This window comes from Pagrus major, chromosome 9 (assembly GCF_040436345.1).
Source record: "Pagrus major chromosome 9, Pma_NU_1.0".
NCBI classification, from domain to species: Eukaryota; Metazoa; Chordata; class Actinopteri; order Spariformes; family Sparidae; genus Pagrus; species Pagrus major.
In genome coordinates, this window is record NC_133223.1 from 20,980,981 (window position 1) to 21,053,069 (window position 72,089).

Consider the following 72,089-nt stretch of genomic DNA (forward strand, 5'->3'; position numbering starts at 1 on the left):
CTATTTCCTTCCTCAGTAGTAGCTGTTCCACTGTTAACTATTAGCCACATGGGAAAGAGAATCTCATGTAGATTTCTTAAAATACCTTTCTGGGTAACAAGCGGTGTGGAACGGTTTTTATTTTAGTTCTATCGATAAATCAGGAAAAGGATCACAGGCTGGGTTTGAATGCACTAGCTTCAGATTAGACTGGTTCTGTCCCACTATTTAGAAATGGCGTTTGATCCACCACACTCCCATTGATCAGGTATGCTCTTATAGGTATCTTGATGTCAAAATTGATGACATTTTTACCTGGCAAGCACACGTTTACAGCTTTTGCTCCAGACTAAAGCAGGCGCTGTACCTTCTTAGCATGCTCAGAGTGTATGAGGTTGACCTGTTTGTTCTCGCAGGCAGTCTTGGAGAAACTAATCAGATATGGGACACAGGCATGGTATGGTTACCTCTCAGTACAGTTCAAATCTAGGCTTGCTTGTTTTGTCCAGACCACCATTAAGGTAATATGGGATAAAGAACAGCAGTTCCTTCAATCTGTATTTGCTCAGAGGAGCACTCTGAGTACAAGCTTTCACCCTCTGGCAGACCCAAGTGGTGACTTAATGGTTTAAAAACTAATTTGTGCTTTGTTAAACACTAAGGTCCTATAAGCCATAGAGGACTCCCCAATGGGTGTGTGTTAGAATCGATGGTTTGTGCAATATGTAACATTTTTTACGAATGACCCTTGAATATACGGAACTGAACATGAATACTACTATATGGTTGACTGTGACGCATGTCTACATAATCTGCATGTAAAATGTAGAATGACGTGTGTTAAATGCAGTGACACATAGCCCAAGAAAAAAATCTCTTTTAAGACAATAAAGTATATGTTATCACATCACACCACATCACATTGCACTGCATCGTATCGTATCGTATCGTATCGTATCGTATCGTATCGTATCGTATCGTGTCGTGTTGTGTCGTATCGTAACACGTCACAATGCAAGTATCGTATTGTCAAAACAGCACAGTCAGTTTCTTTACTGTAGCCCTGATTTAGTTGTTTGTTTAGTAGGGATGCAATTGTTGTAAGCAGCTTTGGACAAAAGCGTCTGTCAACTAAATACAATATAATGTGATTAAAACATATGAATATGAATGGAGATTTTACTTGGGCTGCAATTCTCACTTTCTTCACACCTTCCTGCTGTGTTTACATCCTCTCCCGCCACTCGGCCAAATCTTCCTGTCATCCCTGTTACCCTCCCCTGACCTCCTCTCTCCTCATCTATGGACTTTCTCTCTTCCTCATCTCTCATCAACTCACCCCCTCTGTGTCCCTCCCTGCGTTCTTTAAAAGCCACGTCCCTCTGTCCTTTCTTTCAGCTCCACTCATCAGAGGTCACTGTTGTTTTTCTCTGATTCTAGTTGTCTGTATGCATGTGTGTGACTGTGAGTGTGTAAGAGTATCCTCTTGTTAGCCCATTTCTGTGTTTACCTTTGAGCACCCAGGGTAATCATATTGTCACAGCCTATTTCAGGATGCCCACTCAACCTCTCTCCATCCGCTTCTCTGCCTCACTTGCGCTTTTCCACCCGTCTCTTAAAGTCTTCGACTTTATTGTGCTTCATTTTGTTCTCCTTTTTTTAATTCACCTGTCTGTCTTTCTCTATCCTCTTTTCTGTTTTGCTTGTTGTTTGCCTCTCTTGGTTTTTCTCCCTCTTTCATTCCTTCCTCTCTCTCTCGCTCTCTCTCTTTCTCACTCGTCCTCCTCCCCTTTTGCTTTCTCTCCCTCTTTCTGCCCAAAGCTCTGCAGCCCAGCTGGCATGGTTTTCTAGTGGTGTAGTAAAATATAAATATAATAAGGACGTTTTTGAGCTGGTGAATCCATTCTGAGCAGAGAAACATCACCACAGAGCCCACAGATGTGGCACACGCTCAGGAGAGAGAGAGACAGAGAGGGATGGCGAGAGGGAGGAGGAGAAAAAAATCCCTCATTTGACATGGAGAGAGTGCAGCAGGAGCACTGAAAGCATTATTGTTGGCATTACCCAGCTACCGGACTTGTTATTAGGACACTTCATACAAATTTGACTCAAGTCTTCGTCAACAATCTTCAAGCAAGTCTCTGATCTTGAATCTCAGTCAGCCCTCAGGTCTTATTTTAAGACTAGTAGGAACGTTAGAAAATATATCAATATGTAATTAATAAATATGCCATCCAAGTGCAATTATGTAAAGCTGAAACTGCTCCCTGAGGTAGAAGTTTTCCCAGCTGCAGCTTCTTTTAAACTGTTACGTTAGTATCAGTAAAGGGTAACTCCACCAATTTTACACATTAAAGTGTGTTTACAGGTCTTGGGAAGTACTCCTGCATGTGTGAAAAAAGTAGCATAAAGCCTTTTGTGGCTCCAGAGGAAGCCGCATGGGTAATGTAGGTGTCAGATTTTGAAAAGGAAGAAGAATGTGTAGAATAAATTCATTTGTTTTGAACCTTTTCGTAATGAGTCCAACAGTGTTAAAGGAGTGCAATGCAGACCTGCATTAGTGACATCACTGGAGGCAATTATTCAGATCACATGCAGCTTCCTCCGGAGCCACAAAAGGTTTTATACTACTTTTTTCACGTATGCAGTAGTACCTCCCACGACCTGTCAACACACTTTAATGCGTGAAATTGGTGGAGTTACCCTTTAATTGTGGTTAGCTCATGGACTTCTCTTTTTTTCTCCTATTTTCAAAGCAAATAGTTTGTCTTTTTTTTTTCAATCGAGGATGGACAGAAATGTTCTGAGAAGCAGTGTGTGTCTTTGCACATTTAAGTGTGTTAATTGTGTGATTGCATAAGACTGTTTGCTTATAATGCAATTTTGTACTCATGCATTAATCCTCAACTAAATGTTGCATGTGTAAACTGTGCTTCTGTGTGTGTACATCTGACGACCTATGTCTGTGGCTACCTGCGTGCTTGCCTACCACCAAGCATATGTGTTTAGTGTCAGAGCGCAGCATTCTTGAGTCCCCTGGGCAGCTCTTTGTTTGCTTTAGCCATGCGGTGGCTAGCCTAGCCCGCTAACTCCAAGACACATTTAGCCTGTGCTCCACTTTTATATCATCCTGCTTTTATTTTCCTTCTGTCTGCTGCTCTCTGACCAAACACGCTGCACTCAACTGGCCTTTAGCAGCGAGGCTAGTATCGGTGCCACTCTCATCCGCTGATCGACAGATTTGGTCATTGTGGTTTTCACTGGCTGCCATGTTAGCTCCGGCTAAGCTCCTAAACTGCTCGCACCGGCCAAGTAGCACTCGCTGCCAAAAATGTATGGCGAAATTTGGAAGAAGGAAGTGTTATATACAGACAGAACCACTCTGATGTGAAGAAGCCTAGTATGGTGTTAGGTGTTTATTGTGGTCTTGGGTTGGATGCCGGAGTGTGTGGAGTGACAGAAGGAGGAGGAGGAGGAGGAGGAAGAGGGATGGTGGTTTTAGCCACCAGCTGTTGTTACCTTGAGCGTAACGTCCTTTAACCCCCATTACAGTGAAGTACCACAAGCCACAAACACGCTAGCTTCCACTGAGTGCAAAACAACCCAAACTCACTTGTTTACCAGCTAATGTGCCATGTATTCACTCTCTCTTACTCATTCAACCCCACTGCCATCTTTCTTTCTTTCATCAACTTCTCCATTCTCAAACCCTTTGTACATTTTTCTCACGCTCTCTCATTATCGCTCTCTCTTTCTGTATCATACTTTTTCACATCTATTTCGATTCATCTCCATCTTTTCTTTCATCTGTGTCTTCTTCCTTTTGCCCCACTCAGAGCCTTTGTTGGTTAGGGCGCTGGGTATGCGTGGGTAACCCCGATGCCCATGTAAAGGCCCTGTGCTGTGGACTCATAGAGCCCCAGTGCCAGTAGATGAAAGCAGGGAGAGATTGTGGGGCTGGCACCCATCTCCCTCTGTCCTGCCACCGTGGCCTCTTATTTCACAGAGAAAATTAATAACTTTAACAAACATCAATGAGCGAGGGCCTGATGCTCGGTTGGCTCGTCGGCTGGCCTGGTGTATGTGTGAGCGTGTACTGTGCACACATGGCTGGATGTGTGTATTTTTTGCTTGTGCGTTTTCGGGCCTGCACATGTGTGTTTGAGCTCGTACCTCGTACCTTACAGTATGTGAACCATTACAGTAGAGGCATATACAGTATAAGACAGGTTGATGAATATTAACAGAGATAGAAGATTTTTGGGGATGTGTGTGTCTGATTGTTGTGTGCTTGAAAGGCCATGGTGTCCTTTCTTGAGGCGAGGAGGAACTGAAAGACGGATGGATGAAGGGAGGAATGGATGGATGGATGGGAGAATGTGACCACTTCTGAGGCATTGTCGACAGCCACGCTGAATAGGCAGCCGGCCTGCCTGGAGCCACGCCCGTATTTATGATCTTCAAAGGAAGGATGACACACACACGCACACACACTCACGCACAAACCACAAAATGTTGATAGTTACAGGAAAACATATGCCTTCTGCAAACGTGGGTACACAGATATTTGCATATGGATTTCTGCTCAAGCACGCACACATCCTTTGTACACATGTAGAAACAGAATTGCTAATTGAGGCAGACACATATCAACACATATACTATATGTGATGGGTCACAGTAGCTCTGAAGTTGGGTCTTAACTACAGTGACGCACCTTAAACCTTTGCAATGCCTTACATATACCAGCATCCACATGGCAACTGTGGCAAAGCTGCCTGCAAGGCGCTGGCTTGCTCATTGGTCGCAGTTTGGGGTTCAGTGTCTGGCTCAAGAACATTTACTGTGAACAGGCCGGAGCAAGAGGTTGACCTACCAACCATTAAAGATATAATATGTAATGTTTCTGCATTGCAATGTCTGAAAACGACTAGACCGTTGTTGTATATTTTGTGAGTTGTTTACAAAATGTTTCCAACTCCATTCAGACTGAGAGAAATCTGTCATTTTACTCAAGGCAATGTTGTGTTTTCATTTGCTTAACCTGAATAGGTCTTTTAAAAATGAAGACAACAACTCCCATGATACAACGCTACTGACATGCTTTGTTTTGTTTTACTGCATGCGGTAGAAATTACATACGGTGCGTTTAAAGGAATAGTTTGATGTTTCGGCATAAATTAATCTCTTTATGGCAGCCTTAGATCAGAAGATGAAGATGTACGGTAAATATGGTAAATATGAAGCTACCAAGAGCAACTGAATAGCTTAGCTAAGACTAAAAACAGATAGAAACAGCTAGCCTAGCTCATTCTGAAGCATTGACTATAATGATAGTGGATAGAGCCACAGTGACATCACCCATAGGTGTCTGAAGACGCAGAATGAAGTGAGTGGTACCGGCTGTCACCATCTTGGCAGCGCCTGACTCCAACTAAATCGCAGCTAATAAGGCAAAGAGGTGGAGCATGGGTGGAGCGGAAGCAAGCTTAGTTAGTTAAACAAGCCCATCTAACTGGAAGCTACCAACCTAGCTAACACTAACAAGCTACCTGTGTTCACACATAAAGAGAAGAGAGTTTCACCTTACTTGCGTGAGTTTGATTGCCCCTAATAGCGGGCAACAACCGGCACCGAGGGTGTGTGTGTTTGTGTTCAGTTTTTTTTTCAGTCTCTGAATAAAGTTGGCTCCGTTTCTTTCTGTTATCCTGCAGTGTCTTTTCTTTTGCCCATCTCTTATCTGTATATTTATGAAGTTAAGTAAATTTCCCCTCCAATCAAGAATCAACTAACAAAGAAAACACTACATTACAAAGGATTTTGAAAACCTCCGCGGTTCATTAATGCAGACAGGTTGAGAACCAAGAGTGAAGATAAATCAATTTTTTGATCCCAAATGTTTAAAAAACAAACTTTGTGCTCATCTCGACTCTGGGTGCTTATTCCTCCACAGCAGTCTCCTCCAGAGCTCGCTAGCTCCAGCAGCTGTCTGCCAGTTAACGCTAACAGAGTCACTCATTAATCCAAAACACTGGCATTTTTCCCTCAGCTCCGGTCTGTTAGACCAATTAACCCCACAGTATCAAAAGGCACCAATACCACAGATGCAGCCGGGAGGTGAAGATCAGTGACTCGAATTAGTTGATGTGAAGCCGAGCAGACACTTAGAGAGGCTACGCCCTTAGTTATACATAAACGCCTTAATATAATTTGAACAAGGGAGTTAAAAGTTCTCTCCGTATTGTTGTCATGACCAGAAGATAAGCTATAGAGACCAAAAGTTTCTTTTGTACCAGTATTATGAGGATTGACTTGCTTTTGGAGCCAGCCTCAAGTGGTCATTCGGGGAACTACAGTTTTTAATACATCTGTGTTAGCTTTGCGTTGTCTGAAGGTAACAAAATCCACCTACCTGCACCTCTTAAGTTCAGTAATTATGTTATATCAAGTTGTTTTTTCACAGGGGTCATGTCCTGGACTAGTTCTTGGCCAGGAGCAGGGACTTCCTGAAGTCTTGTCGTCACTGTACGGTTGGCAGCCAACCAGTGGAAACTCCAAGAAGTTACTTCCCCTGCCAAGGAATAGCCATTTAAACAAATCAGTGTTTGTGCGGATTAAACAACCAAGATATAATGTGTTAATTAGTAACTTTTCGAGGTGCTAGTAGGCAATTTTGTTAGCTTTGGATGGAGCCAGGTTAGCCGTTTCCCTTCTGCTTTGAGTCTTTGTGCTAAGCTAAGCTAACAGGCTGCTGGCTGTAGTCTTGTACTTACCGGACAGGCATGTGAGTGGTATCTGCGTACGTCACAACACACCAGGGCAATGATGACTGAATGGTTAAAACTGACTCCATTGTCACCAAAAAACAAAGAGCATCTCCATATTTCAAAGCATTCCCATCTTACAAAGCTTACATTAAAACACTGACACCTCTATATGACCAATTTCGATGTCTCTTAACTGGCCCGTTCCTCCAGAGCAGGAACGTTCTAATGAATTTACACAAGTGTCAGTCGATGTTCTATTTCAGCTAAAGGGTAAACACGGCTATAGATGGCTGTTTACCGTGTGTGAATCTCTCTCTTTGCTTTTCTCTGTCCCGTCGAGAGACATGAAACGCGGTGGGGCAGCAGAAATACTTTATGGTGTTTGCCCTCGCAAATAATAAAACATAAATTGTGGAAACCCTCAGCCTTGTACAGTTCAGCTCATTCAAAGGAGGCTGCCCCGAGAAACAGGGGTGAGACCGCTGATTTTCTGCTGGCAAATATTTGAAGAGCTAATTTGGAGGGGCTGGGTTTGCTGCCGTTAAACAGTGTGTGTGTGTGTGTGTGTGTGTGTGTGTGTGTGTGTGTGTGTGTGTCAGCCACATGTACTCAGCTCTGCCGGGGATCCAGACAGCCAAAAGTTATTAAATTCAAGATGCAATTTATCCATTTTAGGAAAGTTATTAATCTTGTCAATTAATTGGGTCAATTGTCTAGACTGATTGGAGCGGCTGTAAATCAGCCAATCATAGATTGAGTCAGTCAGCAAGTCAAACAATCTTTGTGACTGTCAGTCAGTCCACCTGCCACACATCCAGGCGACCAGTTGTAAATTACCCCATCACACAATCAGTCAGTCAACCAGTGACCCTTGATCTTATTTGATATTGGAATGCAGCCAGAAAAAAAAACAACACTAGTGGCTGCATACTCCAGGAAATTGATTGGTTTAATTGATCCTGATGGCCTGTTGTTTACAGTCTAAAACAAAAAAGAAAAAAAAGGGGGGAAAAATGGGGTTGGGAGCATCCAGAGCTGTCAAGGGCACAGACAGACAGACAGACAGACAGACAGACAGAGACAACAACTGGAAATGCGAAGTGGCAGCAATAAAGGGCAACGCTTTGTGTTTGCTGCTTGCCTCCCTGCCTGCCAGCAGAGTGTGGACAGGACTCTCCAGTGCGCCCGGGCTGTCCCCAGGAGGGGCGGGGTGGGTGGCAGTGTAGGGACAGAGGCAGGAGAGGGAGAGGAGAGAGAGAGGAGGGCAGGACTGGCAGGGTGCGGTCTGAAGTGGCAACAGATCGTTTTGGATCACTCAAACCCTTTCAATTCAACTGGAAAGCTGCAGCTTGTTGCGCGCCGGCCGCATATGGAGAGGGAACAGCTTTGAATCCAGAGAGGGCACCAACCAAACAGCAGGCGACAGTGGCTGATGTTGTGACAGTTTCCCAGAGCAGGAAAGAAAAGAGAGGGAGAGAAACCACAACACTGCAACTTGGATATCAGTCACCACTCTCTCTCTTTAACTCTCTCACCCACCAAATCGACTTTGAACCTGTTTGTTTAAATACACGGACTTTACAGCCTGCACACTTACTGTTGATTCTGTGCGGCGGAGGGAGCGAACTTTTCTCAATTGGGCTCATTTTTTGTTTTGGAGCAGCTCAAAACTTTTTTGGTGTCCTCATGGTTCCCGGTGCAGCCGAGGTGCTGAGCTTCTTCAATCCGAGCTTTTCGGACGTGATGTCGCGGCTGTCACGGACGATGGAGTCGGGAACTGAACCGGGGAGGTACTGAAGACATCTCTCTCCCCCGGGAGAGTCCTCCCTCCCCCCGGGGCGATGCGGATCTCCTTCCTCCTTCTCACCGCCTCTCTGTGTGCCTTGGTCCTCCTCCTCGCACCTGCCTCGGAGGGCTGCGGGCCGGGGAGGGGGTACGGCAAGAGGCGGCTCCCGAAGAAGCTCATCCCGCTCGCTTACAAGCAGTTCAGCCCCAACGTCGCCGAGAAGACCCTGGGAGCCAGCGGGAGACCCGAGGGCAAAATTACGCGCAACTCCGAGCGCTTTAAAGAACTGACGCCGAATTACAACACAGATATTATCTTCAAGGATGAGGAGGACACGGGCGCAGACAGGCTCATGACACAGGTAAGGAGGGGGAGATGAGTGAGGACAGGGAGGGAAACATCTGGCACAGATGCGCAAAGGTGGACCATCGATCCTGAGAGCTGCTGCTCGACAAAACAGCTGAATTTAAATCTTAATTGGTTGATCCCGAGCTGACAGCTGCAGACCTTTAGCTGAATCACGTCCACAAATTGTGCGCTGAGTGTTTGCAGTCTGTTAAATGTTTAAACCAACATTGATTTCATTGACTCTCGGCCATTTGTTTCACCTCTGGATTTTGCTACTTGACACAGCTGCTTTTACTGCCTTGAAGTATTGCTTGTACTCCCAAACTCTAAGCCTTATTCTTTCTTTTCTTCATCAATCATCTTTATCTGTACGCTCTTCGTTGGGCCGGACATATAGGCGTGCGTAAAACCACTCATTTTAGGGTTAAACCAAGGCTACCAAGATTAAACAGCCAATAAAGTAATCTTTATCTAAGTTTCATAACATAGTTTTCACGCTGACCTGGCCCACAAGGAGACACCTTTCACCCACATAGTACTATTGAAGCAACCGGAGAAGTGGCTTCTTCAGCACGACGCGCCAAATCTCTGCGCACCCAAATACCTCAACCTGGCACCAACTCATTTATTCATTCAACGATCAGACGCATGCATTGCTCCACAGAGGCATCTTGACCTCAAGCCTTATGTAACTATCTGGAAAAACTGCCAAATCATCCCAAGCAAGCGCACATGGATCCGTGTGTGCACTTTGACCATTCACCTGACTAAATTCACCTGACACAGTTTTAGTAGAGTTATTATCCACATTCATTTCTATGTTGTTAAGAGGAACCTCATGCCCTCATCACTTCTGTCTTTGTACCTGATGGGCATGTTGTTTGTTTGCTTTCAGTCACTACTTTTTCCAACCTTCCCTGTCCACACTTTACTGCGATGACACCAAGGCCTCAAGTATCTAGCCCAGTTTCAACCATCCCACAGACTCATCAGCACATCCCTCTTTTCTCATCCTTCCTGCTACTCATTTTGTCTTTGTGTCGTTTGTTTCTAACAGCCTGCCTCCCCTTTCCCTCCCTGTGCCTCTCTCCCTAGCGTTGTAAAGACAAGTTGAACTCTCTGGCCATCTCTGTGATGAACATGTGGCCCGGTGTTAAGCTGAGAGTGACTGAGGGCTGGGACGAGGACGGTCACCATTCAGAGGACTCGCTGCACTATGAGGGACGTGCTGTCGACATCACCACCTCAGACAGGTAGGCCAGACACAGACCAGGCAACATTTGAACTGCTCACAGTCAGTCAATCAACTTATCAGCAATGTGATGAGTCAATGGATTAGTCAGCAAAACTAGCTTGTTTGTTTTTGCTGTCTCAAACGTGGACGTAGATGATCAGATCCAAGTTTGTGGCCAAATTTTTCCAGAAATTCCAACATTTTAATTGCGTTAAATCACAAAAAGTACATGGATTTCAGTGGCAAAATATAGATCTTCTGAGTATGTCTCAAAAAGTATGTAGTGTCAGTAAATCTCAGAATCACATGTGGAGATAAAGATATAATATGCAACATTTTTGCATTAAAATGTCCAAAAAACGACTGGAGTTGTACATTTTGCCAAATGAAAGAAAAATCTGTGATTTTACTCAAAGAAACGTTGTGTTTCATTTGGTCGCCTGTCACTATAACTTCAATGGAAACTCTGGATAATACATCAGAGAGTGAGGAAGGAAGTCATCATCTTGACTACACTGATAACATCAATTAAACTTTAAGACATTACCTCGTCCGTACATTTCTGCCAGAGTCCAGTCAGATTTTCATTGACAATGTTGGTCATTTGATAATGAAGACAACAACTCCCATGATCCCATGCTGCTTCACTATGTCACAAGACTATATCCTTCGATTTCCTTTTATTGACTGAGGGACCCCTCACAGTCAGTTACATTTGTGCGTTTAACAAAATCTTCTTATCCTTCCACAGGGACAGAAATAAGTATGCCATGTTGGCCCGGCTGGCTGTAGAAGCTGGATTCGACTGGGTCTACTATGAGTCCAAAGCCCACATTCACTGTAGCGTCAAGTCAGGTAAGAAGAGATGGATATGAGCAACAGTGTGTGTGTGTGTGTGTGTATTATCTGTTAGTGTGTTTGTATGTTTTTTTGTGTTTGCGGCCAGCTGTCATTACCACTAATGAGGTTGATGCCAGACCCTTTGTTGGCGTTTCACTAATGGTTTACCTTGCCTTCCAGCGCCGCTGTCATCAGTCTTTGTGTGTGTTTATGTGTATGGCCTATTGGGAGCCAATCAAAGCAGGGCGTGCACCTGTGCTCTTCGCTGTACTCAGTCACACGTCTTGGTCAGATCTCACCCTTAAGTGATCTTCCTTTGTGTGTGTAGGATATTGAGCTGTATAATCTGCAGATAGAGAGTATTATTTTTGACACGATCTGTTTAGTGAGTTTCGTTTATTATCCTTTCGTAAATTATTTTGTCTCATTACATTACATTACGATAATTACAATCAAAAACAGACATTGAACATCAAAGTGCTTTACAACATCATAAACAATAAAGAATATAAATATACCAAAATGTAAGTGACACACACCTGACAACAGAGCTGTACTGGAGAGTATGAAGCTGATCTATTCATACAGCAACCCGTGGGTTGATTACAGCCCTTTAAAGGAGCCATATTATGCTCATTTTCAGGTTCATAATTTTATTTTGGGTTGCTATTGGAATAGGTTTACATGCTTTAGTGCTCAAAAAACACGTTAGTTTTCTCCTACAGTCCAGTGCTGCAGCACTGTATTCCCCTTCTGTCTGAGACGCTCTGTTTTAACTCCTGTCTCTTTAAGGCCACCCCTCCTGAATACCCAGTCTGCTCTGATTGGTCAGCTCAGACACGCCTGAGCCAGTACCGCTAACAAACACAGAGCAGCTGTGCTAAATCAACACTTACGTGCCAAACTAGCATAAATAATGTAAATGTGTGACATGGTGACACAGTGTGATGTCACAAAGTCACGGAATTAAAGGCGGGACTACTGACGAGGCATTTCAGGACCAGCGTTTTCTGTGGGAGAGAGGAGCTTCGGAGCAGACTTTGACCTTTTTAACTTGCAAGATCTTTTACATGCAGAAGAACATATAAAACACACTGAAGGAGAGGAAAAAAATGAAAAAGCATCTCTTTTAACAACCTCATTTCGGCCCTTTGATATTTTTGTCAGTTGGCTAATTAGCCCAGTCATTAGGTTTGTCTGTTGCTAAGCACAAAAATACTTTTATTTCATTTAAAAAAGTTTAACCTGGGCTGTTTTTAAGCAGACAGAATTTACAAGAACCAAACTGACAACATACTTATAAGATTTAAAGGGTGCCATTGTTTTTCTCCTGTACTTTTGTATATATAAGGTTTCTTTTACAACTGTGAAAACTAATAAACAAAGCGGAGAATGTAACTCATTTTAATTCCAAGCTTTCAAGTCCATCTCCTTGGCACTTAAATTTCCATACAAACAAGCCGTCCTCAAGGGGAATAAGGTCCCCAGAACACTGTAGAAAGGTAGCTACTTAGAAGGGTCCGGCTAACATCCACTAAGCGAAACAAAATTAAATTGTGTTTTCCTTTGATGACAGTTTGTTTGTTCTGTTCATTCAGTGATGAAAATCAGTAAGAGAAGATGTTTCTCCACTGTAACTGATATATTGTCATTACAATAAGTAGTTAGCTAGCTACGTTAGCTTATGGCAGCTTTAAAAGTTCCTCCTCAGAAATACATAGTTAATGTTAAGTGACACTACTCCAGCACACACTGTACCAAACACAAATCAGATACAGTCCTTGAGCAAACAATACTTTGACTACCGCATTCCACCTCCAGCTATTATAACGTTCTGATACATATTATAAATCCATGTACCCACGTCTGGTACCACCACTTATTTGATGCCAAACTGCATTCTAGCAGAGGTTAGTCGGCTGTGCGATGATTAACTCTCTCTTTGTTTTGCTGTTGCTTTTCCTTCAGTAGGTTTCTCTCAGATCTCTTATCTGAGTCTTATCACCTCCCGGTCACAGCCCTCCTTTTCTGCAGCCCTAAGGCATACAGACACACACACCTTGGACAAATATTTGGCTGCCTTAAGACTGCTTTAAGACAGCCTCCCCCCCACACACACACATTTATACTGATTCATTTTCTTGTTTCGAAACTGATTTTGCTTTCAATAGATCGAGCAGATATTCTATTGAATTTGTTCCAGTTATCACCTTTCCACTTTCATTCCTCTCATTCTTTCCCAAAATAGCAGGAATCATTGTCAGGAATCGAGCTCATTACAATGTGCCACTGCTCTCTCCCTGTGTGGAGTGGTCATGTGACTCAGTTTAAAACACAAACTCTGCTGTAATCCAAACAGTATCCAGACCCACGTCTGAGTCTGTGTGCTTTCCTGTCTCTGTGACCCCGGGCCGTGCTCTGACTGTGGTGATACAATCAGCTGGTTATCCATTAGCTCTCGCTGACTACCTCTTCTTGCCACCTCGTCTCACTGCGTCTTAAAGGGCCAACTGTGGCATCTTGGGCAGTCTAAATGACAAACAACGGCCTGACACAACTGAAGCAAACATGCTTCTCTAATAATGTTGTTGTCATCATGTCAAAGAGCCATATTATGCTCATTTTCAGGTTCATAATTTCATTTTACTACTACTAGAATAGCTTTACATGCTTTAGTGCTCAAAAAACACATGAGTTTCTCGTACTGTCCAGTGCTGCAGCACTATGTTCCCCTCTGCCTGAGACGCTCTGTTTAAGCTCCTGTCTCTTTAAGGCCCCCCTCCCGGATACCCAGTCTGCGCTGATTGGTCAGCTCACACACGCCTGACCAGGCACTGCTAACAACAACAGAGCAGCTGTGATAAATCAATTCTTACGAGCCAAACTAGTAATTTGGCATAAATTATGCAAATGTGTGACATGGTGACGTAGTCCTATGTCACAAAGTCACGGAATCAAAGGCGGGACTACTGACGAAGTGTTTCAGGAGCAGTGTTTTCTGTGGGAGAGATGAGCTTCTGATGGGGCAGACTTTGACCTTTTTAACTTTCAAGATCTTTTACATGCACAAGAACCTGTAAAATACTGAAGGAAAGGGAAAAAAATGAAAAAGCATAATATGTCTCCTTTAAGTAAAGGAGCAAAAAAGACTTACATGCCATAGCAAAGTGAAGGGAATCGTCTCCTTTAAGCACAATATATATAAAAAAAATAGCAGGACGAGAGCCTCCATTGAATCACAGAAAAAAAACTCCTTTTGGAGACGATATCATTTTAAGGCCTTGGTATTGAAGAATGCTTAGTGGCCCCCACAAACCTGTTGCAAGAGTTTTGCCAACAGCTCCAGTCACACAAGAGAAGTGATCGTGAAAACAGTCAGAAATCACAACATTTAGTTTAGAAAATCAAACAGAAATGCTACCAGGCTGTGTGTCTTTCTGTGTGTGTGAATGAGGTCGAAGAATAAGGAAAAGACAAGGTTCGAACATGAGCCACATTATACACATATGTTAACAACCTGCCACTGATCCACTGAGATAAAGTCGTCCTTGGGTCAGTGTCAAAGTCTCACCTGTTTTATAGATCACTCAGTGATCATGCAGCCACTGTTGCTCCATTTCTCCGAGGGACGTTCAAACTGTATTCTTCTCTCTTTATGTTTTGACTCCTCGTACTTTCATCATCATCATCGTCAAAAAATAATGCAATTAAAACCAGAGCTGCAACAATTAGATGATTATTCAATCAAAAGACAATTAGTCGCCAACTATTTTGCTAATCAATTTGTCGATTCAGTCATTTTGAAAGCCATAATGTCAAACGTGCTGGTTCCAGTTTCTTAAATATAAGGATTTGCTGCTTTTCTTTGTCATTTATGATAGTAAATGACAGTGATGGAATGTAATTAAGTATATTTACTCAAGTACTGTACTTCAGTACAACTTTGAGGTACTTTTTCAATTTGCTGCTACTTTGTACTTCCACTCTACTACATTTGGAGGCAAATATTGTTACTCCACTACATTTATATGATTATTAATTTTAACAGTTAGTAATTTACTTTTACTTGTACTTTTGATGCTGAAGTACATTTATTGCCAGATAATTTAAGTACTCAAGTACTATTTGTATAGGAGTCTTTCACTTTTACCAAAGTAATATTTTAACACGATATCTTTACTTTTACTCAAGTATGTCTTTACTTTCTACTGGTAAATGCTGAGTCTTTGTGCTTTGGACTTAGTTGGAGAGAGCAAGCAATTTAAGTGTTACTTTGGGCTTTGGGAGCCTTTTTCACTATTTTTTTTACAATTTTGATCAACTGTTCGTGAAAATAATCTGCAGATTAATTGATCAAAAGTAATCAATTGTTGCAGCCCTGTTGGAAAAAAAAGACAAGACTAAATTAAATCAAATCAAATAATCATTTTTCTTTTTCTTTTATCTCTCCAGAACATTCTGTGGCGGCCAAAACCGGTGGTTGTTTCCCTGGCGATGCTCAGGTCGTCCTCGAAGGCGGGGTTACCAAACAGATGCGGGACCTTCACCCTGGCGACCGCGCATTGGCTTCATCAACAGCAGACGGTCACGGCCCCCTTCTATACAGCCCGGTCTTATCCTTTGTTGACCGCCAGCCCAACGTCACGAAGACCTTCTACATCATTGGCACCAGCACAGGACTTAATATCACTCTCACAGCCGCTCACCTGATCTTTGTCACGGACTGCACTGCAGGGCCGACTGAGAAGGAAGAGACAGCTGAAGAGCCACTTTTGGGCTCTGTACGGGGTCGCAGGCCGAGCCGGGAAGCAGGTCTGAGAACAGTTTTTGCCAGTGAGGTCCGACCAGGACAGTGCGTACTTACGTCACAAGGCAAAGTGGACTCGCAGGCAACACTTTCAGTCGTGACCTTTGTGGAAGAACAGAGGAGCGCCGGGTTGTACGCCCCACTCACCCAGCACGGCTCCATAGTGGTGAACGGTGTGCTGGCATCCTGCTACGCTGCTGTGGACAATCACCGCTTGGCCCACTGGGTCCTGGCCCCGCTGAGGTTCTTCTACAGCCTGATGGGACCTTCAGAACCGCAGACTGACGGCCTGCACTGGTACCCTCGGCTTCTACAGAGGCTGGGGCAAACGCTGCTGGACGCTGGACACTTCCACCCCTGGGGGATTGAGCAGGTGCCACAGAGACATGTTTCACACTGAGGACTTCATTCACTCACCTGTATTCAGGAGCACCAAAGCACAGACTGAGGGACCACAAAAGACAATTGATTTTATAGTGGAAATGTGTTTTTATAGACTCTACTTGCCTGTATTTGCTGTATTCCAACAAACTCCTTTATGTAGCACATGTACAACTGTGTGAAAAAACAAATATAGGAGACTGAGGAGATTCATTTTATACTTTTTAAACTAATTCCAGAAGATTACGAGGACTGGAGAGACTGAAATATGACAGAAAATCCCATTTTAGATTTAAATACCAACAGAAATGCTGGCATAAGTATTTCTCTCTTTCAAATTAAAGGTGCAATATGTAAGAATCGGCCACCTATCAAAATCAAACTTAAAACAAGCCAGGCAGAATAACTGCTATCTGTAGCTGCTGTTAGCTAGTTAGCTTGGTTAGCTGTGCATCTAGCGGTCTGGACTGGAAGCTCGGATCACCAGGGGAGTGTTGGTGTTTACACTGCTGACACAGGAGCTTTGAGCCAGGAAGGGTCGGGGCTAACTGATTAGCATGCTTACTTCAGTAGATATCGCTGCAACACAATACATAACTTAAAAACTGATATTTGTTCAGATTATGTTGATAATTTAATTTAATTTTGGGATGTTTTCAACTGAAATTCTTACATATAGCACCTTTAAGAGTTGAACCTCTTTGTCAATATGTTTCCCTTCAGAGCACTTCAGAGATCAAAAACAGGGACTGTGATTCAGAATTCTCTCATTAAAACAAAAGTGTAGTGGTAAAGTAAGTCAATCAGGTTTCATCATTCATTTTGTACTGTATTCACTGTCATCTTTCAACATTTACACATCTTAAGATCACACCAGAGCTTGAGTTAGATGAAAACAGAGAAGAAGTAAACAAGGTGTGATATGAAGCTCTGTACGTACATATTCATACAGTTAAGTCATGTTAAAGGTGCAATATGTAAGAATATTAGTTTAAAAAAAACGTATAACAGACGTCTATGTACTGCTTTGCAGAAGTATTCACGAAAGTTAGCATGCTAACTAGCTAGCCCCGTGCCTGAAAACCTGTTTCTCCCAGTGGTCCAAAGCTCCTGTACTGAGCTAAGAAGCTAACAGTAGCTACAGCAATGGAGCAGAATACAGTTAGCGGCAGTTAGCAGTCAGCCTTGCTAGCATGGTGAAATGGCGCCCCCATTTGTTGGCAGAAGGAATTCAACAGGTGGCAAATTCATACATGTTGCACCTTCAAGAAGGAAAGAACGACAACCGCTTACTAAGAGAATCATCACTGCAGTAAATCCACTTATTCTTTGTCCTTCTTTTATTCAGCCTTTACTGTACATTTGCGAAATAATATTTAAACTGGACAATGGGGGAGGAAGTTCTGTGTATGTACTGACTAGCAGGGAATTACCAAACACTTCAACTTACTGTTGTGTGTACTTCAACTTTACAACATCTGTGAAGTACTGGCCGCAATCTGTTTTTTCCGCGTGTGTCATCTGCTTCCAGTCAACTTGATTGTCTCAAACTAAATCACAGGGTTCATTTACACATCTTCATGTTTTTTTATTAGTTATTTTATTTAAACGGTTTTAATTTGTGACATGTTTTTCAGGTCAGTTGTAGCTAGTTAAGGCATACACGACACTCAGGCTGTATTCAACTACTGTATTAAGCAAAAGCTATGCATCATATTAAATAACAGATAATAAATCTCTTTTGATCTTGAATAGTAAGTGACCTGATAGCTCTCCTTTTGCATGGTCTTTTTTTGTATTCCATCTATCAGCCAAGACTTGAGACCTAGATTAGCAGAGGTACAGACATTTTGTTTTTCAGCACTATGGGAAGCAGAAGTGATGGATGGCTGAATGAATATGTTCATGATGTTGTTCAAGTTGACACACAGACTCAAACATCCCAAGTAGGACATCCAAGGCATTATTCTACATACTTTCTAAAGGATTTGTCACATATGTATATTAAGCTATTGTTGGAGAGACTATTTAAAGATCTATTTTTTAGAAAATAATGTAAACTAATATTATTTTCGGCAACTCTGTGCATACTATTTGTATTTGAAACATAAAGTTGTTGTTTTTAAACCAAAACTACTCTGTGCTTTATTTGGTAGCAACATATGTTTCTTAATCACTAAAACACAGGAAATGTTTATGTAGTGAGGCCTCTTTTTAGCTACATCACTGACAGAAAAGGGTCAGGCTGTTTTTTTTATCCAGAAACACCGATGTGAGCTAACAGCTGGGTTTGATTATCCCCTGCTACATGTTGAAACATAAACAGTCTCCGTTGTAAACAGTGATGCATCACAACGGCTGAGACAATGTGAACGCAGCATGAATAGCTGTGGTTACAGGGTGGGCTGCTGGTTGGTTTCAGTACCACGGACAGCAGCACACAGCAACACTCCTCTTTCCTCCTCATCATGCCTCGAAGTGTTTTTTTCTTTTATCCAGGATGGAGAGTAAGTCCTTGAACACAGCACTCCCTGCTGGATGCTTCAGGACTTGCAGAGAAGAGAGAGAAATCCACAGATTACAGTTCTTCCAAATGGTTTAAACACATTTCCTGGAACTATAACTCAATTTATCAAAACACTAAACACAAAACTGAAAACAGTTGTAAATTTTGTCAAAACTCCACAAATCAAAGCATCAATTTAAACACTGGTGTGGCACATTTAAACATGTTTTGGCTTTATGAGGCCATGTTATGAAAATTGTGCAGAAATTGTTTCCTTTTCCCCCTTTTTTTGACATTTAGGGGGGTTCTGTGTCCCAAAATAGGGTTGAATTTCATGATACATACAGTATAAAGACTGTTGTCATACAATATTACATATTACTTGAATTTTGATACTTAAGTACATTTAATATCAGATACATTTTAAGACTTTTACTCAAGTACTATTGATATGGGAGACTTTCACTTTTACCAAAGTAATATTTTAACTTGATATCTTTTGGGTAGCCAAACAAAACTGTAAATAACATTAACTAAAGCTTAATTTGCTTTAAATTGATCATCTATTAATGATGGTTATTATAAAACATTACTGAAATGTGGGAATTTAGTCTCATGGGGCTTTAAGGGCTCCATAGTTTCCCCCTGTCTGTCCACGCCTTGTAAACAAAGGGAATAGTAGCCCACTTTATTCCTTCCACAAAAGATCAATAAACAAAGGGAGAGTCAAAGTAATCTTTATTATTATTGGTCAGTTAGGTACAGGAAAAACCTTTTTGTCGTATCCCATAGCTCATCTCAGGAGACGGATCCATACAGACACACAGAGCCCCAGACCCAGGTGAAACGCTCACTAAGTTACATATATTTAAAAAAATAAAAATATGAAAGTGATTGTTTTACCTACATGTGCAGGTGAGGCTCTCTAAAATACACATGGAAAACTCATGCACATCTCAAGTGGTTAAAAAACTGAAAACCATTACAAAAATCCATCCACCTGGGTCTGGTGGTTCAAAATGTTTTCTCTATGTGTCCTGTCTCCACTTAATAATGTTTATCTCCGGTTGGACCACGATACCCCGGCAACATTCTGAGGCAAGCAATTATAATCAGGACTGATTTAAAAGAGGGGAATGGTGGAAAAAAACACAAAGTAACTGCAACCAACCCTCTTACTGAGATGAAACGAAATAAATAATAAATAAATCAAACAAAATTGCCTCAAAAGTGCCCCAAGTATCATCGTCGTCAAATTAAGGGTGTTCACACAACAACACATGGGAATTCAGCATGCTCACAGTAACACACATACAGATATGAATGTCTTTATAGAATATGTATCTGTCATCACAGCTTGGCAAAATTACACTTATACACAACGAATGCACAATAACACCTGGAACCATAATACCAGCCAGTGGGAAAAGACCCAAATACGTTTTTGAGTTGTCTTTGTCCAGTCGGGGAAAAAACTTCCTGTAAAACTGACGACCTCATCCCCTGGTAGGTGGCGGTGATATCGTCCAATAACAATAGCCTATAGATAAAGAATTTATGTTCCCAAACAACCCATAAACACACACACACACACACACACACACACACACACATACAATCGCAAACATTTTCTCCCACACTTATTACATGTTAGTAACATCATGATAAATCTCTTTTGAGTCGGTGACTAGATGGATGACTGGAACGTGAGATAGTTTGAACTACCTACAGTTAAGCGGCTGTGTCGAGAGCAGTAAACCTGACAGAAGTACAAAACACTCCATAACATCCTAAGTTGGCAATTATGTTGACATAGTTACATTAGGCTATATGTAATCATTGCTTGGCAGCATACAAAAATAAAAGAAGTTGCTCTGGTGCATATTCTGAATCATCTGCATTTGAGTTTCTCTATGCAAACGGAAGGAATTGTTTTCGGCACATTATTATTTTTTTTCGAAAAACAAATGAGGCTGGCTCAGTTATTATATATTTGATTAGGATTAGGGTGTAACCATATCTGCCTAACTATTATTATACTACCAGTAGCAGCGTCTCGTTGTTGTGTAGTTTGTCGGCCGGCTATGAAGCGAGCCTGGGTAATGCATATTTGGAATCCCTTGTGAAAAAAGAAAATCCTTGAAAAGATTTTTCACACGCCCGCCCCACACAAGTTCACACAGATTCAAACAACAAGGAATAAAAAACACGACTGTTTAAAAAAAAATGAAAACAGTCATGTTTTTCTATTCTATAAGACTCTAGGACCAGTATTTCTTCCTTTCATTAAAGATGCAATGTGTAAAGATTGGCCACCTGTCAAAGGGAACTAAACACCAACTGCTGCTAACAAAACTCTTTGCTGTATCTATCTATGACTGGAGCTATTAGTTGCCATTAGCTAGTTAGCCCAGTGAGCCGTGCAGCTAGCAGCCCTAAGCTGACTCAAGTGTCCGCACACCAAACACAACCGGTCAGTTTAAGGACAGGGAACACAGTGCCGAGGTGACTTAGTGGCTCCGACCAGGACTCTGACTGTGACAGGGCGAAGACATGGCAGATAGGGGACAGGAGCAGCGTCTGGAGCAATGAATTAAGGATTTATTTCAACCAGACCAGAGTTGGTGGTGTTGCAACAGTGGAAAGTCAAACCAGTGTTGTTGTTTTTATTGTTTTATCTTATTTCTGTCGGGTTTAAATGAGGAGTATTTTACGATGAGTAAACAAGACAATTAAGCTTGTCTTTGTTCTATACAAAAGAGAAAAACTAGAAGCTTCCTCTTCAGAAGGTGAACTGTTGTATTTTCTGTTTAATAAGGAAAACTGGTGTAAATGCTTGTGAAGCGTGAAACTCGCCACTCACATACATCTCCTAGCTGAAACCGCGGGGGGCTGTACCATCAGACTATCAAGCCCTGAGGTACAAAGCTGCGTTACGAGACAGGATGGGTCGGGCCATATCTTACATATTGCACCTTTAACTAAGTTGGCGTCAGATGACTAGTTAACTGCATTTTCATTTATTTGGACTTTAACAAACGGGGTCAAACTACATATTCAACCATTGGATTTAAACTAATACAACAATCTAGGGCCCATGTTTCACAAGTAAACAATGAAAGTAGGAATAGAAGATGGGCTGCATGTGTCCAGCCCCTGGACTAATTAGATTGATTGACGATCAGTAATTAGCAAATATAAATACCGGCACCAAAATTGCAATGCTTCATTTTTAAGTGACACACCCTTTGCTATGCTCCACCTCCACTTATATATGGTCAGAGTTGCAGTTAGCCACCAGAAACAAAACAGATGACGAAAACAAACCTACATGACCAAGAAGAAAATGACAACTGATGGCTACACATGTGGCTAAAACAACCAACTTCTGGTTTTTTGAAGATCTCTGAGCTTAAGAAAATGAGATTGCTAATTTTGTTTTGTTCATTTAAATTCCTCACTTTTTACGTGCAGTTTGGCTGGTTAGACTTCTGTGTGTTCAAAGGTCTTTTGGGAGTTGAATGGGGTAAAGTTTTCATCCATTATGAAACAGCTTCCAGGGCTTATATGTAAGGAATACTCTGCTACACTTGGCATTGACTTTTTTTTTTTTTTACAATGTTTTCAATCCCTCAGCATCAGATGAACAAAAGCATGTCTCAATAGACATTTTCTCTGTTATGGAGGTGGAGAGTTTAGGATGAGACATGACGAAGAGTAAAACATTTTAATACCATTGCAGTAGTAGCCATTGCAGAGGCACCCGTGCCTACATCTATCCTGTATGATGGGGACTCTCTACTTAATTCCTCTGGTATAGTGCAGCAAGGAGTGGGACCTGTGAAATGGCTACACCTGCAACCCATAAATGTTGGCAGAAATCCACAGAAATGCCAAGATCCACTTTTAGCACAGTGTAGCAGACCTTAGAAATGCACGATTTCCACCAGGGCTTATGACAGCTCCGCTTCTATGGCCAAAGTCCTGTAAGGGTATAGTATCAGGGCAAGTCGAGGGAAGGATTGAGGCAAGAGGAAGAGAGACATCGAGAAGGATGCTGGAATGGCGTCCTGTCCTCCTCTTTCACAGCCTTTGGGTGAAGTTTTCAGGGAATACTCCTTTAGCTGCATTTTCTTTGTTCTGCTGCCAGTCGTCCTGCTTAACGCCCATCAGCCAGCCATCATCCTGAACACACACACACACACACACGGAAATAAAGACATATCCACCTCATTGCAGTAGGGCTGCAACTGACAGTTATTTTCATGATCCAATAATGTCTTGATTAGTTTTACGATAAATCATTTGGTCTACAAAATGTCAAAAAATTATAAGAAATGCCCACAAAATGCGAAAAAATGACATCTTTAAATTGTTTCTTGGTCCAATTAACAGTCCGAACCCCAAAGACTCTTTATTTACTTTCATAAATGACAAATAATAGCGACAAATCCTCACATTTATGAAGCTGGACAACATATTAAGTACATGTGTGTACCTGTTCATCAGGGTTGTCAAAGGTGATTACTAGCACCACATCACCAGCCTTCATCTCCAGTTCGTCCGTGTCGTTGGCTGCATAATCATGCATCACTTGGACCTACATCACATAAATAATCCAATCAATTACCTCCACATATATAAAGCTGATGCTCAGCACTATTGAGATGCTTTCTTTCTGTATCCTGGTTTACCTTGAACAGGAAGCCGGTTGGCATTTCTGCCGTCTCCGTCGCTTCTTCTGTTGGCTCTGGTGCTACTGCTGCTGCTGCTGCAGGTGCTGCTGCTGCAGGTGCTGCTGCTGCAGGTGCAGGTTCAGGTGCAGGTGTCTAGAAAAAAAGAGGTTCCGTTAACTGATGTGTAGTGCACGCTGAAAAACTTCATAGACACCACTCGCTCAATGTTAGCCTGTGATTGACTCCAGTGCCCCGCAACCCTGCAAAGGATAAGCGGTTACAGTAATGGATGGACGGATGGATAGATGGATGGAGACTCAACAAATCAACTATCTTTCTGCAGGAACTTACATAGTGTTGCTTTAAATGTAAATAAATGTCACAATCTTTACAGCATTTGAAGAAAGTAAGGTAAAAAAATAGCATGCTAAAATGGACTTAAATGAGACTTGACCTGTGGCTTAGCATCTTTGTGAGATGCCATATCCAGTCACCTAAAACATATTCATGAATGCTTAACAGGTAGTTAAAGCTCTTTACATAACAATGTGTATTATTCTTACAGTCTTCATTTGCACTGTTTTATTATCATTTGCACTGTTTTATTATTATTATTGCTGTTTTTCTTTATTTTTCACATGCTGCCTTTTAAAATTGCTTTATTTTATATATTTTTGTTGTATACATTTCTTTTTACATTGTTGGCACTCTCATTGTACTCACTGTACTCACATTGTACAGGGAAACATGTTTCCTTACTGTGCATATGACATTAAACACTTTGAATCTTGAATCTTTGGTAGCACTTCATTTTACAGGTTCACACATTTCATGGTAAGTAGGTGTTAATTACCAAGTAACATATTTTTTTATATATATAATTACCTCAACATTTATTGATAATTACCCCAACATGATTTAATACTAATATTCTGCTATTTTCCAACAAGCAGTTAATAAATAACTGGTCATTTCTTTGATACATCTTCTGCTTATTACGCAATTTTATTTTCCAATTAGTTTCCGTTCTACATTGAAGTGAGTTGTTGCAGCTTAATTTGATAAGGCATCATCTAACTGGCCTGTAAGATCAGCAGAAATGTTCATTTCGGGTCGATGCTGCATTTTAAAGTCTCTGTCAGCAGATACTGACGACATGCTGATATTATCGTGCATCCATAATAACGCTCATTGCATGTCATGGTAGTTCCTCTTTTGCTCACCTCCTCTGTCGCTGCTGCTGCTGCTGCTGCTGCTGCTGGTTCTTCCTCCTCCTCTGGTGCTGCAGCAGCTGCCGCAGACTCACCCTGGCAGCAGAGAGACATAACAGAGAGAGGTTAGAGAACGAGACAGATGAGAGATCCAAAAAAAGGAGGGGGGAAGAATGACAGAGAGAAAAACAGACAGACACTGACAAAGACAGACGAAAAGACAAGCTGCACAGCCTAAACAGCAAAGTTATGGCTAATACAAGCAAGTGTGGTAGTAGAGGGTTAGCTTGGTTATTAATGCACAGGTGCCATAAAGGTAAAGCTTTTGCAAGACATTACTATGTGCATGGATTTGTGATTAGCAGTGACTGGGATTACTTGTGTGGAGCAGGTGTCTATACTCGTTTCTTTCCCTCAGCATTTACTTTCCAACTTTCCCTCAGTGTCACAGTTGATGCATCCATGCTGCTGGTCCAGATGCATCCTAAATCTTTCCAGCCCAAGATTTCTCCATCTTTCCACCTTTCATTCACACTGTATCACTCTATCATCTGTTTATTTCCAGTACCTCATGTTCAAACCTCCTCCTCAAAAATCAATGCATCCGCCATTTTCGTCCAGATGCATCTCTCCACTTTTTTTTTTTCTCTCCTTGATTACCTGACCCTCTTCATTATCCAACGCAGCATCAGCTTGTGAGGCTTCTTCCTCAGCTGCCTCAGCTGGAGTCTCAGCTGGAGCCTCAGTTGGAGTCTCAGCTGCAGGTGCTTCATCCTCAGTGGCGGGCACCTCTGTGACCGGCTTGCTCTCGTCATCATCCCAGCCCGCCTGGGCTTCAGCCATGGGATCATGATGCGCCTGCTGGCTCTCATCATCATCCCCCACCCTCTCTGATGCCACAGCGTCATAGCGAACCGGTAGGGTTCCGTCATCCCCCCAGCCCTCCGTGGCAGCTGCTATGGGGTCATAGCGGACGGGCCACGTACCATCATCCCCCCAGCCCTCCGTGGCAGCTGCTATGGGGTCATAGTGCTCCTCAGTGTCCTCTTCCTGGGCACCACTGTCCTCAGGCTGAGGGGCAAGGGTCAGGTTTCAAGGAATCAGAGGTCATAAGAGATATTATACCTTTTGGGTTTGATAAGGGGTTCATAAATCAAATGGTGGGGGACATTTATAGGGGCATAAAGGCAAAGTATAAGGGATATTTAAGGATAAATTCAATGGCTAACATTCCAATGGTAGGAAGGGTTTGGGAATAAGCACCACCAGGAGAATAAATCATTTTTGCAAGGTTGGGGGTTGTATAGCCAAGGTATGAACAAAACAGTGGGCTGAGGAATAAAGTAAAATATTTTTAATGGACAAGGGTTTAGGAAATGATATCACATATATCAAAGGGGCGCATAAGGGTTGTATTATAAGCCACTTAAATAGAAAGTGTATTTGCTATATCTTATGGCAATGTCGGTCAGCCGCACACTTTGGTTCTGACTATATTTCAATCACTATTAGGTGGATGGCTAATTTGGCGCAGACATTCATGGTGTCCAGAGGTTGATTCCTGATGATTTTGCAGATCATCTGACTTTCTCTCTCTCTTTCTCTCACGCCAGCTTCACATCAGAAACTTCCCTGTGTTCTCAGATTATATCGGCAAAATTACATTCCTTTCTTTCCCTACTTTTCACTTTTTTATCAGCCTCAACTCGAACATTAGCATGCTAACATGCTAAAATAACACAGTGAGCAAAAAGACAAATCATACCTGCTAATCATCAGTATTTCTTCATTATTTTTATTTTTAATTTCAAAATTGTATGAACATTTTATTGGGTTGTATTTAATACTTTTTTCATTCGTACTTTTGGTTCCCTCATCGAAAAGCCTGCGGGATATATTTAACTGGATTTTTGATATTGCAAAAATGTTTTTGCTTATGATACTTACATGTTTTATTCAGCAAGATAATCTTCGCAGATGAACACCACTTTTGTCATTTTTGAAGCGTAAATTAAATCTCTAAAAAGAAGTAAAAAGCTAATGTTGGGCTATAAACAGACTACACTGCAGTTGCATGACTTAAACGTCACCACCACTAAGCGTCTCACTACACAATTACTATATGTATTTTCTATAAATTGAGTTTTAAAGTTAGAGTTAGGATAGTTTGCAACTAGTAAAGACGGACTAGTGAGTAGATGAGTCTCCGTGTTCAGTGTGATGACGTTTAATGTCCCAGATAATGTCTGTAGTCTCATTTAGCCACTTGTTAGCAACCGCTAAGTTCGATTGATGGATCATTGTGAGTTTTACAGCCATGTAAAAAAGGCTGGTGATGATTTAAAAGAAAAAAGCCTGTTACTAAAAGGTCTAAAACCTACAAAGACATGAGAATCGCCTTTAAGGGACTTGGTATCAAGCACTTTTTAGGTCAAACTTAAAATATTTAGGGGAAAACTAAGCATGGAGACGAGGCCACGGACATCAATGTGAGGAGTTCAGCAGCAGATGTCAGCAAGTCATCATCATCATCATCACCATCATCATAATCATCATCATCATCATCAGACCCAAGAAGGTTGATGTAGAAGGATAAACCTTTACAGAGAAGGTTCAGATCAAAACAAAAGACAGATGAAGATAAGGAAGGGTGGCAGCAGAAGCCAGAAACGCAAAAGCTGTCAGCCTTTTCCCATCAGAAAATAGATGTTGGATCTTCTGTTTGTAGTTTGCAAGCATGGTTTAGATTCCCACGGCTATGTTCGGATGGAGAAAGAGGAAGGAAGCTTTGTAAGAGCAGAGGTGTCGTTCCCTTCTGAGCTATCACTGCTTTGCCTCAGGCTCTGAGACACGTCTCTCTTACAGTGATAGGGATGAACAAAAGGGTTAGTTAATGGTCAGAATGCCAAGTTGCAAGCAAAGGTGTCGTGAAGTTGCTCACTAGCTCTTCATTTCGCTGAAACAACCCGCGGAAAACATGAGCAACTTCACTTTCAGAACAAAACTGTTCCCTGTGTGTCACATGGCGCATGTAGCTAACATGTACAGGCTACATGTTCTGTCAGTGCAACATGTGAACATACAGCGAGACGAGGGGCAACACAAAGAAAGGAGGTTAATTCAGTTACAAATCATTTTACACAAAGGAGATTTTTAACTTATATTTACCATTAAATTCACAATACTGTCTAGATGTGTCCTTTGTGGAGGTCAGTGGTGTCTTACAATCAATCCTTTATAGGTTTTGGCTCTACAGTATGCTGTACACCATCAATGCACACACACTGAACAAAGACAAAGAAAAGGACTGCACATCAGACACCATTGATATTGTTAAAATACATACAGTGCAAAATGTCAATTTGAAACTGAATTGACCCACGCTCCTTCCCAGGTTCTATTTGTGCTGTACAACAATCTCTTCAGTGTTTAGTGGTGACACATAAAGCACTGCAGACACAAAGACAACGCACAAACAGATTTGGGACGGACAAATGAAAGTGATCCATTTATGGAAAACCTGGTTTATACACAGAGATGGCCATTATAGAAGTCCAACCCAGCAAGTTCTGCATGTGTGACGCAGGATGTCTTTCCAAGCATACTTTGAGAGTGGGGCTTGTATAATAAGCAAGTAAATAAGTAAGTAGTAAATGTAAATGATAAATGAATTGCTGTTAACTGTGAACACAAATAAGAATACGCTGATGAGGATGATGATCATAATGCTAATTCCGTGTTTTTGCAAATCAAAACAAAAGTGTTAAGATGAGGATGATACGCTTACCCATGAATCCCAGTTTGCAGGCTGTGGAAAACAGAAGGAAGCAACAGAATGAGAAGACAAAACAAACCTGGTCACAAAGCTCTTGCTTATGCTCACTGCATTCAAGGTCCCATGCTCTAAACCTACAAGCCCATAGCGTTAGATCTCCAGCAGAACAAGAGTACAAGCAATTCTAGGCGAAGTCTGAAGTAGTAAGTGATGCAAGTCTAAAGAGGTGGCCAGAGAAAGGTGCGCTGCAAAACAACATTTATTTTAACTTGATTATTTTAACTTTAATCGTCAGTCTCAACAGATCATTCAGAATCTACACAATCCCTCCTAATGCCAGTGTCAAATTTCACTCGCATCAGAGTGTCTGGACACAAATAACTGAATATTTAAACTAAAAACAAAAGTTGGGATTAAAAAAGTAATTTATTTGTACCAAAGAAATCATCCAAGAGCTCCAGATTTAGGTTGTGCCAATCATACTATTCTTTAAAAAACATAACAAAAACATTGTGACAATGGCAATATATCAACTCTTTGATGTAATGACGCTTCACCGTTATGCACGACAACGAGCACGGCTGACAAGCGAAAGTAACACTGCTGCGACGGAGAGGTTGGTTCCAAAAAGAGGAGCGACTTCAGCCGAGTGGAAGTGGTTAAGATCAGACGTACAACAAACTACAGTAATACGTATAAAGTGCAAGAAGACTGTAACCTCAAAAGGGGTCAGTATAACAACTCACCAGCCAACTCACACAGAAGCACAAGTAGAGCCAAAAATCCTGCAAGGAAAACTCAACAGCAATATTGAGTTCTAAACCAAGTAGAGAAACTACATTGGTTTGTCTTCAGCATGTTGTACTTTTTTTTTTGTCATAATGACAAAAACCACAGAAATATCAATATCACAGATATACCCTGAAATATTGTGATTTTAGCGTCATATAGTCAACCCCTACTGGAGATAACATAAGACTTTGGTAAATCTGTGAAAGTACTGCACTGAATTAACTACATATCAGTTAAAGTGGGTACTAACTGCATAGTATTTGTTATTTTTTCTGGCCTATCCAACTTACTCTTTCTTAGTAAGTTATCCCTTGTTAACTCAACTGTACGCTCAGATAACGTAAGTGCAACGCATGTCCTTCCAGTATCTCAAACTGCTATTTCTGCTGTACAGGTAAGAAGAGAAAGAAGTAAGAGCAGAGCGGGGCTTCAGTCTACAGTTCATGCCATGAGTGATCTGTGGACAGTGCCGAAGCAGGAGGAAGTGGTCACTAAAAGCAGGTTTCTACAGATCATCATGCCATCATCCACCTCTCGTTCGGTAAGCTGGAAAGAAGCAGAGCAGGTAACACCTCAAACCATGCCAAGCTTTCCAAGTGATTTTTATTTTGTATCCAGACTTATCATGCTAGTGTCAATATATTTAAAGTCACACAGCTTCACTGGCAACTGGAAAAATCCTGCATTACGAACTCATAGCGAAGTACTCGCGGACTTGAAATGAACGTTTCTGAATAAAATATAAAATCTCTTGTGAAGCTTGGCATTTCTTGCAGTGGAGGGTCTCTAACGATCTATACGTTCATGCCATGAATCATCCACCTGTGTGACCGTGGAGGCTGTGGCTGCTGCACTGAAAGAGTCCAGGTCCATGTCCAACAGGCTGCTCACTGCAGGACTGTCAAACTGATAACAACAGGAATAGGAGGGCTCGTTGGCTAACTGGATGTAATAGAGAAGGCAAGGAACAGGACAGACTAGAATAGAATAGAATAGAATAGGGGAAGTATACGGGAGGAAAGACAGGCCAGAGGAAGGGACTAAAAGGCTCTGACCTGTGCAGGAGAGTGTTAAGTTAAAGGTCTGAGGCTGTGTGTGGACAGCAGCTGCTCACTCACCTCTGTGGGCGAGGTGACGCTGATGTCAGGAGCAGCTGCAGCAGCATCAAACAGGTTGATGATGTTCTCTGCTTTCATCTCCTTAGATGGGGTCACCTTGGGTGGAGGAGGCACTGCTGGTCTTAGCTAGGACAGAAAAAGGAAATATGTCCGTGTTACGAACTGCACATCTGCTCACTTCCTGTCAACTCAACAGTAACGTTACTCATGCCTCCAATCTAAGTGATCACAGTGCATTTTCATTCTCAAGTTGATTTGACAAATGTGCGTTCACCTTGGATGGAGACTTGGGGATTGGAGGTGGTCCCGCTGGCCTTAGAGTGTGGTTAGATGCTTCTTTTCCACTGTGTGAATGAGAGACAGTTGAGAAACAACGTGAGAGAAAGGTCAAGCAAATGTTGAGGAAGAGCAGCTAAAAGCTACCACAGGCTACAAGGCATGCTGTACGAGAGTCCAAGAGGAGGTCGTTGCTGCAGAACTGTCATGCAAGAAAAGTGAGCCTTGTTTCCCTCCATTCCTCTCCTCATCCTCCCTCCATCCCATGCAAGCAGGCTTTGTCTGTGCCTCCAGTGCATCTTCACAAACGAGCAGTGTTAGAGGCATTCAAAAGCAGCCCCAGATCTGTAAGTATGACTAGAGTTGAAAAAACCTGTCATGATTGCTGGACGGACCAGGCAAGTGTGTACATTGGTGGCTTCAAATGGCAGCAACTCAGTTTGTCACCCTGTGTCAAGCGTTTCAGCCTCTTTCCTCGTGTTTTTGTTCTCCTGGTGTTTTTGGATATTAGCTCAGTTCTCCAGGACCTTGCCTGTTTATTGGATTTTTGATTCTTGCCTGCTCCCTGTTGGTCTTGTTTTCAGTCATGGTTTTGGTTTTCACTTTAGATGTTTCCCATTCTATTTTGTGGAATTCATCCACATGTGTCGTGTTGTGACTTTCCACTTACTGTCTTTGTTTTATTTCCTGCCCTTTTGCTGTGTGCACCTGTGTTTCATTTGTTCATTAGCCCTTGTGTATTCTCTTTGTCAGCTCATCTGTTTTGTTCATGTCCATCTTGGTTTGTACTAGTTTTGTGGATTTGCTCCAGACTGTTTTTGTCAGTTTTGTTGCCTGCCTTTGATTTGTTTGGACTAAAGCTTCTTATCATTAAAGCTCGCTTTTTGTTTCTCTACCCGCCTGCCCCTGTCTTGCATTTGGGTCCCTTTTTGATAATCCATAACAGTTTTCCTGGGTTTAACCCTTGCTTATCTCACCATCCTGTAAGCTTTTGTACTTTTTTGTGTAAATATGATCACTGGACTGCACAAGCTCTGCCTCAGGCATCTGCATATAGGTCATAACGCTTCTGTTACTGCTGCCCTGCTTGCAGAAGTGTATGTGCAAATTACCACATAGCAACTGTGGAAAAAAATAAATTACATGGAGAAAGTATTAATTTCCAAGTGACTCTTTTATGCCCTGTGGCCTATTCGTGGATGTACATTACCCCACAGGCCCATTTCTTACTACATACAGACTACGTGGTTTGGTTGGGCCCCTGAAGACAGTGTACTGTAGTCATGATCTATTTAATGTTTTTGAATGGGAAAGGGATATCATTATATGGTTACTCTGCTTTTTTTTCCTTAACAAATTTGTTCTGAATATCAAAATGCAAATAAAAATGCAGCATCCGTCTTATTTATTCGCATTTTGCAGATTTTGTAAATCCTGTAAAGGTTTCTTGATTTACGGGAGCCTGAATGTTCCAATTTATTTATTCATTTTTAATTTTAAGTTTTAAATTTCTGGGGTAAAATGTTTAAAAGAAATTACATTTTTCACAGATCTAGTCTCTTCTCCTCTTAAAGTGCACCAGGCTGATGCATTTAAATATTAAATGGCATCCTCACCATCCTCCAAAATAGGGGCCCCTTAACAACATTCGGCAAAGGACACTCAAAAAGCTAGAAACAGCCCTGATACCCCAAATTTAACACAGCACAAGGACGACAACTGGTAAAAGATCTAGATTTGAAAATACTCTGCCTGCCGCAAGGTGAAAAGTGGGAAAAATTGTAGGTGAACACTTCAATGCACCAGTGAATGTTGTTAATCAAGTCTCCATTAGATGAGATAAGATCCTGCGTACCTTGGGACTTGGGTTGCACTGTTATGTAACGGTCTTGCCTGGTGCAGCGTTAATCATACAGGTTTGCTCAACTCTCACATATCTGCAGCTCTGGGGGCTCAACTCTCTGATCAGAGTGTCTATGATTCACTCGCACATCCAAGCACTACTTCTCCCTTTAGATCTCTTAGAAGGCTGCAGACTGACTGACAGACAGATAGCTGGACAGACAGGTCAGTTGGACAGACAGACAGGAGTTGTGTCACCATGGTTACTGCTGGTTACCTCCTACTTGCTCCTGACGATGAGGCGCCGCTGTTACCTTCCTTTCTGTAAGGGGTGGCTTCAGGTTAATACATGCCATATTGTTTTTCTGTACCTGTAGCTCAAAATGATTTTTATATCTGGTGTTTTAATCCATGAGTGTCATATTTTCCAGATATAGAAGGAAGTCAGTGAAATAATCAGATGGACATTCTTAAGACCACAAAACTGTTTCGTACATCTCTCTTGGGCTGCGATTTAAGATTAAACATATTTATTTTGCTGTCATAGAGGAGGAAACAAAATCTCAAAATTCGCATTTCTGAAGTGGGTATCAGAGGATTTCTTTTTGTCTTTCTTAAGAAATTATACAAATTGATTAACTGAATATCAAATGAATTAACAATTGACAATTTATCCATTCAGCTCTAGCTCTACATCTCTCTAATACAATTTATCCTCAAAAAGTACTTCAGATGCGACAGCGACTTCTTCAACTGTCAATGTTTAGGACAGCAAATATGCATATTGTGCTAAAAAGGTATTTCTGGAGCTTTCTGAATACATTAGTGTACCACTTCTCTATGGCATGTTGTGCTGGCGGTAAAATATGCTGTTTTTGTGACTGGTAACTACATCTGCCAGCCTTAAAATAAAATAAAAAAACAGCAATAAAAGAAAAAGTTTTGAGAATTTTTACCTCTTGGCTTACAGCAAACTCACTTATAGGGAAAATGAATAAATGTGTTCAAAATAATCTTCTCAAATGATTTATTTTTATTTTCACTTCTGATGCAGCACACTAAATTCATTCAGTACAATGATGTATGTGCTCTCAAGAGGTTTTAAAAGGTTTATGTTTGCCCAGGTCTAGAAGGAGCCATGAATGTAAGTATTTTCTTTGCTGGTTAATTTCATTCTAGCGCTCTAAAATGAATCCCAGGATTTAATATAAGCGTTGTTTTTAGATTTGCTAAAACCTGAGGTTACTGGTTTTCACCTCAGTAGATTACAAACAAAGTAGGAAGGATAAAACTTTTCACAGTGTCCAACTACTTTAGAGTCTGAATAGCAACATTGTCACATACTCAAGTTATTTATATGCTACACACATTTTTATAAGGACTTATGCAGTAGAAAGTCTTGATACAGTTTACATGATGGATTATTGCTCACTAACCTGGTTGGGTCTGTACCCTCCAATTTCACCAAGACATCATACAAATCCTGATCCAACTGCAAAAAGGAAAAGACAGGGAGCCATCAGAGATATTACACGTAGCACCAACAGCTTTATATAATTCACCCAAAATCTCGATTTGAACAACATAGTATGTTTACCCATTAAATTCCCATAATCCCAATTCATTGCTCTGGCACAATCATATACAGTATATTGTGTTTTGTGTTCCTCCTGCTCTGTAATATCAGAAAAGTCTGCTGAACCTAGTTTGCATCATCATGTCCAGATTTAGAGAGGCTCTCAAGCTAAGGCATAAATACAGGGGATAATCTCTGTGCAGTCTGCTAAAACCCAATGTCCTACTTTTGTTTGACAGTGGGAAAAAATAAGAAATGGACTACAGTATATCAGAGTTTGCATCACGGTTCAAAAACAGTGCTGAAGGGCAGCACGAAGTTGACATTTCTAGATTCAATTGCAGCCCTTGGCGATGCAGTCAGAACTCGCACTATCTGATACATCACATCAATCTGTTCTGTCTGGTCTTTATCTAAATTCAGCATTAATGGAGATCTATGCACGAGCCTCACCCGGCTGATTTCCTTGTGAAACTTCTCCTCGAAACCGGCCAAACTCTGGAAGGTGCTGACGTAAAACCCAACACGACTAAAAATGGGAAAGAAGAGAGAGAGAGGCAGACAGACAGTATTGACTGGCTAGTTTAATATCCTGCAAGGGTAAATGTAGCACAGATGTAAGCGAGACGCAATTACAGCATCGATCCATCAACAGGAAAATCATTTTCACACACACATACACACACACCTGTTCCAGAGTGAAGGCAGCTCCTCTTGCAAGTCAATATTAATCTCCTCAAACACCTTCTGGGCTCGCTCTAACTCTTCCTCGGCCTGAAACACACACACACACACACACACACGCACACACACACACACACACACACAAACACACAATGTGTTGGCATGATGCATTAGGGCATGTTCATGAGAGTCTGTTTGATGAGATGCTGTGTGTGTGCCTTACATTTCCTGACACTATGCTTCAACATGTCTGTCTTCAGTTTGCTTTGTTGTTGTCATTTTCCAGTCTGTTCTCACTGAATTACATCACTTCAGTGAACTTCGCCTAAACCTAACCAAGTAGTTTGTTTTGCCTAACTCTAACTAAGAAGTTTATTTTGCATAAACCTAACCTAGGAGGTTTTTTGCCCAAGACCAACCACACTGTGAAGGTTTGAAAACATTAGTAACACTCTAAAAGTCATAGTATGTCTTACACTGCAAACTATTTGTCAACAAAAAGTCTATCCAGACGTTGTATACTACATATTGTTACTAACTTGACCATAAAGCCTTTACTTTGAAAGTCTAACCAAACATTGCAAATAAAACATTAGTGCTAACTTGAGCATGGAGCCTTTCATGTGCAAAAGTGACACTAGAGAGGTAAGTAGTGCCTCATAGTGGCTTAAGGTCACTGACCAACCTCGGAGTTGGGAGTGAGAACAAGTTGCATTTTTTATTTTGACGTCATTAGATATTCAACAGAAACAAGCGGCTGGGATCATGGTCAGAAAAAGAGAGCGATGACATGCAAAAACAAGTTCAAACTGAGGATTGCTCGGCTAAGAGGACACCCCTTATCATTGTTTCACAGTCGCCAGCACTTGTAGGAGGTGCAGTAAGACTATCACGTACCTGGCTCCTGGACAGACTGCTCTGGGCAACGTTGTGTGCAGACAAGATACCCTGAGCCCAGCCTGGGGTGGCCCTCTCTAATAAGGAGGAGGGCTGGAAGAGAGACAGAGAGAGAAGTCATATGTTAAATGCTGTGAAATTTGATACACGTTAATGCAACACGTTTTGTATTTTCTTTCACCTTGGTTATTTTTATGCCCCCGTCCTTTTTCTTGGTCTTGTGTGTGGTGGCATAGTTGTGCCTGGCGCTGTCGTAATCGACCAGCTTCCTGTCCCTCTTAGCTATACGTGCCTGGATGAAAGACAAGAGAACAGGTATTCAGTGTCTCCACCTGCATGAAATGTCTCAGTTCTCTCGTCATCTCTTGAGCGAAAACTTGTTTTTCATTTAGCTTCCAGGTGCAGGTGATCTTATATCTTTCCAACAACCATTTTTCTGTTAAATAACTGAACTGAAATACAAATACAGTAGTGTGTGATCATTAAAAAAGCCTGGCTGCTGCTTCATAAACACTAGATCCTATTAAGTTTTGGTCACGGCTGCTACGGGTCTCTATGATCACACAGCTCACCTTGATATCGGGGAACTGTCCCAGGTAAGTATCCATGGAGATGAGAGCATGATCGACCAACTTTTGGTGGTAATCAGTCCACAGCACATCACAGTCCTGCAGCATGGGTGAACACAACAGTGCAAAGACAATCACGAACACACAATATCAGAGATTAGATAAGGCAAACTGTATGCAGGGGTTGTTTTATGTTTCCTGGATGGAGTTCTCCATCACTTTAGAGCTCATTCCAGTAGCGCTGTTACTATTTGCTTGTGCGTAAATTAAGAATAAACTAAAACTGATTGCAGTATTTTTCTTGCAGCCAGCTCGTAGTTGGTTTGTAGATAAGACTCATTAATAAAAAAGTCATTCCGAAAGTAAACTTTGTTGAGTCGGAGGAAAATTTAATGAGCTACTCAACATCTCTCACAAGAGACGCTAACGTATAATTTTAGCTGTCGAGAGGACAGTTAATCACACACGTGTACTCGAGGATAGCTGATGTGTTGCATAAGCATGTACACAATCACTCAATCAACTCATATACACTATAATAAAGTAGTTTTGACTTCTTCACACTCTCACGCATGCATTTAATGTAAACACAATCATGTCAAGTGTTCCTGACCTCCACAACAGAGTCCACCTCGTTCTTGCCGTACCAGTCGGGCTCGTACATGTCAGCCAAACACGCCTGAACGTTCTTGGAGGACTCGTGCATGGCTGAGGAAGAACACACATTCTGCGTTACAATCAGTGGATATTTGCAGGTTGAGGTGTGTCATTTTAACATGCATGATTGTGTGCCTTGGTACATGCACATCTGAATCTGTATGAGCGTGTGTGTGTGAGACACCTTTCACTGCCTCCAGGTATGCTCTGAGGTCCCTTTGCAGTTTGCTGCCTTCAGTCTGGAGGTGAAACATAAACAAGAGGCTCAGAACACAAAATCAAACACTGCGAGGAGCCAGTACATACGTCAGTCTCAGCAAATGCAAACCATGCCCAAAAACTCTTGTTAGCCACATTCCCCAGAGAGCCGCCTTATGTTGAGCTCAACTGTTATGCAGCAGTAGATTAATAGAATAACTGATTTCTTGGAAAATAAGTCATTTGACGCCGCCATGCAACATGACTGCTCTCACATATTGTTTGTTGAAGTTGATCACTCCCTCCTCGAATGCAACATCTTTGGTCTCATCGGCTTTGCCAAGCTTCTGGAGAACCTGTCAGTCAAACAAAAAACAACATCAGTGGCAATACCTAGGATATGTTAATACTTTTATGTTTTTGTTTTAAGTTTTCCCTTTATGTGAAAATATGCCGCAGTCTTGGCCAGGCCTCCCCTGTAAAAGAGATTTGAAGCTCAGCGGGAATATTCAGCTTCAGAATCCATCAGCGTCTCCATTTCATACAAAAAACTCAGAGTTTCTGGTGTATGCAAGAATATTATGTCACATTTTTATAGATTATGTGAACACCTACACCCCTCACCCCTCAAGACATCTTGGAGCAGTCTACTATTCGGAAGGCCAACAGGATCCTATCTGACCCGTCCCATGTGTTGAACTTATTAATGGACAGCTTCTGCAGAGCAGACAGAAGAGGTGGCTCAGTTCCAAGATAAGAGCAGGCTCCGCCTATCGCTGTTTGTTTGTAACCATGTAAGTGAGTTATATCGCTGGATGTGTGTATATCTGTATGAAGATGTGTATGTTCTGGGAAATATGCTTGACTTTGTGCATTTTAATAGTGTGAAAGACTTGTTTTTATCTCACATGCTCTCATGTGTTTTTACTGTAATGTTTTGTCTGATGCAGCAGCTCCCTTAACCCAAGACAATAAAGCAACCTTAACCCTGTTAAACATGTATTCTGGAGCGCACCACAAGCCTGATCCAACTCAATGTACTCACTGTCTCATGCTTCCTGTCCCGCGGGTCTATTCTGAATTTGAAAAATCTGCCTTTAGTTTTTTGATTTATCTACAAAACATTCTCAAGATCGACACTCTCACTACCCCTGGAGAAATCAAGGTGTTGATCTCCAACATCTTCACTTCAGTGCGCAGTTGTTTTCACACAGTGCTATTCTTTTGAAATGTTAAAGCTCTGCATGGAATTTCCCAGAATAATGAAGGTTACATTAAAAAGTAAGGTTTGCAATAAATTTTGTTCAAAACAGAAGACAGAACGTGTTCCCTAAACGTCACTTCACATGTGGACATTCACCTGTTTTCTTGTCTTGATCGCTCGCTGTCTTCTAACTTTAAAGGGGCATTACGCAGTTTAGGAGAAGAAATTCAAACTCAAAATTTTAATATTTACAATATTAATGAAGTAATAATACAAAATCGGGTATATCTTTTTTTTCCTCCATAACTGAATAAACAAGCTGTTCTCAGAGGATAACAGGAACACTGTTTGAAGCTAGAAAGGTGGCAGGGTCCGCCACATGTTAACAAAGTGAACCAATATGAAACTGTGTAGTCCTTTAAGGTCAGTTTGTTTATTCAGTTTGTTTATTTAGTCTGTTCTCTTCTAATTAAAATGTCTCCCCAGAAACTACATAGTTTAAGTTAAGCATGTTTTCTTTGCATTGATACTAAGAATGCTGTTTAATGTCATTATAAGTAAATAAATAACATAAATAAACCACACTGACAGTATACAATAATGCTTGTGTGCATTATAGGCTGTACATAAATGCCACGGGACCTTATACACATGACATTCTCACACACTGGGTTCATAGTGGTAACATTAACCGTTTTCTCTCTTAAGCCCCACAGCACATGATGCATTATGGCAGACAAATAGCGCCCCCTGCCAGTTACTCAGCGCACGACGTGCAGGTGCATGAACGCATAGAGTAGGCCTCACATCTACCACATATACATACTGCAGCATGGGTGATCATTATCATCACAGTGGCAGTAAAATGCAAAAGGGCCTTCCTGCAGTCACCATCTGTCTGACGAAGTCTGACTGAGACACCAGGTTATTGATTCAAAACGCCTGACACGCATCAGTCCCGGGGCTCAGAGGTGACAGATGAAATCATGAGGCCCGTACAGTAAATCTCACTGCAATATGAACGTGCCCGCTGTGTGACATTGACTCCAGGGGTGGGGGTGAGGTATCTGAAGTGGACAATCCCCCAAACTCATCACCCCCGTCCGTGTTGTGGCGATGTCGTGATGCGACACTGCGCCTCGGTGGATGGATGGATGGATGGATGGATGGACGGTGGAGGCTGCGGCATCAGCGGCTCGTAAGGCCTGAATAATCATCTCCCCCCACCATCACCACCACACGTCAACATGTTAGCGAGCAGCTCTTACCTTCTCCTGGGCTCTCGTTAGTTTTTTCTGAACGTTGCTGGCCACTTTCCCCGCAGTCAGCCCCTTCCCCAAATTCAACTCAGCCATCTTGTAGCGTAGATCGGTTCTTTGGATGCGGGGAGAGAGGAAATAAGAGCAATAACGATCGGGTGGACCGCTACGGCGAGCGTTGAGGCAAATTCATCAATGTCCAGTGGAGAAAATGATGGCGATAATAAACGTGATGTTGTGATGTATCTCTAGGAGGATGTGTGCGTGCAGAAAGCTAAGCGCTATTCTCAAATATTGAGCTGCTGTGTGCGCGTCCGTGACAGAGGAGGATGCTGTCAGAGATGCTCTTAAAGGCGCAGATGCTGCTGCGCGTCCACACACGAGACTCAACGCACGAGATTGTAAATTAACTGGCTAAGCTTCAATATGAACAAAATGTACCACTGAAGGAGAAAATTCTGCACTAGTTTTTTTTTTAAATAAATTAAAAAAAGCTTTTTTTTAATCTCAGTAATTTCATTTTTATTTATTTTTTTTAACTATAAAATCAGTTTCAGACTCTTCAGGCCATGAAGTCAAGTATTACATGTGTATTATATGTTGAATCTATGGTAAATAAATATCCTGGCATTCACAAACAACCAAAACGTCATAGCAAACAGTGTTAAGAAAACGCTAGGCCTAGATGTATTAACGCTTCAGGCACCATCTGTCTCAGGCTGATATTATGTCCTTACGTAACCAACAACAACAACCTGGTCATCAGCCACAGAGTATCACTGAAGAGCAGCTCAGCAGTCAAGGAAAACACTTGTAAACACGAGTGAAGACTCCCAATCTCACAAAAAATGAATGTTTTCTGTGAGTGATGAGCCCGGCCTGTGTCCAAAATCAACATTTTGTGTTAACTGTTAAAAAGAGCCATCAATTTGTCCCTTATGATCATGTTTGGGCTGTAATGGACTACATGTAATTGGGATTACATCATCAGAATACAAAATTTAGTAACTTTAATCAGCCTCGGTTTGTTCATGAAAAGTGTGTTATTGTTTTTGCTCTTGATGTTAGAGGTGGGAATCACAGTTTCACTTATGATTCGATACGATTCACGATACGTTGCCCGCGATAACGGCGATTCGGGGATGATCGATGCGTTTCGAGACAATCATCCAACTGTACATCACGACATCTGTCTAACTGAAGAATACAAAATACTCCCGTCACAGCCCGGCTCAAGGGAAGGACAACAAAGATTTATTCAACGCAAACATACGTCAATAAATAACAATATAAAGTATGTACATCTGTAACGTCAGTAGTGTTTGTAGTATGTATGAGTGACAAAGAAAATGAACAAAGGGAAAACTTCACCCGAACTAACAAACCATACACCCTAAATGAGAGAGAGAGAACTGGCTGAATCCTCCAGCTTATGTAGCTGAGGAGCTGCAATCACAGGTGGTAAATAAGTGCACTTCCTGCTTCCCTCCTAATAGGGAAAGACAGCCCAAAACAGGAAGTCAGGTGGCTGTGGGCTGTCACACTCCTTAACATTTACATTTAGCAGACGCTTTTGTCCAAAGCGACTCACAGTAAATCATACATTCATACACTGATGGCGGTGGCACCATGCAAGGTGCCGACCAGCACATCAGGAGCAGTTTGGGATTCAGTCCAAATCCCAGGTCTGTAACAATTTGTCAGATGTAATGTAGCTGCTAACTACAGACAAATCTCACTACGTCATCACAATGTTATGTGTTGAAAACGTGTATCTTGAAGTAAACATGTATGTAACGCTGTGATCGTACCCTCTCACTGAAGCTACATAGTGCAGAAACAAGTGATGGGAGGCGCAGTGGCTGAGACAGAGACACCATTCACCCTGTTACAAGACACTGTAGCATCAACATGAGTTTAAAGCTGCTATTTTAAAGTAAAAAAAATTACATAACGTTGCTTTAAAAGGCAAATTGCAGAAATGATGTATTTATTCGCCTCATTGTAGTGTCAGTTTCACAGCATTTGACTTGAACTGAAATGAAAAAATATATTAAAAGGTGCATATAGTCTTAGCTTAGTGCCTGTTTATCACACAACATGTCTATATCATCATTCCAGTGTAAACTAGCCATAAACGGGCAAAGGGCCGAGCAGCTCTGGAGTCAAAATGTTAAAAGGAAGGATACAAGCGCTTTACATTCAATCTGTGTCTTTTACATTTACAGAAGTTTACACCACAAGAAGTCATGAAGTGACTAAAATTTATGGGGGGATCTCTTAAGAGCACCTGCAGGTTTTTTAACAAAATAAGTAATCAGACCCAACTCCTCTCATGCCACAGGGAGCTGATGTGCTCTCCGGGAGATGGCGCTATTGGCCCATATCACACCCACAGACACCAAACAGCAGCCTTTCTACTTTTACTCTTTTCTTTTCATTTGGCTGTTTTTTGTTTTTTTTCATAAATCTGACGAAGGCTCCGCAGACGGATAAAGTGGGAGTCTGTAACATCATCACACAGTCCGAGCTGTTCTGAGTGGCAGCCTCACAGTGACCTGAACACAACCCACAAGTTGGCTTTCCATTTTTATCCTGCTGCTCCTGACGCACAACAACCCATACAACACTCTAAAAATATAATCGCTTTGGTGTTTTTTTGTTTTGTTTTTGTTTGTTTGTGTTAATGATAGAAATACATCTCCAGCTCTTTATTGACACAGGTGGCTGCTGCCGGGCTGAGAGCTCTCCAAGGTGCTGAACTGTAACACAGACTGGGTGCTGAGGAGAGGTGAGCAACAAAAAGCTCTCTTGTGTTGCCATCACACTGGATGCAATTATATCTCTGCGCGTTGGAGATCGAGCCCGGGGGGGTGATTACAAGTCCTTTAAATGTATAAAACCATCTTTTTACACATATATTTCCTTTCTACCTCCCCTCGTCCCTTCATCCCCGACAACAACAACATTTGGCCACGAGTCACCAAGCCCGCACATTCACATGAATGGCTCCTCTCTCTCTCTCTGTCTCTGCACCCCCCTCCCTCCCCTCTCCCGCTGCGGGAATGGTTTAACCCGTTATCCACAGTAGCGCGACACACAGAGAGCACAAAGGAAGCGCATACACCGCTCGTCCAGGGTGAGGACACAGTGGAGCTAGCATGATGTAAACATGGAATAGACGAGCGCAAGAGACGCGTTTCCATTTCCCCCTCCTTCGCCTCGCTGCTGTTGCTCCTGCTCCATTATCGGTGTTCAATATTACATGAGCTGCCCGGCTCTCCGTCTGGACACCGCGCGGCGGGGCTGCGAGTGAGAAATTGAAGAGGGGAAGAGGAGTTGAGCATTGTTTCCTCTTTTCTTCTTCTTCTTCTTCTTCTTCTTCTTCTTCTTCTTCTTCTTCTTCTTCTTCTTCTTCTCCTTGGAGTTGCACCGAGAACACAATGTTTGGGTTTTCACGCTAGCCGACAAAAGACAAAAGAGGGAGAGACTCTTCTCGTCTCCGTGCCTCTCCTCTCTTGGACTCGAGGGGTGACAAAAGGAAAGACTGGAGCTGATATGTTGCGTTTCTGAGGTGAGTGAGTTTTTCTTTGTTCCCGTGTGAACGCGTCTCGTTCCCGTTATCTCCACCCCGCATTTTTCTGGACCGTTGAAATGGGTTTAGTTCCAGAAGATGAAGCTAATTATGTTCCCAGCCACAGCTCGTGGTCTCTCCATCACCGTAATTGCCTTTGAGGATGAGACACACGGAGGAGCAGCCTCTATTGTTTTCCCTCTATTGTTTTCAATCGGAACATTTGGTGGCGGGTGCCCGAGCACTTCCGAGAGACTCTCTGTGCAGCAGCAGCCGTATCAGTGACAGCCAGATGAATCCTTCATGATGTGTGGGGATGAAACATTTATTTTTATGTGTGTGTGTGTGTGTGTGTGGAAAAAGGCTAAACTCTCGGATGTGATACGTGCGTGTATAATCGGGTTGGACAGCGTGTAAACACTGGGAGGAGGATTGATTTGCAGTCGCGGAAAATCACGTGCACCCATCCACATCTGTCCAGCCATCCATCCATCCTGTCTGTCAACAGCACATCTGGATTTTAAACCCCAATAGGAAAAAACAAAACAAAAAAATAAATAAACAAATCCCTCATTCCTCCTCCTCCTCCTCTTCCTCCTCTTCGGGGCACAGTAACAGCACATGAAACATCTTCATAATTAGTAGTTTTGCTCGAGCAAAGAAGGAGTAATTATAGGCAGCAAGCCCTGCTGTGCGAACTGTGCAGGCATTTTACTTTTATTGCCTTTGTTGAACATGCAAATGTTGTGTTTGTACCCCGCTCTGAAAATGGCATCTCAACTTGTGTGTTCTCTCTCACTTCTGCAGTGTAAGATAACATTGTTCATAAAAGGGATCAAAACCAAACCTTTGCAACTGATAACAAAGAGCGTCAGTGCTCATATGTTTTGGGGACTAATAATGTGTTTGGTAACTGTGAGGTGAGACAGTCAAACCAGCAAAAAAACAGGACTTGCAGATGATTACATACTCCACTTTGATGTTACAGGAAAGGATGAGAAATACAACCATGAAATACAAGAGCAGGAGACGCAAAGAGCATAAAATTGCGAGTGAGATTACGCTGTTTTTTGGCTTTACAATTTCAGATTATAATGAACACTTCAGCCGTCTCCACGCATGAAAAATGACCAGCCGAGCCTTTTAGATAAAAGTAAGACTACATCCCTGAGATGGATCTCTCGAGGCGTATGCAGTATTTGAAAAGAGGATGCAGAGAAAAAGACGCCATGGGGAAGACGTGTTAGGAAACCATTGTGCAGCTAGTTACTGACTGTGCTTTTGTTCAGCTGTGTGATGCATTGAAGAGAGACCCACAGAGTATCCTGCTTTGTGGTGCTATTAAGATTTTAATGAGACTCGGCTTCAATTTGTGAGTCATTCCCTGGGCTGAACTTTAGGAAATGATCAGCTCAGTGAACCTACAATGGAAATAACAGGTCTCTATCATATTTTGACCTTCGTTTATCAAATAAAACATGACTTATTTACATTCAAATCAGTGTGCTCAACTGCTGGAAGCTGTGTGTTTGGTGGTCACCCATCAGGGAACTATTACGTGTTGAGTGAGCATGGGATGTTATAAAAATGTCATGTCACGATTACCCTGGCCCAAATAATTGCAACGCACAATATTTGTTTTTGAGCCATGTTTCTTGATAAGAAACATGGCAATGCTGGTCCTGTTTAGCCGGGCGCTGTAGTGTTTATTAGACAGTTTCTAGGCCTCAGATAATATAGTTTCAGGAAGCCGACAGCAAGGAGTACAGTACGTGACGGAAGTATGTATTCATGTGGTTAACTTTTATGATGACAGGCTTAGCATTTTGGAAAGACTTGAAAGATGCCGGCTTCCCCTTGTGGCAATAAATACATCAGGAAATTGGAGGACTGTACGTCAGTGAGCTAGAGTTTCCCTCGTCACTCGTGTGAGGACATTCACGATTATGCCGATAATGGAAATTCCCCCTCGATCAATTTCTTCTGAGTGTTTTTTTTATCCCAATCTTCTGTCGTCCCATCCTCAGTCTTGAAATAGCAAAAAAATGTTGTTTTGTTGAACAATCACTTTCATTTGCGATGACGTCCAAATGGTCCAGCCAGCGATTTTCCACTTTCTCTAATATGCCCAGTGGTATGAAAACTGTAGTTACACCAGTTGACAGGTGTTTTTCTCATGCAGTGTGCTCTACTGATGACAGCTCTGGATGTCACATTTAAATCCCAGTGTCGTGTAATGAACGGTTAGGTCCGTGTTCGAGATAGAATAATGAGAGAGTTAACAGCTCGGAGGGCAGTGAGGGGACAGAAATGTGACAACATACCATGTACTGGGATTTAATCCCACACCTTTTTAAAAAACTGTTTGATTGAGGCCCCCATATGGTGCTGTGCTGATAGTTATGTAACCATAACCAAGAGCCAGGCAGTCCTCAGACTTAGGACTTCGGCCAAAGGGACAGGCTCTGAGTTGATGAGAAGTCTGGCCACAAGTCAGAAATTCAGTTTCCTTATTTTACCTTTCTCTGCAATGAGAACAATATCTTAGTTTATTATATGAACTGCTTCAAAATATCATTCAACAACATAAACTAACTGGCATGAACAGGAATACTTTCAACCTTGCAAATATTGTTTCAAATGATTGTAAACAATTTTTTTAAAAATGGCCTCACTATTCAGTTAATCAGTATTAAGATAGATCTCTTTTAATAGATCTCAGTGTCGAGGCAAGGCTGGGTACCAGTGAGACTTTCATTCATACTATTCATGGATTGCCTGTGTTCCTACACACTCACTGCGCAGTGCTTTGACGACGGGTTATGTAAGTGCAGTGAACATAAGCGAAAAAAGAGTCAGACTCAAGACTGAGCACCAAACGTCGACAGGGGCTCCTCTGTCTGATGGAGCAAGTCTGCAACAGGCCCCCATGTTTTTGATGTATATTAAAGAAAAAAGATGGAAGTTATTAGAGCAATAAATATTAGGAATGGAGGGAGAAGAGGGAAGGTAGGAGGAGAAATGTAGAGGGGGGGCAGGGTTGTGACTTATGGAAAGTGGGGGGTGAGATGAATGCAAACAAAAAAACAAAATGGGAGAAATAGACTTGAAGGTGAATGACCAGGGTGGAGGATAAAAAATGAAAGCGTGAGTGTGAAAGAAGAAGGGAGGGAAAGGGTAAAGTCGATCTTAATCCCATTAATACACACTACTGTCCTTCCCACTGGCGTATTACATGCACACACAACACACACACACACACACACACACACACACACACACACACACACACTGGTTCAAAGGACTGGTCAGATATATGTTTGTGTGCTGCTCTCCTGACATCCATTTAATGATTTTAGCACTCTGCACACTGAATGTATGGCGGTCAGGACGGTGTCAGTGTAATGAGGACAGCATCAGGTTGAAAGCGAGCTGTTTCAACCAGATCTGACTCACACTGGTAAGAGCCCTCCGGCAATGTGGCGCGAGTGTGTGTGTGTTTGCTTGGCCGTAATGTTGGCTTGTAGCTGAAAGAGTCTCCATACCGTGTAAGCGGACACATCTGCAGCATCTGTCAGCGTTTATGTCGTAGATGCAAACAATGTCTGAAAAATGTGTGTTTGTAGATGTGTGTGTGTATGTGTTGTCTGTAAAGCATGCATGTCAAGTGGGACTTAACATTTTCATTGGTCGTACTGATGCGCCTCATGTTCAGCAGGTCAAATTAGAAAAACAGACGCCAACTGGGTGTGTAGACAGTTGCCTTTGAACAAATACTAGCCTATGATCGTATTTTCTGTAGATTATTTTGTAAACTTTTATATCCTTTATTGGTTTTTCTAATCCCTCAGTGATGTTTGAGGTTGATTTGTTTGTTTTAGTGTCTTTGCACTTTAAATATCACCTTTTTTTTGTTTAAGTGAGGTTATTGCAATTTCTTGTTGCATGTGCTGTGATTTAAATGAAGAAAAACATTTATTTGCACTTTTATTCCTGTTTACAGTCATTTACATAATGTGTGAAGAAATCAAATTAAAATGTGTTACTGGGTGCACCTAAATTATGTATGTGGAATGAAAAAGTTGTAGTCCAATGTAAAAAGTCAAGTATGAGACTTGGAATGGGAAATACTAGATTGTCCTCATGAGAACTGTGACCAATATTTGACTTAAATCTGGTCAAGGAATCATTGAAGCCATTGGAGATTCCCCATTTATAATCTATACAAATACTGTAGTACAGTCCAGCAGCATTAAACACCTTAAACAAATCGGCCACAGGCATGTTTGTGCGACCGAGAGAGACAGGAAGGTCTCATTTCGACGTCATGTTATAATCCGCTCATGTATGGCTAATAAAATAGAGCCTGTTTAAACAAAAGATCAGTATATTTCTCTCACTACTAATGTTTACACTATGAATGACACGTCATGCTTAAGGAGGGAAAAGTAAGAAGAACATTTTGGCTTTCTGTCTCCTTTCACTGCTCGCTGAAAGCAGAAACAGCTCATTAAAAGAAACATAAAAATAAATATGTTGGAAATGAAGCCGTAATGGTTTCTGAGAGCAGTGGCAAATGGTTTTCTGTCGTTCGAAAAATTGTGTATTCATCTGTGCGTCAAATAGATTGACCTCAGTTACCTGAATAAAAAATGAGCGTGTGCATAAGTGCTCTAAAAGTTTCATTTTGATGTACAGTTCTGAAGAGCCACTATCGACTAACTGGGGACATTTGGAGAGGGACAATGCAAGTGTCAGAAGACAAATTTACCATGGTGGCTTAAAGGAGGGTCTAGTTTTCAGCAAGAGAGAGAAGGAGAGAAAGAGCAAAGTGTTTGAAAGCAGCAGTGAGATAAATGATGCTGGACAGAGAGACGGTGAAAGACAGAGAATGAGCTGTAATCTGATGAAAGCCTCTTTACTCCCCTGTCACCTCACCTTCAGGCCACAAGCAATGACCAAGGCTTAGAGAGGGATCAATGCTGAGGCCACCAACACACTGGCACACATACATCCTTCACATTGCTTCACTTAAGTGCAACGAGGCTGGTACACATGCAACAACAAGATACACCTGAGATCACTGCACGGCAAAGCAGGTTATGCTCACTTCCATGTCATAGCAGTTTTATTAGATGGATGAATAGATGCGAGAATGATTGGCTAGAGATGAGCTGAGGACGTCTAGAATAGTCTCTGGATATACTTTTCTCTCTCAGCGGTTTGTTTTTGTGTTTTTGTCCGTGTGTGTGTGGGCGGGTGTGTGAGGGGTCTATGGGTCACAGAGACGTCTCAATAGACTCACAGCTCAAAGGGAGAGAGCGAGCGTGTGAGGAGAAAGTTAACAGCTCCCATACAAATCACCCTCCTGCTTTTAAACCTAATGACCCAAGCAACCAAATGACCCAGGCCGATGCTGCTTCACTATGAGCGTCCTGATGTGTCATTTTACAAATACAAAAAAGGGGAAATGAAATGCGAGAGAGAACTTAAAGAGCTTATCTTGATGGAGATGATAAGAAATTATGAACTCAAGCCTGTGGGTGTTGAAAGGCATTTAAACTGTTTAAAATGTGACTAAACTTGTTTTTGTTAAAAGCTCAGTTTCACACTGAAAAGCCCTTGAATGCTTGTCTCTAAACAACACAGATATGGAGAAATGTGCTGTCAACATTTCATGCATTTGCTTATCTACTAATAGCTTTAGGTATTAATGGAACTGTATTTTGTTGAGAATACATTTTGTTGTTGGAAGTGTACGTTCTGAAATTTGTATTCATCCTGTAACCGAGCACCGCAGAGTGTAAGATGTGATCAGGACAAAAAAGAAACTTCAAAAAGAAGGAAATGGGCAGAAAGGAAATTGGTTTGGAAAAAGCAATCAGGAAACAAACTCTTGAAACACAATTACAGTAAGATAAGGATGCAGTGATGAATGAATAGAGTCTTTACTGGGTATAAAAACATCAACATTAAATATCTGTAAAAATGACCATTAACTGTTGAGTTACACTGTTTCTGCAGTTCATATATTTGCTGTACCAGCAGCTTTTTATAGTGTACAGTAGTGTAGTTTCAGCTTTGCAGTCAATTAATCAAAAATACAACTGTGGAGGCATTTCCAATGAAAAACAAGGCCATCTACGCCTTTCCGGTTACTATGCCAACTGAATAAGGAGCTAGTTCAGTGTAACTGCACATTCAGGCCTGCAACAAACGATTTTCTTCGTTTTCATGAATTTGTAAATGAACAAATTTATCATTTAATCTATAAGATGTCAGTTTTGTGTATAACATACATTTCAAAGGAGCCCCAAATGTGCAGTTCACAACGTTATAAATCAAAGAAAAGCAGCAAATATTCACATTTGAAAAGACGGATACACCGATTCATAAGCAGCTTGAATGATTTCAAAGCTCCGTGTAAGCACTTTAAATGCCAAACATGTTGAAACCATTGTAGGTAGCATTGCTGTACATTACTGTACACTGTCACACCTATCATCACAGTGAGTTACATCCTACTGTGTATAACAAAGGTCACCAGAGCACAGGTGCTGTTATGGTCTTAAAACGCTGCACTCACGGTGCTCTTTATTGTCACATCCACTGCCAAGCTCATTACTGTAATATGACAGTTCTTCTCTTAGATAAAATGGTAGAACTGGGATGCTTTTATGTTACATCTCAATGGACTGTTGAATAACCGTAACTGCAGTGTGAATTAATCACTGCAGATGCATGAGAACAGATGCTAGATAGAGCTGTTTTTTTCTATATGTCTGATGTCAGATCTGTCTTGAATCCAAAGCAGATTCAAACTCTTTAAGTCTCTCTCTGCTTCCCCAACAACACCCTCCTATCACAACATACACACACACACACGCGCGCACACACACACACACACACACAGTAGTAGTCTCCCCAGTGACAGATGGGCTCGATGGAAACACAGTCATCCTGTTAGTAACCATGACATCAGCAACACTGTTACTCACCGTCACATGCAAACTCTTCCTCGCTGAGTCTCTAAACTGGAAACGGAACAGAAGAGCGAAGGTGCCGACAGATCGTTCCCAGGACAAGACAATCACTTTCTGTTTGTTCAGAATCAAGATCCTAAATGGGATACGAGTCTGTGGCTTACAGTAGGCATAGAACGAGTTTGTAAATGGTCTGACAGAAGGACAAAAGCTAAACTGACAGCAAGGAAGTGTGATCAACAGTATAGCTCATCTCTATAAATATAAAAATGATGAGTCAGACAATGCAAAGACTTCCAGTCTTTGCATTACACATCAGCTACCCATCAGCACTGACTCTGCTTCCTGACATTAATTAACAACTTTTCTGGTTGAGTAATGCCACATGCATTAGCATGAGAATGAGCAATGTTCAGTGATCAGTTCGTAAAGCGTTTGGGGGTTGGGGTGTGGATCTACAGCCCAGTGTCACAACAATATGTTGGCAGATAATGTTTTTGCAAACCGCTGTCATAGGCTTCATACCATACTGACATTTCGACAACATATGTTGTGTTCACATTAGGCTGCCAAGCCAGTGACTGCAGTTCAAGACAGTGTTTCAAGATTTGTTAGTTTGAAAGTGATGGATATTTTTAATGAGACCTCAGGACAAGTCCAGCCACGTTAGTGGTGACCAAAACACATATTTTAAGCCAAAACATGATGTTTTCCTAACCCTGACTATTGTGCTAGATAAAAAGTTAGAGTTCTTACAGATCATCCTCACAGTAACATAATCATCTGAACCTATTATTATGGCAATTTCATCCAACAGTTGAGATGTGTCGGTCAAAAACCAGAAAAGTAAACTTAATGGTGGTGCTATAGGAAACGTTAGGGGATCACTAAAGTCTCTGTTGAATGACTATGTATCATAAGTGTTGTCTTTTTCTGAACCAACCAGACTTCAAAATATCGAGATATATATAGTGTATTGCGATGTGATATATATACACAATATGTGTACTGTGATATTGCACAGCCTGAGACCAAAGCAGTTGATCAACACTACTAGCAAACACAATTTGACTTCTGTAAAATCATGCAAGATCAAAGGAGAAAAGGTTGCTCTCTCTACTTTCAAGTGATCCTATCTGTCTTGTTAACTTCACCAGGGGAAAACACCTGATATCTCAGTAATAGCTTTAGTGGTATTAGTAAGGGTTACTTCTGAACCCTTTCACCTTACATTAACCAGGCTAAGTCTCTATCCTGCTTTTACCCCACTGAACTATAACCCAGTGAACTCTACTCTCTCTCACCACAGTTTCTGTTGTACTGTATCTTCACACAAGAATTATGACATTGGTTACAGCCATGATCTAATATTCTTTCTAATAATATGATCAGCTAAGTACACTTAGGTGCATTTAAAAATCAATATCACCACTTCATACCAGAATTAGGAGAGACAACTGTCCAGTTAAGCCCTCATAGAGTATGAAATATAAAAGTCATATGTATATGTAGCCACACTTACTTCTTGAGGTCATGTAATAGTTTTGGTTTTATAAGATATCCAAGATTTCAGCCTCCACTTGAGTAGCGGAGAAGTTTCTTTGAGTTGCTCATAGCATGGAAAACTACATCTAAAAAATTTAGGAACAACAACACTTGTCAGAAACAAGCTGTTCCTATTTCTCTGGATAATCCACAGTACATGCTGTCGAGAGTGTTCTGGGCACTGTTTCTTCAGTAGAAGGTAGTTCCAATGAAAACTGTTCAGAGCGAGGTCTGTTTGTTAGCCAGAGTAATGAGACCAATGTTCCTGGAAAGGCACTTTGCTGTTGACAATTTCATTCACAGTCGTTGTATTGTCGTGGACGCAGAAATCATTGAAACAAAAGCTCTCAAAACCTGAAAAAATGAAACCAAGGCAAGACAATTTTGTGTGTAGCACATTTCATACATCAAGGAAATACAGCAGGTGAAAGATTTAGTACTCTAAGGTCCCTAGAACAAAACAACAAGTTAGAGAAACCCAGGAGATTCTACCGTGATGATTTTGTAAAGCTGATACACATAATCCTCTGACAAAGAATAATGTGTCATTCCTCTGACTGAACCAAACCTCAGCCTTCAGGGCTTTCACTTACCAACACTTCTGTTGTTTTGTCATGTTTCCTTGGCACAGGACTGGAGGTTGACTTGAGTTTGGTTTTTGTTGAGGATGACTCCTCACCTTGCAAATGTTGAAAAGGCAGGAAGCTGACCTCAGACTGCCAGGAGACAAAAACTTTCTTCTTTTGATTTCTTTTTTTTTTTTCATCATAAAGTCAAACTCACTGTCTGGATTCATTTTTTACTTTGTTGTTCCCTGCAAACGCACTTCAGAAAAGAGGACGTGCTTCACAGACCTGCAGAGACTTTCTCATTATGTGATTTCTCTTTCTGTGTGTTTTGAGTCGTCCTGTTTTTCCTGCTGATTTCTCTCTGTTTCTTTTCTTTCTTTTCCTTCTGGCTTTTTGTCTGTCTTTCTCCTTCTCCCTCTTCCTCTCCGTCCAACCCTTCCAATCCCCACCCAGGAGACCAGTGTGTCCTCGTTCTGGTGATGCTCTGTCGCCACCACTCAGCGTGGGGCCTCTGAAATATTCATGCTGACACACATACACAAACACACACCTAGAGACACACACACACAGGCACAAAACATTTTCAAACCCTTCATCTCCTTTTTTCTCCCTGTCAGTTTGCACATATCAATAGAAGATTAGAAAATATAATTTCTCTCGCAGCATGTTTGGGTAGGAAAAGCCTTACACGTGCAAACACACACACACACTTCACAGCTAAGGCGGAGAAGACTTCACTCCTCTTCACGTTCCTCTGAATTTTTGCATAATACAGTTTGATGTTTACTTCTAATTTTCTCGGTTTGTCTTTGAAATTATGTGTGCAAGTGCGTTTATATATGACATTCAAGGACAGCAGCATGTTCCATGTCAGCTATTTATATCATTTGCTACAATAGATAAAGATCAAAGATCCAAAGATCACAGATCTGTAAAAGTCGGCACACTCACAGAGGTGAAGGTAGAGCCACACTGTGAATGGCAAATGCATTTTCGAGGCCAGAACCGGCATACAGCAGATCAAATCAAAAAAGCCTTATTACAGCGCCAGCAGTGTTCAGATTTGATCTGTGACCTCAGACTGTCTACTCATCTGGAGGAGAGAGGAACAGAAGCAAAACTCCAGCAGAGAGCACATCAACACGCAGAAAGGTTATTACACTGCCAGCGGTTTTGATATGTAACCTAACATTATTGGCCTGTCGGGCTGACACAGGCATGCAAGCAAGGATATGGCTGAGCAAATCATCGTGTGAACTGTGATTTGTGTCAGAGGCGCTGCGCTGTGATTCAGTGCTCCATGTTTGTCAGGAGGGAGGAAAAGCGAGCTTGTGAAACAGCATTTAGATGTTGGGTTCACTGCTGAGTTTACATACTCAAGCTCTCGAGTGGAGCTGACGGAATATGAAATCTTTCAGGTTATTTGTTGCAGTGGGAACACTGTGACCTGTGTTTAAACTAGGGCCGAACTTCATCGAAATATTATGGAAAAGCAAAATGGCAAGGTGCAATATCCAAATTGCTGGAGCTGCAATTTTTTGACAAAGGTGAAATCTGTCACAGCATACAGCATTATATATGAAGCAATGCGGTCAACATGTTCTCACTCCCAACCCGTCAAATATGGCAACTTGGTCAATGGTCTTGAGCTTGAAAATATGATGCTCTGCCTACCTCAATAATAATACATAAGATACAACATCCAGTCAGACTTTCAAAATAAAGCTTGCTGACGAACAGTTCAAATATTATTACATACTATGAGTTTGGTTAGGTTTAGGGAAAGATTATACATTGGGTTAAAACGCGACATAAATCAATCTTGACTCTTGGTCACACATGGTATTTGAATCCTGGAAGGTCCAGTGTATGGCCCATCCAGCCACCCTCCAACTCAGACTTTTCTCGCTCTTTATACTACTGCACTTGAAAGGTAACTACAGCATCAGTCTTGCTGCTGACCAGGCTGCGGCATTTGATTTGCTGGGAGTGAGAATGGGCTGATAAGGTGTAGGCTTGGGTTGATAACAGGTATTGTGGAATATTGCTGCGGCATTTGCCACCATATGCAATATTTTTCACAATATCGACCAGCGGTCATTCTGAAAAGAAAATGCACAGAGAGCTGTCATTGCGGCAGAAGCAACACTCATTGATATTGTTTCTTTGCCAATGTGGCAATACTTCGGTTTTTAAAGTGGGAGTAAATGCCGAGCTAAGGGTTTTCAATGCAGCTCCATGTCGTCTTTGCCGTAAGAAACTGTTGCCTTAACAGGGCAACGTCGCCTCACCTCAGAGTCCATCACCCAGTGCAGTTCGAGAACGAGCGATGATGATATCGTCTATCATGATATTTGAGTGGGACAATATTGTAATATAAAATTTTGGATATCACCCAAGCCTAATGTGCTAAAGAGATGCTGCAGCCTATAAATCCTTAAAGGAACATGCATATTTGGTACAGAGCCCCAACAAAAATCACATCATCAGTTCATTTTTTTTTCAGTGAAAATTATTCTACCATTCTCACTAAAATTGTGACTCAGATTGCAATCTGATAAGCTGTCAAAAATAATCACAATATGATTTTTTACATTTTTCATCATTAATGCAACGTTATGCAAAACGTTTTTTTTGCATAACCCTAGTTGCTACAATATAGTTATTTGGATCTTCCTTATTTTAAAGTACAAAAAAAAAGACATGTACAGGGAGAGAAGTGCCTTTACATGTGCAAACTTCAGAGCCCATTCTATGAATGTGTAAGTACTGTGCACTGTAATGATCAGATCCATAATTCACTTTCTGTGTGCCACAGTGAAGCAAATAATGTTTTCGCACCAAGCAGCGACCCTTCAGTGGATTTTTGCTGTCTATCAAGAAGAAAAACCAACAGTACTACATAGCTCCTCTTCTCTCCTGTGTTAATATTAATTTACAGTGTGATGTCTTCCACTGTGTGATTTTGAAGCAGTCCCACGATGATTACCGATGCTTTTGAAATTGGTAGTTGGCATCAATCACAGATGCAAAAATGAGCGCACGGCACATCTGAGACAAACTCTCACCTTGGGAGAGAGCTGCAGATATTTCATAAATGAAAAAAGTGCGAATTTATACAGTTAAGTGTGAAAGTGAAGATATTCCACTGCTCTACATATGGCTTTAATCTTTTTGCTAACCAAAAACCTCCCTGTTGGTTAGTGTAGACTTTATATTTTGATCCATCAAAGCCCACAACTCTGGGCTTTTGGGCAGTGGTTGCCATCGAATGTATGACTAGATCTTCAGTTTATTCCTGGGTAGTTGCATCGTCTGTGTCTCACTCTCACTCCATTGCACTCACAAAAATGCTTAAACATCAGGGATGGGGCTGTTTTTGGCCATAATACACTGAGTACACTCTGTTCACTCTGATGTGTTGGTGAATTATAAAGAGGCACTAGCTGAATAGGGTCAAAGGTCAGGGCCGTCTGCTGCCAGGGGCCTCTAAGAGACCATCACGGATTGGCTCTTAACATGCACATTCCCATGGAGACGAGCCCATCTGCAGGGTCCTTGTAACGCTGCTGGTTGTTGTAGCAACAGACTGAACGTGACATCATTGCATAATATGTAGTTTTTTTCCCTCGTCCTTGTTCTGACCTTATTGGTTGCCTGTTTTTTAATATGTTGACCAACTGCGGATGTAGCACTGAGCAGAGGTCAGGTCACCACAGAGTGTGAATTGACAAATATTTCACACTTTAAAGTGGACAGTCAGATTAAATAGTCATGCAGTGTAAACCAAGGGTTATTAGTATTGGTAAACAAGCTGCAGCTTCATTTACCATTCATGAATTATTTGTATCTTTTGGATGCAAGGGACATACTAAAAAGAATGGGGAAACAAAACAAAAAAAGAAAGAAATTGCAGTATATTATAATCTCATGCAGACATTTTTCAACACCTGGCTAATCACAGCACAGCTAACAGTTAAAAATACCATAATGCCCCGAGAAGAACAAAGAAGTCCTTCATCACTCGGGATGTCTTGATTGATATTTATTGTAAAAAAGAGAAAGAAAAAAGAAAATGAAGGCAGCTTTAGAGACCGAATCCTTTGTGCACATTTTCACTTCATCATTATTCTTTTTGGCAGTGCGGTAGCGTCCCTTGTCACGCGTTCTCAGTTGGATCCATCTCCTGAGTCAGGTGCCTGTGGTGTAGCAAAGCTGCAGTCTTCACAATCTGTTTCACCACTGGAGTCTGTCGTTCCGAGACGAGCAATTATGAACTGGGATTCCTCCAATTGCTTTTCAGGGTTTTGACAAACTCTGCGAGGAATGTAAAGGAATGCAATTTTTATGTGACATCGCAGATCTGGATTCAGGTGCATATCCAAGATTTATTTTAAAGATTTGTTTATGTTCAGCTATTTTCCTCTGTGCAGCGGCACTGAACAGCATTTGTATCCCTCACTGTAGTTTAATATTGATCAAGAAGCAGATTAAACATTCCTAAACATTTTGTTTTTTTTTAAATTGTGCAGCTTTGAAAGAGGTATACACTCTTACAATACTTTCTAGTTTCTAATTTGTGCTTTATAAAGTTGCTTCCAGAGGCTTTCCCTTAACTTATATCTCTCTAACCATTTAGTTTTAAAGGCATACTATGCTGGATTAAAAAAATGGCACCTCTTCTCCAGTTCTACAGGTGAGACAGACAAAAAGAGGTGGTGGTCAAGTGAACTGAGAGTGAATGAAGAGAAGGCGCGGCATTAGCGAAAACAAAGCAGTGAGTCAGAGAAATAAATAATTTTTTTGATTGTTTCATAAACACTCAACAGCCAAAATGCAGGCTTTGTCATGTTTGCTGTTTGCCTCTCTGCTCTACTCGTGTATGTGTGTGTGTAGCTCACTCTGCCCCGCCTTCTGTCAAACAGTCACACAAACCTGCAGCTCTTTAGGACGGCTCCAGAGCAGCGATTTAACCTGGTTGCTACGTTTTTATAGCGGTCCCCCTTCATCCTGCTATTAGCTAGAGGCTACACACCCACTGGCTAAAGGTAGACACCTAGAAACGTTCCGAAAAATGCTAAGAGAATAAGGAACTGCAGGCAGAGGGCAAGGTCTCCACAGATGCAGACAGACAAACAGACAGACAGACAGACAGACAGACAATGAGATTGAAATTTTTTTATGACTCTATACATTGTTTTTCTGGGAAAATCCTGCATAGTATACCTTTTGAAGTCTGACTGCATCCCCTCACCTGCAGTGACTTATAATGAAAATCAATTGTCATGGAATCATAAGTGTGTCGGGCAGCAGGATTGACCAGACAGAGTTTCTCCTGTCAATAAGTACCTGAGGTTTCCTGCTCTAGTAGTGCTTCTCTGAGCTTTAGTTTCAGGATTCAATTTCATTATAGCATCACATAGTGTCCTCACAGTTGTTGTTATCGTACTTGACATGGACACATAGTAGTGTATATAGGACACGCTATGTAGCTCACAGGGTTGCCAATGAAGACTGATGCTTGCAGACACCCTGTGGTGAAGCTAATCAGCTTCTCTTTAGCTCTGAGTCATGCGCTCCCGACCTCTCCCACAGGGAATGTTGTTTTTAAAATGTTTAATACAAGCTTATAGTTCATCTTAATCCATGTTAATGCTTTTAATTCCATATGAGAAGTGACGAGGAGGCAAACACTCAGGTGGGTGTTGCTGACGTACAGTAGGAACAGATCTGATGAAAGGGCTTAAGAAGCAATTAAGCAGAGCAGCTGACATTTAGATGTCTTAATGACACCTGGAAACTCAGAGCAATTATTTATTGAGACACTCTAGTGATTAGATACTGGCACCTATTCATATTACAACTGAATGTCAGTTATTAATTCTGCTGTTAGATTTGTACGGTAGACTTTTTAAAATGTTAATTGCTCATCTCTTTTCACTCTATAGATGTTATAGTATGGAAATTACTCAAGTCGCTTGCTGTTTATGGATGTGGGTTACTTGTGCAGTATAACATCTGTTAAGCTCGGGATGCTGCTGAGAAGGAGCGTTCCTAATAAATAAAGCATTAGATCAGTGGATAGACTTGTGTGCTCACTCATACTGATTCCAACTTTTAGGCGGCATAGGAGGCATTTCCAATGCTGGTATCAATATTAGAACAACCCTTGTTTTTGAAAGTGAATGCTGGTAGACCTTGACTGATGCTGTGTGAACCAAGTTGTTTTTATCTGTTTTCCCTTCACAGTTCACTTCTTTCTACTCTAGCTCACCACATTGTAATGCTCACTGCATTTGAATTTCACTGCTTTTTTTACCCACCTACCTTGACCGCTGTAAAACTTTTTTTATTTTTAACAAAAGTACAAAGTCATTTTATTTCAAAAGGCAGCTGACAATTGGAAAATATAATTTTCCTCTATTTACTCATACTGGTGCTGTTTCTCGACTGGGTATTGGACCAAGATTTTTTAAATTTTGATTATTGGTTTATTTAATAGGCACGCTAAGTGTTGGCATTGTTACATCTAAATAAAATGCAGCCATTACAATGTGTATAGTACTTCTAGCCACGGCTCATTTGCAGTCCTTGTCTCTGGTTAGGCTTTTTAGGAATAAAAGTCTCACAGTAAAACAGACAAACAGCCACTATAAACAATGACTTTGACAACGTTGACTAAGAACAACAATTCACAGATTAGCCTTTGTTTCAGTCAAAGTTCTGCCTTAGTATTGATAGCAGTGAGATTAGTTTATGTTTTTATTTCTGATGGCAGAGTGTTTGGCAGAGGAGGACCCAAAAGCAGGGCACTAAGACAGACGGGCTGAAAAACAAAAGGCGATTTAATAACGTAAAGACAGCAAAAAAACAGACAAAAAGCAGGCTGGGGCAAATACAAAAACAAAGGACCAAAAACACTGAAGACACAATGAGCACACGCAGAAAGACATGAGGAGCAAAACAGGACTGAGGAACAGATGTGAAAACGCAGAAGTGACACGAACCAACGAAGAGTGAGGGGGAAATAACACAGATTTAAATACACCAGGGAGGGAAGACTGATGAGAAACTGGTGAAAGACATATGAATAATAAGGATAAAAGCTACAAAATAAAACAAGAAATAACTACAAACTAAAACTCAGGACCATGACAGCAGGGTACTCCAAATCTGTGGGCCTTTTAACTGTAAGAAAGGACGGACCAAAGGTTATTTTGTGCTTTGCTGGTTCGCAGTCTTCACTAACTGCACCCCTGGTAGTGGCTCTTTCGCTATTATTTTTTTAGAATCAAAAGATTTGTTTTGAGAAAAAGAGAAGTTGCAGGAGTCGGAGAGTATGTGAGTTTGTCAGCTGCACTCTGACATGACAAGTGCGGTGACCTGAAAGAGAAATAGGTAATGGATCATGAGTAACAAAACTTAATATTTCAAGCCAAACCTGTTACCCACAGGGGCTGTAAAAGTAAGTTTTCCATGCATTCTGTAACAAGAGTAGAAGAAGCTGATATGCCTTTGGGGTAGTATGAATACACTAAAATATGACCGAGTCTCCAATGTCCGTTCCTTTAAAGCTAATAGAAGCAGCAGTGGAGAGGTTGCAGAACAGCTAATGAACATTTGTACAGAGTGCAAATAAACAGCACAACAGTTTTTACATCTGTAAGCCACTCACTTTCAAGGTTCTGTGTTTCTTACTAAGCCTGGGGCTTCACCAGTCAGACAGCATAGATGCAGATAGGAGTAAAGAAGATGAGAACAGGTCCAGATGATGCTTGGAGTCTCATGCGGCCATTGGAAACAGTGTGAAGAACAGCTCGAGGAAGCGTGTGTGTGCACACAAACCTCTGCATGAATGACTTGGCCTTAACCAGAGGTGTCATGATGGTTACAGAGAGAACCACGATGACTGCATAAAAGATGTAGTGTAGTACTTGTTTCATGAAATAATGATGACGCAGAGTAAAATAGTGCCATTTATGCCACTTAGAGGAAGCCTCCATTTAAAGGTATCCACCGTTGAGTGAGTTTATACGCTTAGTAGGTCTTAATTTGTGTCTCAACTGGAATGAATTAAACCTTTGGGATTTGGTGCCTGAATAAGTGTGGCACTGTGTGTGGGTGTTTGAGTATGAGTCTATAATTCTTGAATCACACACATTACACTGGAACCGAATGGTTTTCTGTGCACAATGCACAAAAAAATGTGCTTTTAGAATTCACTCTAACGCCGTTTCTTCTTACTGAAACAAAGTCTATTTATGTAAGGGTTGACTAAATTCGCCCTCAGCTATCCTCGCAAGAAAAATGTGAAACACAGCCGACTTTGATCACTCTTATTAGCTGATGGCTCCAACGCTTTAACCAACAAAAAAGGACCAAAGTGGAAGCCCCAGGCACATTTTCATCCTCTAAGAAAAAAAAGGAAAGAACTGGAATCTCCAAGCAGCACAAACCACTCTCCTAATTGATCTCCTTGTGACTCTTGGCGACCCAAAGGACACAAGGAGATCAATTGAGAATAAAGTTGTCAATACTGGGCTCTTTTGTGTAACGGTACATCTCTACATGCATCTCATTAGATGAAAGGTTGTAATATACGTTATGCCATGGGAACAAAAGTTGTGAAATCAGTAATTGCTCAAAGCTGACAAAATGTGTAACAGTCAAAGCTATTTTTGCCCTAAAGCAACATTTACAAGTCAATTACATACAGCCAGTGGAGTCTGATTAAATACTGAAAGTGCTCGCACTGAGTTACTGGTGCCGTTTAACCATGCTTAACATTAATGTTGTATGTTGGATTAGGTTAATAAAAGCAATGTATGATTTGTTTTCATGTAAAATTAATAAACTGCTGTCCAGATTTTGTTTTGTTCTTTTGATATGGTGTGTTGATGTGTTTCTGGTTTAGCTGCTGTTGTCTGTCTTGAGTTTTTGTTCCTGACTTCCTATAATGCTAAAATCCAAAGTAGTCTGATCAGTTGATAATATTTTAATCTTGATTTGAAGCGCACATTCCAGTCGTATCTCCTTCACATTGTAAATTGCTAAATTACGAAACTGCATCGTCTAAAGTCAACCGAAAAATCCTTACCCGTGTACCTGTCATATTTTAGTTTTTAAACTGATTGTTTTGTCTTATTCGTCATTAGAGTTGCAAAGTTAATCAATATCCAAACAGAATCACATTATGGGAATGTACAATATCCAAATTGCAACAATTTTTTTTCTGTTGAAGGTAAAATGTGTGACAAAACAGCATAAAATGAAGTACTGCAGTGCTGTAGAGACGTCCTGCTCTACAAATCTTGTTTCCCAGATGTAAGAAAACATGTTTGTTTGGTACAGACCCCAACAAATGTTGCATCATCCTGATTTCAATAGTTTGTTTTGGTGAAAATGAAAATTCTGATGCAAAAGTGATCATTCCCTACTAAAATGCTATATGACGATGTCCACAGTAAAACATTATAATGGACGATGAGGGATTGAATATGAGTTATATTGCTGTAAAGCAACTGTAGTCACCTCTGTTTCCCACGGTCACTCTGATCTCTGATCTCACCCAGTCAAGAATACTGTCTCCCGTCACCACCGACATACATCCTCATGCTGGGATCAAAATTGTCTTCATCTGCCCGCCACATGTCTGTAACTTAGCTGCGTTCATCCTCAGAAGGTCAAAATAAGGTTTGCCTGCAAGCTGACCTGAAGCAGCCAAGAAACTGTAAAATAACAACAGCGCGAATGAAAGAAAAACACTCCCAGCAGCCAGCAGAAAGCAAAACACCACCGCCGATAATGTAACAGAGCATCTTGGGTTCGCCTTACAGAGCTCATTTAATAAGAGGATATTAAACGGGACATGCAGACACAACTAAGGTGCATTGAGCAGCGACAAACTTCCTTTCGCAGTTTCTGTCAAAATAATTATAATATGATTTATTCACTCTATCATGCAGCCCTATTTATCATGAATCTGACATATGATGAGCACATTAACAGCATTTGCAGCATAAACAATCAATAAAGGCACTCTTGATGAGTGTTTCATCAACATCAGTGCAACACTATACATGATCAATACTGCAGCACTACTGTGTACCATATAAAGTTACTATATGACATAGCAGTCTCGCAGCCTGACAGTACAACAGCAGTGAGTATTTGCTGAAGTATCACTTTAAGCGAGTGAGCGAGTTAGAGCAGCAGCAGCAGATCAGGAGTGAGCACAGATTCAAATGTTTAAGGGCTTTTGTTTTTAACCCCCCTGAAAAACTTCAGCTTGGAAGCTCCCAAACCGTCTTGTACTCGTGCCACATGCAAATTCATGCAAATTAATTCAGCTTGCCTTCCCATGGCAACCATTATGTGTGCGCTGAAAATCTTCTGCTACCGGTCAATACTTTCAAACTGCTGGCAACAATTTGTTGCAGCCTCTTTACTGTATATCCAAGTGAATGATAGAAGCTGAATTGCATTTTTTTTGAAAGATGTTTCCTTTTTTCAACATTGTAATGCATGCTTACTGCTCCGTCAGCACTCACAGCTGTGTACTTAAAATGAGTAATCAATAATCACTCTCTCCCTGTCTTCTCTTACTTTCATTCATTCTCACTCCTGCACTCTCCATCACTCTTTCTTTCCATGCCTCCCCTTTGCAGGTAGATACGTTTCAATGGGTGAGGCCCACTGACTCAGTCATCCCTACACATCCCCTCCGCCTGCACGCCCTCCTAAACGTCGCCAACATGACTTCCACCAGCCAACTTCTGGGTTTGGCTGAGGTGGGGCTGAAGTGTGACCAGGAGATTGAGAGGAGATATGAGATCGTGCCCTCGGTGGTCTGCTCCATGTGCTGCCTCTTTGGAATCATCTACTGCTTCTTTGGTGAGTGATGATGTAGTCACAGCTCTGCTCACTAAAATGTATCTTCAATCTTCTCCTTCATTACATGGGATCAGTGAAAAATGGGATTTCATTTAAAGATTGAAACAGCTTTATCCTTATTCTAGTGCAACGTCAGTATCTGGGATTCTGAATCAGGCTCACTTTAAAAATACAGCTTGACACTTGTGCCTGTCACTTCCAGCTGAAAAGAGCTAATCCCCATCAGTTAAGAGTGCCATGGCTGCTCTACTGTTGCCATAAGAGGTCTTGTGTCTTTTCCCGTTCAGTTGACATTTAAAAGAAAAGTTTGACATTTCAGCAAACTCTCTTATTTTTTTTCTTGCAGAGTTAAATGGAAAGATCAGTAGCCCTCTCATGTCTGTACTTCAAATAAAAAGCTACCACCAGGAGCCAGTTATGAATGAATGAATGTATTTATTTATTTATGTATTTGGCTTACATTCATCTTGAGAAACAAAGATTACAGCACAAAAATAGTCTCATAGTCGATTACCAAAAAAGGAATAGGCTGAAGCCCAAGGCTTATTTTTGCCTATCTTATATAAACCAAAGGGTAACCCAGAATATCAGCAATACCAAAGAAAGAAAATAAATGAATTAATAAGTAAATACATTATACTGCTATTTATTATAATCCTCAATTATTTTACTTTTTAATCATTTTTAAATTATCTTCTCCTATACAGTTAGCTTAGCTTGGCACAAAGACTGGAAACAGGGAGAAACAGCTAGCCTGGCTCTAATAAGCACATCTAAAGATCAATAATTAACACGATACATCTTGTTTGTAAGATTCAAGATTCAGTACTTTCAACATGGTTGAATGGACAGACAAGACCACACACTCATAAAATACAGAAAATACAGTAAAAGAGTATGGACAAATACGTAAAATAATATTCAGACACTAGCACCTGTAGGGCTATTTGCACTGACACACTAGATAAAGTGCTTCAAGTACGTAAACGTATTTACGTAAAAAGTTGTTACCTACTGTGCTTTGATATTTTAGTCATTTAAAAGCCACTCTTTTACAAAAAACACAAAACTGGAGACCCTGGGCAGTAATTAGATTATCTAAAGAAAAACTAAGGATGTCTGCCTGTAGCATTACTTTAAAACATGATGTAAACAACAAAGAGTGACATGTTGAGACATGTTGCCAGGATATAATTTGAAAGTGTTGCCAAAACACATAGCCAAGGAGTCCTGAAATACCTACTGTTGATCATTTTACTTTTATTTGTAGCGCCTTCTGCTGTGCTGGTGTATGATGTATTGATTTAAGAGCATTAAAGAGTCGCTCTCTTCTTTCACGCTATGTGAATCAATATTGAAACCTCATTCCTGTAGACTAAGCTGCTGTGGCGCTGCTATAACATACAGTATGTACTTTACTTCAGGGAGCACGGTGGAGTAAATGTTCTGCACTTGCTGCTGTGCTTTCTCGAATCCTTGAATCCCTGTCACTCTCTGCAGTCACCATCAAACTGATACTAAAAAAGATTGGACTGCCTGCTGTCCTTTAAAAAACACAACATGTTATCTTCTGCAGCTTATTCAAAGGCATGTTCCCATTTCTTTCAACTAAATGTTGCAGCTGCCCTGCTGTAAGAAAAACGCAGCACAGATTTAAATCAGAAATACCAGGCCTCACTGGGAGTGGACCCCCTGTTGTATTTATAAATTAATTAAATCCTCTGTGCCATCAAACAACCAGACTCATGCTTACATGCATGGCTCCAGTCATATGTAAAGACACGAAGTCCTGACTTGAGGCTTCATCTTGGGCCCAGCAAGTGAATGTGTTTGATTGCATCATTAGTATTAAGGGCTCATCCTAATGAGTTTGGATGCAAAGTCATTACAGGAATGTGTAATCAATAAATAATTAGAGAGAGAGATCTGCTGTACAAGCTGTTTACAGTAGAGTTGTTGAAAATGATTAAGATTTGTATTTCCGCTTCAATTGTGAGTGGAAAAATTGCATAAAAGTGCTCAATTAATGGCAAGAATTTTGTACAAAAGTGTAATTAACTTCTGTGTTTCCGTGCAGTGAATTTGTGTAATTGTTTACTTGTAGCCATTTTCATCCTGCTGTGGCTGTAAATTAATGATGTTTTTTATTTTGGGAGGACTGTAGGAATGCAGGCTAAGCAGATCAGATGCATGCAAACATTTTTTTAATGTTCTTTTTGCCTTTACTGGACAGCAGACAGTAAAGAGAGACTTGAACTCTCTTCCAGGTATCCATCAGTAGCCCTTTTGACCACCAGGATTAGCTACAAATACTATCAGAGAGTTGATCCACATGATAATATATTGAAACAAAACATACTGTACACTGCCAACCCTCCCTATTTTCCCAGGAGACTCCCGCGTTTCATTTCCATCTCCCAATTTTTCACACATTTTCCCCTTTTAGTTATCAAAACCTATTTCTGGCACTGTACCCTGTGTAGTCTGCTGTACCGTTGGCGGACAGAGAAATGGAGAGGAGAAAGAATATTTAAACAAATTTCAGACACCCTGGAGAGAAGAATTCCTGTTTCTTACTTAAAGTTTTAAAGGAAAGGGGCTGTAAAATCTGCCACATCGATTTTTCTGTCAATAAGGGGGCTCGTACCGTATCAATCCCCATCGAGAGGCTGACGATGAGGGCAGTGGTGTTCACAGACTTTGCAAGAAATTAATGAAAAGTAATAAATGTTACTTTATGACACATATTTAGGCAAGTTTACGTGAGAGGACAAAATATTCTGCACGGTCTTCTGAGAATTAAAAGTCAAATTAAAATTATTTCACATGAAGTGTGTGAAGTTTGTTTTCATTCTTTAAATGTCACCAGAATGTAGAAACACAGTCCTTGAATCTTTAATTTTTCAGGAGTGGGAGCCTCCCTAATTTTGATGTTTCAAGGTTAGCAAGTGTGGTTATAAATGATCCCACAGAAGCAGGTAGAAATGTCTGCAATTAGATCTTAACACAACACACAATCAGTGGCCACTGCTAAGCACTGAATTTTCAGCTTGTATGTATTGTCTTTTGATCAATCATCCGAGGACTAGGCAATGTGTTATTGTTATCCTGATATGGCATAAGTGATGTCTTTTCCTGGTTTTAAAGGCTGCATTAAAAAACTGCATTACACTTTACATTACAGTAAAGTGAGGTCATTTTCTGCCTAACCCTTTTCCCACTTAGTCATCATATCCACAATACTGAAGGTTTTTGTTCAAAAATCTCATTGTGTTAATATTTTATGAAAGTACCTAAGGTCATCCCGACAATACTGTCAGGACGTCGAGGTATTTGATCAAAAATACTGTGATATATGAGTTTGTTGCTCAGTCGTAGCATTGTATGATGTGTTTTTTAGGAGATTTCCTAATATCTAGATATAACGTGTAACCTGGTCAATGCAATCCCCAGAATAAATGTTAGCTAAGTACATTTTTTGCAGAACCATAGATAAGTTAAACTTCCAAACTAAACATTTGTTGAGGTTGAATTTCCTATTTTTCTGTTGTCACAACACTGTCTAAGCACTAAAACCACTTTGTTTAGGGCTAGGTAAACATGAGGTGGTCCCACTTCCTGTAAAAAAAAGCAAGCTGATTTTGGTCACCAGCAATAAAATTATATTATTTTCAGGTCATATTGTGTAGCCCTAAATCATCCTTTGTTAAATTTCTTGGCCACTGTTCATGTATACAGTATTGTGATTTAAATAAACTACATAACACCCATAAAATCACATTCTTCCCAACTTAGATTATTTACCTGCAGACCCGCACAGGGCTGTTAATATTTATACTAACAGTAACACAAGCAACAAAATACATGCAGGAAAATAAACAAGGTAATGTTTCACATAATAAAAACACAGAATTGTGTTGTGTGGAAAATATATAGAATTACATTTTTTGGAAAAGCAACCCTGCTGCTTTTGGATGAATATTGATGCATGTTGAAGCTCTGAGCAGATGTGTGGCATACAAATAGACAGGGCGCGAATCGCTGAAGCGTACAGACGGCATTAACATTCACTGTATATGTCCGGGTGAAGCATCGGCAGCGTCAGTCCCTGCATTGCAAACAGGTTACCCAACAACTTTATTTCACAAAGTTGACAGCATGCGAGTAAGACGATGGTAGCTCTGAAACAAAACTGTTGGGCGGATAACAAAATGTAGAGAACACTGCTATTCGTAGATCCTCACCTCTAGTGAGGCAGGAAATGTCAAGTTTGCCCTTAGGGTGGTGAAGGAGAACAAAAGATGTCTTAGCCCACTTTAATTGTACGTTGCTGTACTGCATTTAGCAACCTCGTGATAGCATGTTAACGCTTTCTGTTTTAAATGTCTGTAGTTGACAAAAACTTTAGTTTATCAAATCACACTGATTGTTTCATACACGGTTCCAAAAAATAGCAGCAAAACGTCTCATGACAATGGCGTCATTTTACTTGAGATACTTAATCTCCTCAGTTCTTCACCATCTGTTGTCTGTTTGTCTCTCTGTTTGTTTGACAACAGAAAGAGAAAATTAAGAGGTGCATTTTCCCCCTCAGTGCCAGATCTTCCTTAATAACCAAACAAAATCACTGTTCTGCAAATGAGGCACAATGCATATTGTCGGCATTGCTCAGAAACCCCACAGTCACTTGAATAATTTTAGGAGAAAGACATTCCTGCTGCTTTTCAGCAGGAAAAACTGATTCTCCCTGCCAACACATGTTGCCTGTAGAATGCCGTTTAGTCCGAAGGTCTTGAGAAGAAAAGGTTATCTGTCATTTATTCGACCCAGAAAAACAACAAAGTTACAGGAGAAACAATGGGTGATGTTATAGGAGCAAGATGGATGAGGCAAAGCAAAAGAGAGTGGAAGGGAGGGAGAAGGGAGCTGAACAAGCCAGAGTGAACAGATGGGATGGAGGGTTTGATGGCTGGAGGAAAAGTAAGGGAAGAAACGAGGAACAAAAGAGGGAGTGGGGGGAAAGGCAAAGAGTGGAAGGGTGGAACAATAGGGGGGATAAAGGACCAAGGAAAGGATGGGTCAGAGGGAAGTGGCCAAGAAGAAGCCAGGGAAAGGCATATTTCAAAAAGGTATTAATTGATTTATGGATCTGATGTGGAAGAACAAAGCTGTGAATTTGTGGCTGCTGACCAAACAAATGTTCATGTGGCTGTGGATGTTTTGTCAGACTTGTATTCATTCTTGTGCTTTCACCACACTTTTTATTGAAAGGCCTGGTGGTGGCTCAACGATATCTAAGAAAGCACACATAAATGAGGTAAAGTCACGAGGGAGGAGTGCGGACGGTGGGTTGGAAGAGAGGAAGAGTATTGTTCAGCTCAGCTGTGCGATGCCTGATTACACAAAGATAACAATCTGATGCTGGATCCCCTGGAGACAGAGTCCAGTCAGACAGAGAAAGAAGGAGATGTAGAGCAAAAAATAAAGGGAGACGCAAACATTAATAAACACAGAAGCAAGAGCCAAGGAGATTCTAACTGTTGATGATTTGATTTGTTAATGCCGTAGCATCTTTTGCTGCCTTTTTTTTTGTTGCATTAGAGCACATTAAAATGCGGATAAACCTGCGAGACAGAAAAAAAGAGAAAGCCAAGGACACGAGGGACCAAACAATGGGTAAAGACGAGTCGAAGGAGAGCAGCTGTTCTATTCAGCAGCCTGTTGACTAATGAATGTGGATGACCTTTTGTAATGAGACGATTATCATATTTTAAAGCAGTTTTACAGAAACAGCTTATCTGCTCTTCACATCATCTTCCAATAATGAAATGCTTCTCCCTAACCCACCACAGGAAGGTGGCTGTTCATTGTTCTGCTGTTCAGTGCGAATCTTATCTCCCTATACTATTTCATTTAAAGATATATTTAACATTTCTGCATTGAAATGTGAGAAAAGACTAGACCCTTGTTATATATTTAGTTGAGTTGTGTACTATCATTATCCCAAATGTTTCAAACAATGTTCAAACAAAGACAAATCCACAAATGTAGTCAAGGTTACAGGTGCTTTTCATCTGGTCGCCTGACGCCATAACGTCCGGGTAAACATCAGATGAGGCGCCAGAGAGCGAGGAACGAAGTCAGCAAACATGACTTAATATAACGCGAATGAAACTTAAGAACATGACCTCATCTGTGAACATTTCTGAGTCACATAGATGGATTATCATCATCAAAGGTGGTTGTTGAACACTGTTGACAGCAGCTGCTATTGTCTCATGCTGCTTTCTCCTTTTTTTTCTTTACATTGAGAGACCCCCAGAGGCAGAAAAGAGATTCAGTATTCACTTTGTTGTCCTATTTATTTATTAGTTTATTTGACAGGGACAATACACGTAGGCATTGTTATGTGTCATTAAAATGCAACCGATGCAATGTATGTAGGACTTCTAGCCATGGCTAATTTGCAGTTTTTGTCCCTGGTTAGGCTTTTGAGGAATAAAACACACAATACAACACTCTAAAAATAGATATAAAAGCTAGCAATAAACTAGATATAGACAAGAAGCCGCTACAGACTGTGACAGACAGAAAAAAGAAAATGAAAATTAAATTTGCGCTGGGCTTCTCCTCATGCTGCATCCACAAGAAAACATTCCACACACATAAAAGAGCTGCTGGGATCAAGAAACAAGTCTAAGAACACAGTCATAAATTAAATATTTCAGAAATCAAATCCATTTAGCACCGTCTAATAAGGCATGCTTTATAGTTTGTTTGTTTTTTTTAGTTGCAACTAATAGTTAAATTGCTCGTCATTAAAGAATTTATCTTCATACATCAGATTTTTTTGTGTTGCCTTCATCTATCAACCACGGATTTAAAAGGTAATAAATTCTAGGCCAGCAGATTCGTGTTGTTGCAAATCATCTTCCAGATGAAAGTTAGAGCTTGTTGGCCAGAAAAAGTAAGTTACGATGAAAGATGATAAAAATCAGCCAAGACTTTTAGTAGCAACTAATCTTTAATTACTGGTCAATAAATAATGTATTAATCCTTTAAATGTCAGTCATACTATTTGGAAGAATTTTTGGGTTGCTATAATTGTACAATCATCTGTCACCTGAGGACTTAGAAGGTAATAAATTCTCAGCAAACTGATTTTTGCTCCTCCAAATCATCTTCCAGGGGAAATTAAGAAACTCGAGGAAAGCATACACCTATTTGTTTGTGTGTACTGTGTGCTCTTGAGTGTGTGTGTGTGTGTGTGTGTGTGTATTTTTTGTTGACAGAAGTCGAGACTAAAACAGAAAGTCCCTCTGGTGTTCATCTCTATTTCAGGCTACAAGAAATGTCTCATATGCACTCACTGACTTGTTTGTTGTTCCAAGTTTGTCCTTGTAATGAATAATTTTTTCACATGGGTTTCTGGCTGTACACTCACTGCAGTACAGCATATACTGTATGTTTCGTATGCGTGTGATTGCCTCACAGTGGTCTGTTTGCCTTCCCTCCTGCAGGCTATCGATGCTTCAAGGCCGTATTGTTCCTCACAGGCCTGATGTTTGGCTCTGTGGTTATCTTCATGCTGTGCTACAAGGAGAGAGTGATGGACACTCAGCTGAGTGTCGAGGCATCAGTGGGAATCGGCCTCGGCATCGGGACCCTGTGTGGCCTGGTGACCATGTTGGTCCGCAGTGTGGGACTATTTATGGTGGGCCTGCTGCTGGGCCTGCTGGTCGGAGTGGCTTCGCTGGTGGTGAGGAGACACGTTTTATTTCGCAATGTTTAGATTGATGTTTATTTGCAAATTTACAAAACTTACATGTTTCATGTTTAAGCTAAAGAGTTTTATGAATAAAGCATTGTAATATTAGCACAGGGAAGCCTACAGTGCTTGCGCCCAGTCATACCAGAAAGTGGCATGTGCTATAGACTAATCTGGGTCTTAGCCAGACTCAATTGGCAGACTCCCGTTTTTCATTGCCCTCTCCCAGTTTCCTACCAGGGTCACAATTCTCCTGTATTTTCATCTCGATTTATGACAATTTTTCCCCTTTTAGTAATCTTAACCTGTTTCTGGCACTGTCCAGTGTGTAGTCTGCTGTACTGCTGTGCCTTGTCCTCCTCAGTGAGTGAGAGACTGACATTTTCAGACACCCCGGAGAGAAGAATTCTCATTTCTTAACTAAAGTTTTGAAGGAAAGAGGCTGTAAAATCTGCCACGTCAATTTTTCTGTAAATCATGGGGGTCGCACCACGTCAGTCCCCATCGAGAGGCTGACAAACACAGGGTAGTGGCGTGCACAGACTCTCTAAAGGGCAGGGGCAAAAAATGAATACATGAATGAAAAGTGATAAATTTTACTTAATGCCAAATTTACACCAAAAAGCTAATTATTCTGCGGTGTTTTCTGAGAATTATATGTAAAATTTACATTATTTTTTACATAACATGTTGTTGCAGTTCACTTATTATTGTGTTATTTTCATTCTTTAATTTTCATCAGAATGCAGAACACACAATCCATGAAACTCAAAATTTGTCGCTATGGTTTCGAAATCCTCTCTTTTTCTGAGGTCTGAAGGTTGACAAGTAGATAGATGTATCCTAGCCGTTGTTACTGCCGTGGCATTTCACTTGTAAACCTGCTAATGTACTTCTACATTTTAACCACTTTTGCACAGCTTTTGCAAAGAAATATGTCTCCAGGAGATCCTTTAGCTCATTTTGAAATGCCATTAAATGACTATCCCCCAGCATTAGTGGTAGCAACACGAAATAATAATAATGATTTTGTTTAATTATTTTTAAAAAAACGTTTTAAAAAGGAGAAAACACACATAAATAGGCTAGCGGAGTATTGCATAGGTAGAAACAAAAAGTTGGCTAGCTTTCTATTTAGCCTGTCACTGAGGATGCTAGCAAAATAGTTAACTCACTAGAAATAAGCACATTAGCACGTAAAGTATCTACTCAAGTAGTATCATAACTGACTGCAAACCACACCACAAAGCAGGCCATCAAGTGTGATTTTATTAGGAGTTTTGATAAAACGATGGCGTCCTCCGTTTTGGAAGACAATGGTAAGCCATTGAACTCTTGATGTGGATCTACTTTGCTGTCATTAACAACTACTACT

The 72,089-nt window shown here is 41.0% G+C and overlaps 3 protein-coding genes across 3 annotated transcripts in view; 2 read left to right on the plus strand and 1 right to left on the minus strand.

The window, feature by feature from the left end:
- Positions 1-8,000: 8,000 nt before the first annotated feature.
- On the plus strand, positions 8,001-17,894 carry LOC141002388 (indian hedgehog B protein-like). Its single transcript, XM_073473704.1, has 4 exons — positions 8,001-8,893; positions 9,976-10,133; positions 10,866-10,969; positions 15,407-17,894. The coding sequence occupies exons 1-4, from the start codon at positions 8,588-8,590 to the stop codon at positions 16,159-16,161; spliced, it is 1,323 nt and encodes a 440-aa protein (XP_073329805.1). The 5' UTR covers positions 8,001-8,587; the 3' UTR covers positions 16,162-17,894.
- Positions 17,895-22,731: 4,837 nt separating this feature from the next.
- Positions 22,732-39,478, minus strand: bin1a (bridging integrator 1a). The gene is made up of 19 exons (XM_073473147.1): positions 39,392-39,478; positions 37,195-37,275; positions 36,906-36,960; positions 36,678-36,772; positions 36,068-36,163; positions 35,677-35,787; positions 35,496-35,588; positions 34,603-34,688; positions 34,368-34,443; positions 33,775-33,830; positions 32,616-32,660; positions 30,495-30,564; positions 30,221-30,346; positions 29,925-30,008; positions 28,323-28,343; positions 25,201-25,606; positions 23,343-23,419; positions 23,147-23,248; positions 22,732-22,833 (listed from the first exon to the last, which is right to left on the minus strand). Exons 1-19 carry the CDS (start codon positions 39,476-39,478, stop codon positions 22,732-22,734), a joined length of 1,869 nt encoding a protein of 622 aa, XP_073329248.1.
- A 23,329-nt stretch (positions 39,479-62,807) lies between these two features.
- tmem198aa (transmembrane protein 198aa) overlaps positions 62,808-72,089 on the plus strand; it is a 17,771-nt gene continuing 8,489 nt past the window's right edge. The window contains exons 1-2 of the mRNA XM_073474207.1: positions 62,808-62,946; positions 70,467-70,705. Of these exons, the coding sequence (XP_073330308.1) occupies positions 62,808-62,946; positions 70,467-70,705 (378 nt within the window). The remainder of the gene's footprint in view (positions 62,947-70,466; positions 70,706-72,089) is intronic.

Excerpts from the sequence above, each read along its gene's own strand:
- LOC141002388 (XM_073473704.1), top strand. The coding sequence starts at position 8,588 with ATGCGGATCTCCTTCCTCCTTCTCACCGCCTCTCTGTGTGCCTTGGTC. Across the intron at positions 8,894-9,975 it reads CAGACAGGCTCATGACACAG|CGTTGTAAAGACAAGTTGAA; the intron begins GTAAGGAGGGGG and ends CTCTCTCCCTAG. Across the intron at positions 10,134-10,865 it reads GACATCACCACCTCAGACAG|GGACAGAAATAAGTATGCCA; the intron begins GTAGGCCAGACA and ends ATCCTTCCACAG.
- bin1a (XM_073473147.1), bottom strand. The coding sequence starts at position 39,478 with ATGGCTGAGTTGAATTTGGGGAAGGGGCTGACTGCGGGGAAAGTGGCC. Across the intron at positions 36,773-36,905 it reads ATACCTGGAGGCAGTGAAAG|CCATGCACGAGTCCTCCAAG; the intron begins GTGTCTCACACA and ends GTTCTTCCTCAG. Across the intron at positions 35,788-36,067 it reads GACAGTTCCCCGATATCAAG|GCACGTATAGCTAAGAGGGA; the intron begins GTGAGCTGTGTG and ends TCTTTCATCCAG.